Below are 72,089 nucleotides of genomic sequence, written 5' to 3' on the forward strand. Positions count from 1 at the left end.
TAAGAGGGAAGGTTGAGGGTCAGTGGATATGGATTTAGTCCTTAGTTAAAGCAAACAAGTTACCGTGCAGGAAGTTCACAAAAAAATATTTATTCAAGCTGTTTCAATTAAGTCATCTTAAAGTCATGTCAAGCATAATGATTGATCTGCCTTGTCAATCTCTTCTCATTTTCTATACAGACTCAGAGACTGTATTAGATCAACTCAGGGATAGCAAAATCTGAAATAGGAGATGGCTACAATAGTTACCAAGGTTAGGCTTGGCAATGTTACTATTGAACCAGTTGTAACCACTGTTGGGCCTTTTTTTTTTTTTTTTAAATCAAGAGAAGGCCAACAAAAACAAACAAGAAGAAATGATTAGTGGATGAATGAGAGAGTAAAAGCAGGACTTGACATTAAGAGGCAAGCAGTTACATGGTTTCTAGGACTTTGGTTCAGAAGCATCTTTTATTAGTAGTATGAGAGTGGCTATGGTGATAAGATGGATTTCCCAGTTTGTGTCTAAATATTTTTAGCGTTGGCATAGGTGTCAGAGGGGTTCTGGGAAATATATGGACAACATTTACTGCTGACTAATGTGTCAGTACCCTCTGTGGAGCCAGATGATTTCTAATGAGAAATGATTTTGAAGGTTTGCTTATTGGAGTTCTTAGTTTTCTGTTGATAATGTTGACAATTTTGGTGAGATGTCTATAATTGTGGTTACCTCCTGGAAGAAAGCTTGGAAAATGTAGGAGTTTGGGTGAATTTCCTGAGTGAGACACACATCGGTGGTCCCAGGGATAAGGACAATACAAATGTGATCAAAGATCTAATGATGCTTTCCCAGTTTAGCCTCATAGTTATTTTGGAAGGCTTAATCTTATAAAAAGGGAAGGTTATATTTGTGTACTAGAAACTTTCCCCTATCACCTAGAGCCTGAAAATCATAAATCAGAGGTAATAAAAAAGTAAAAATGAGAAAAAAGCAATTTTGTTAAATACCTGATAATAGCTAACAGGATTAGAAGTTTAAATAAAGCACAATTTTTCTCAAAGACAAGCAGTACTGAGAACCCCTTCATCAGAAAAGTATAATACCAGTTGATAATTGCTAAATTTGTACTGTATTTAAAGTTCTAGAAAACATACATGGGAGATTTTTAGTCTAATATCAGGATTAACTGTAGAGAAATGATGTTATTGAAATCGTCTTTGAAAAGAAAATTTAAGGATGCCATTATAGGAAAAGGATGCATCATAAACCAAGGCTTGGAGCCACAAAATTGCCTGTTGTTTCCATGAAATAGGAAATAGTCTAATGTTTAAGCCTTAGGGTATAATTAAGGCAGTGACTATCAATATTTCTACAACCAAGCTTTGATAGATAATGTAGGATTTTTTTTTCTTCATTCTGTGCAAAACAATAACATTTGAAGAAAGTATGATCCCATACACAATCTCAGTCAGTGATAGAGACTTCACCCCGATGGCAGGGGTGTAGTTGGTCATGGGTTAGTTTAAAATATTTAGGATAGTAACACAAAGAGAAGAGGTTGAAGTTTCTATTTTTATGTAGGTTTCAAAGGAAAATTTTGCAGTAAGATGATAAGTTTGAAAACCATATTTAGGGAAGTAAACATAGGGACTAAAGACAGAAGTAGGGAATAAACATACAGTGGTCACAGAGAGTGAGAAAGACAAACAGACAGACAGAGACAGAGAGACAAAGAAAAATTGAAAACAAATTCTGAGTGGTCTAATTAGATAAAACTGGATAGCAAGCAACCCCAAAATGTCAGTGTTTTAGGAAAACAATATCTAGTCTTTCTCACTGTTTGCTTTTCACATGTCAGTAAAAGCAGTCCACTCATACCAGTCATTTGGAAAACTAAGTTGACGCAGTTTGAATCTAAGCACATGAAAAATCAGATGCATGTGATCTACCTTAGAGACAGAGCAAGGATATCCATCTGCTCTAATGCATAATTTAAAGCTGTTGTTTTCTTATTTTCTGTCTGTAGATCTATTCATTAATGTAAGTGTTAAAAACCTCCACGACTATTGTGTTGCTGTCAATTTCTTCCTAGGTCCATAATATTTGTTAAATTTTTTTGGTTGCTCCTATATTGGATGCATATATATCGATGATTGTAGACTCTGGCACCAGAATCATAGTTACCAAAAGGCAGTGAAGAGGCGGGAATAGGTTGGTGGTGAATGGTGATTGGACATTTGGTGGTGGGTATGAAATACAGAAATACACAAATGCTGGTATGAAATACATAAATGCTATGATGAGAAGCTGTATATCTGAAATGTACACAGTGTTGTAAACTAATGTTACATTAATAAAAAACAACAAAATATAAGCTGAAAAAAATCAGATGCAGAGAGGGGGTCAACAGTGTGAAGATTGTAAAGCTACTTCACTTAAGTGATACACTATTCCCTACTCATTTCCTTGGTCAAAATAAAGGAACTCACTCTACCTATGTTCAATAGGTTGGGGGCGTATAATCCTTGGGATAAAAAAATAACATTTATGAATATCCCAAATAAACACCATACTGGGGAATTAATATCACAGTTTCTTCTAGTGTAGAAAAATTACATTCCATTGGTATAAGACAAGACAGCAAAGTCATAAATCTTGTTACTTTGCCTTATAACAAGGATATCATGTAAAGTGGAAACATATTCAACGTGTTGAATGGATCATAGAAAGAAAAAAGGGAAATAGGAAAGAACAAAAAAATCTGGATTTTCAAATCCCATCACTAGATTTTAGACTTTGAGAATAGATTACTTACACTCTACCTCTTTTCCAATCAATGTGAATGTGGGGGGTGGGGGGCATGCTTACTTCAAGAAACATGAGGTAGGCAGGTGAAGGTTATGATTTAGCATTTTTGACTCATTCTTGGGTATCATTTTGGAGTGAATGAGCCTCTGGTTTTCAAGAAATGTCTCTAAATATAGCTGCTGTGTGAGTGTACTGGGCTTACATGAAATCAGATAGAGGCCAAGAAAGAAATTCAAAACTCCAGAGTGAGTGCAAGTTAAGTTTACTGGTCAAAGGGTTTAAAATTCTGTGGTTTAAAAGGATCCTTCTGGTGACACGTGGTGAGTGGATTACACTAGAGATAAATTGGAGTCAAGATACCAATGAGTAAGTTCTTGCACAAAAGATGATGGGTGTGAATTAGAGCAACTGCAGTAGAGATAAGTGATAGGGACTTGATTTAGATGTCATAAAAATAGAACCAACTGGTGATTGAATAAGAGATAAGGTGTTATGTAATCCTTATTTTGTGGACATGAAATGATCCTGAGCTTGAAAAACTGAGCACATGTGATGCACTTCTTCAAGTCAAGTAAATAAGTTTAAAAAAAAAAAGTCTTTTCAGGGCAAATAGTCTGGTGAATTTTGAACTTGTTGACTTTAAAGTGAATTGAGTCTTCTGAAAAGTAGAACACCTGAGGGCATCTTAGGAGATACCCTCATTTACCCTTTCTTCCATTTTAAGCAAATGAACCATTGGGTCTCTTTCAAATAAATAGACAAGAACTTAATTCTTAAATTATCTGTGCATGTAAACTTTGTGTTTCTGCACCTGAATGCAGGGCATGCAATGTTCTTATAATACATTTTAAATTAATACTTTTTCAACGAAGTGATTCTTATTTTAAAATACTTAAGGAAACATTAAACCTTTAAGTGCTTGATCAAGGCTGCATCATGAAATTAATTGACTCTTTAAATATGCCAAAACTCTCAGCCTCAATTTCTGAAAAAGGAAAATTAAGGAGTCTTTGAAGATGAGTGTGCATTTAATATAGGGTCTTAAAAATAAATATTGAAACAAGAAATATATAAAATAAAAACTATCACTGGGCATGAAGAGGTAAATTTCCATCAGGCATATGGAAAACAATAGACATTTCCGTGGGAGGAATGCCCTGATGCGCTAATTGCTCTACATTTATCCCAAACCCCATATGCTCAGAAAGTGCCAATGAATGATGGAAGAGTGTCTTCTGGATATTTGGTGACTTCATCAATTCTCTGGAGCATACATAGTCTGTCAATCAACTAATAGAGTGTTTACTGGTGACAAAAATTGACACGTATTGGTGTTTCAGTTTTTAACCAATATCCCTAGTCTGCCACTAAGAAGAAATATTTCCTGAGCTCATGAATCAATAAAAAAGATTGTTTTTCTAAAGCCACATCCTATTGTCGTCTCAATGTTGCACATCATTCTAAGGTGACATGACCACAATCATTGACATGGGAGAATTAAAGGTAAAATAGCCACTTCATTCTAGGAGTGGAAATTATAAGTATTAGTAGAGTACTTTCATGTACTCAAAGTGGTATTTTATTTATTTATTTTTTATAGAGGCATGTTTTATTTATTTATTTATTTGTTTGTTTGTTTTGTTTATACATGCACTGGGTACAGTCAGAAGTGCGGGAGGGTGAGAGAATTCACCAGAGCCAGAGCAGGGAGCAGAGCAGGCAGAAGGACCGAAGTACACTGCTGAGGGGAGCAGCGGGCGGCAGGAGAGGTCTGCGCGCGATGTGGGACCCTCCTCTGGTGGCCAGGGGGCAGCTGGGGATTGAACCAGCGCTGCAGAGGCTGCGGGCAGCTTCACAACCCAGCGCTCAACCGCTGTGCCACCGGGGAGGCCCTCAAAGTGGTATTTTAGAAGTCACTCTGGATTACATGAAGCAGTCAGTGGTTAGATTCACATTTACATTTTTGTTCATATGTCATTTAATTTGCACTGACAAAGCCTTCCCATACATCGGGAAATGATATTATTAAAGATTTATTTCTATCTTCCACCAGTTCTGTCTGCATAGCTGGGTGATTCTACCTCTGCCTCTAGGGTGATTTTTATAGAGTCCAGTTGCCATCTGGTACAGAGAGGTTAATTCTACTTAAATAAAATTGTCTCCTGAGAAAATAAGAATTATTCTCTACAGGTTAGCCATAGGCAAGTGGTATGACAGTAGAAATGACAGGAAAAGATATTATATCTCTATGTACAAACTGTTTAGCCATTTGAATTTTAAAATAAAATACAGTACAGCTTGACTTGATGAATAATGATCACTGGGCAATTTCAAGCAAAAGCTGAATCACACCCTATTTTCACTCACTATTTTATCTCCATCACCTTATATTTTCCCCACCACTTATTAAGAACACAAAAACATTTTTAGTCAAAGAATAAGTGACTAACTGAATGAATGACAATCAATGAATACAATTTTGAAAGGGATTTTGACAAGAAGACAATGGCAATAGGCAGTTTTTAGGGACTCATATTTGTGAGATCTACAAAGACTTGAGACTTGTGTGTTAAATCCAGAAAAAGGAATGTGGGTTTCAAAGCAATGATGCTTACATTGAGAGCTTCATCAAGTTAGTCCGAGACCGAGTTTAAAATATGGGTAATGTAGTAAGAGAAACAGAGTCATATGACAATGATAGAAATGCAAATGTCATGAAGGTACCAAAAATTAGATGACTTGCCCAAGACTCTAATATTACTTTTTCATTCTTTGTCAGCAGCAAGATATCCAAGGCCATACTGAGAAATGAAGTTTAAAGTAATACTACAAAAATGTCAATGGAGACAGTAGGGAATTTCTTCCTGTGTAAACATTATTCTTTTTGATCTGGTAGAATAGTGTTTTCTCCTTCATATAGAAAATTAATTCTAACAGGGAACTGGTTTGATGTAAGCTTGAACAAGAAGGAACATCACCCTGTCTGAAATGAATCTTATATAAGCTGTCACTCCCAAATCACAGGTGTAGATAGACCTAAAAACTGTGAGAAATAAGCTTGCAACAACTAATGCCACTTAGATAATCAGTCTAATACTTAAATAATTTTCCTGCCTAAAGAGACCTAGCAGCAAATCTGTTCATAACAATACTAAAAATGTTGAGGTAGAACATTCAAACAACAAATAAAATGAGACTGTTTTAGTGCAAATAAATAAAAATACATGTTCCACTATTGGAAAATATAATTTTTTCCAACATATTTTTCCCTACAAAACCATAGTAAGATTTTCAGGAACATTCTATTACATTTGAAATTATTTTTCCACACCAAAATAATTTCTTTTTCACTGACTACCTAAATTTCTAGAATTCCTAGTGCTTTAATCTATATTTTCCATAATTATATTTTATTGTTTTCACACTAAGATCTTCCACTGATAAACATGATACTCTAACCCTCTGATGTCATATTCCTATTTTGTATGTATGGAAACAGAGAGCCAATGGCAGCTTAAATCAAGTTGATAACAAATAGCAGGGACTTCCACTTTTGATGAAAAAGGTTTAGTAAAGTCCAGTTTTACCCCCTTGAATCAACTATTTTTTATGACACTGCTCAGCAGGCAAGGAAGGACGCCGATTCCACTAAGATGGGAATCAAACACAGTGAGCCCTATAACTGCCCTAGGACACTGTCTTGAGTTATTTTCCTAAGTATAGTGTAGGGAGACGGAATACAGACAGAGCTCAACAGACTTCCTTAAATGAGCAAATAGCAGAGTAAGAGAGAAGCAACAGCTTCATGAATAGAGAATTCTAGAGATATGTCATATGCATGTGAGTCAAGTATTCTAAAGTGAATTCTCAAGTATTTACCTGAGTACTAGTTAGTGCACGTGTAAGAGGAAACTAGTAGATATTAGAAAAAGTTCCACCCAGAGTTATTGGAGGTAACCTGGTGCTCACACAGGATTGGGAATGGTGCTTTGCTCTACAAGTGACATAAGAAAACCTCATGAATAATAGAGTGTGGTGATATGGGTACCCTCTTGCACTGTCGGTGGGAATCTAGACTGGTCCAGGCCCTTTGGAAACAGTATGGAGGTGTCTTCAAAGATTAAAAATGGATCTGCCAGATGAGCCAGTATTTGCACATCTAAGCATCTACCTGAGAAATTCAAAAGCATTCATTTGAAAGGAAAATTACACTCCCATATTTGCTACAGCACTATTAACAGTAGTTACGCTATGGAAATAACTCAAGTACCCAAAGACAGATGAGTAAATCAAGAGGCTATGGGATATATTGCCAATGGAATATTATTCAGCAATCAAAAATGATAAACTCATGCTATTTACAGCAACATGGATGGAGCTGGAAGAAATTATGCAAAGTGAAATAAATAAGAAGAAAGATAAATACCAGATAGTGTCACTGATATGTGAAATATAGACAAAACAATAAAGGCTCAGATAAAGACAAGCTTAAAAACTAACCCTTGAAACCTGATTATAGAACAGAAGCATCCAGAGAGGAGGAGTAGTGGGTTTGAAAGCATGAGATCAAATAGGGATGGGAGCACAGTGGACTATGATGGTAGACTATGAGTGAATTGGTGTCAGGTGGACTACAGTGGCACTATCATGAAAGAAAATGACAACATACTAATTGGGAGGAACTATTTGCAGACCATATATCTGATTAAGTTTAGAATACAAAATATATAAAGAACTCTTAAAAGGCAAGAACAAAATAATCAAATGGTCTAATTTAAAAATGGGCAAAGGATTTGAATAAACATTTCTCTAAAGAAGGTATATTGAGAATCACATGAAAAAATGTTTAATATCATCAGTTATTAGGGTAATGCAAATCAAAACCATAGTGAAATACTACTTCACAACTGCTAGGTTTCCTACAATTGTTTTTTAAAATGAAAAATAAGTTTGAGAGAGGATTGGGAGACACTGGAACACTTTTCCATTGCTGGTGAAAACACAAATGGTGCAGATGTTTGTTTCTCAAAAATTTACACTGAATTACCATATAGCCCAACAATTCCCCAAATAATTAAACACAGATATTTAAATGAATATGTGTGCACAAAAATTAAGAGTAGCCCTAATTCACCATAGTCAAAAGGTAGAATTATCCCAAACAGCCATCATCAAAATAATAGAAAAACAAAATGTGGGATATCCATACAAGGGAATATCATTTCATCATAACTATGAATGAAGTACTTAACACATACTACATACAGTATGATTCTAGAAGTCATTATGCTAAGTGAAAGGAGCTATAAAATTGTCCCATATTAGAAGATTCTGTTTACATGAAATATCCAGAATAGGCAAATCTATGGAGACAGAAAGCAGATCAGTGGTGCTGTTATAGGACAGCCCCGATATTGAACTGGTTCCTGGCTGTGGGTCCTCACCCCCGCGCTTAAAAGGGACTTATTAATACTCCACTACAGACACACACAAAAGGTTAATAAAAGGTTTATTTACAAGGGAAAAGGAAATAAGGAAAATATACAACTCAGGGAGAAAATAGGGAAATAAAGTCTTTAATGCGTCCTACCCAATCCGCCGACCTGGAAACCCAAAGGCACTCTCCAAGCTGGCCGGACGCTGCGAGCTGGTGGAGAACCAAAATGGGGGACCCTCCAAAGCCCATGTGTCTGGTTTTATACTCACTTGGCTGCTTAACCCCACCCTCAGGTCCCAGCCACCTTCCCTTTGGTGGTGATGGGATTTGGAGTTCCCAGTGTCTTTGGCTTTGGCCTGGGATGGGGGTGGAGTCCACAAAGCCTGCATGGAATTAGCTTTAGGACAGCCTTTCCCCCCTAACAGTGCCAGGCGCTTGGGGGAGAAGGAATGAATAGTCACTATACTTAATGAATACATGGATTTTGGGGGTGTGATGAAAATATATTAAACCAGATAGAGGTGATAGTTGCACACCATTGTAAACATATTTTATTCCAATGAACTGTAAACACGAAAGTGGTTACTTTTACTTTTATCGTATATGAATTTCATCTCAATTTTAAAAATCCATGGCTGGCATAGGTGTTAGAATTAGCAAGCAAGGGCATTAGCATATTTATTATAATGTTCCATATGTTCAAAGAGTTAAGTAGAAGTTTACAAAATATTTTTTAAAAGCCAAATCAGCTTTTAGAGATGAAAAATAAAAACTGTTAGATAATAAATACTCTGAATGTGATTAATAACAAATTAGACATTGCAAATGAAAAGAGTAGTAAAGTTGAAGGCCTTGCAATGAAAAGTATCCAAAAAGAGAAGAGAAGTGAATTAACATACAAGAACAGAAAAATTTATGAGCTGTGGGACAATACTTTTAGGAGAGTGGATGCTCATGGGTCTGGGTGTGGACACTGGTTGAAGAACAATAGCTGCCACACCAAAGGTGAGAGCAAGCAAGTGTGGATTTATTGAAGCAAGAGGAAAGAACTCCTGACAGTAGGCGGGTCCAAGGTAGGATACCCATTTACTCCAGGCCTGTCTGTGACTGTATTCTGTCAGACTTCCTGTTTTCCAATGTGCCAGACTACTGATTATGCACTAGGTGGTCAGGAAGATTCATGGTGGCTGTTTTTCTGTTTCCCTGATTATCCTGTAACTGGATCTTACTCTAGGTGGTGGCTAGCTCAGCAACATTTCAGTAAAACACTTCTATTTTCCTGGGAGCTGTTTTGTTCCTTCTGCTCCTGAATTGTTTAAAATCACTGTCCTGTATCTCAACCTTTCCTGTTCTCCAAGTTCTCCTGGTCTCAGCTCCTCTCAATACCATGCAAACTATTATAAATGTAACCAGAGTCCTTGAAAAAGAAAAATCTCCAAGAAGCTACCTAAATCCAAAATACAAGAAAAATAAGCACAAAGGCATATCATAATTCTATCGTTCAGACCCAGTGATAAAGAGGAGATTCTGAACGCAGCAAGGAAAATAAAATAGATTTGTTATGAACTGAGAAGCAAAAACGAGGATGACATTAGACTTCCTGTTAGAATCAACACAAGTAAGAAGACAGTGGAGCATCATCTTCAAAATACTGAAAGAAAATAAGCTATCAACCTAAATTCTATCCCCATTCATGAACAATCATTCAAAAATAAAGGCAATAAATAGAAATTACAGTTTGCTTTCTTCCTCCTTAACTTAATGAAGGAGCTCTAAGGAACAACTTCATTTGTATGTAAAAATTCAAAGAATGCAAAAAAATCAGTCCCCACAAGGATCAAATGCAGTATTCAGGGTGTAGGGAGAAAAGACAATAACCCAATTCATCCATTCATCCATTCACATAGAATTACATGTAATGCACCTCAGGGATTTTTGGATTTTATTCAAAGGGATCACTCCTTAGCAGTAGAATGCTTTGGTTGATACGAGGAGAAGGTAAAGCAGCTAGTACTGTTCTTCATAAGGGTATTCATACATCTCTTCTTCTAATCTCCCCCTGCTTTTTTTTAAGAGCTTAAACTGGATGTTACTGACACTAGAATGGCAGAATAAGAAATAACCAAGAAACACATTATTTCTGTATATCCTTCACTTCCACTTTATATCACAATACAAAGCATTTCTTTCATAGGTTTGCTTGACCCAGCTCCTCTGTTGGACTTCTGTTTAGTTTCAGTATTAAGAAGACACAGGCGCTAGAAATATGCTTAAATGTCTACACTTGTCATTCTAGAGAGATTCATACCATTTATTGACTCTGCTGTCTAACTCAAATTTGACAGCTTTAACGATGAGACAAATGATTCGTTTCCAGAAAACTTTGTTTCTTTTGTGCTTGGCCATAAATATTTCTCTGCTAATAATAGAGAAGTATATGGAGAGTGTATGGCTATTTAGAAGTTAGGTAGAGTTTTCAGACTAGGGAATATTTTCTATACTAGTTGTTCTATAGTTACCATGGATACTGGCAAAATGGAAAATATTATAAATTGGTTTTAATTGCTTTAAATGACAATTATAGACAGGATAAGACTTAGAAACATTTATCTCTGCTAAGATGTTAAGTATATAGTTCCAAGCTTAGATGGTGTAGGCATTGGCAACTGAGGCATAGACTGAATGAGAATAAGAATACTATGAGATTAACTGAAGTTTTCTCAACTGTATTAAAACATTGTTCTCTCGCCTACAGTAATGTATTGATAGTGTGAATCATCTTAAATATATCAAAAGATGCTGAAGCATTTATCTTAACACTAATGAAAAATATTGGATGGCTTAAATTTCTTCACAGTTCAATATTTGGGGCACCAATTGCATTCTTCATTACAGCACATCTGTTAAATATTATTGATCATTCATTACATCCTATTTGTATGCCATCATACATCAATTCAAGTGCTAAAAAGTCTTCCCTCTTTTGCCTGTTTCACAGCTCAGAGCTTTAAATGTGAACCAGTATGAAATCTAACTTGAAGCTTTCAGCTTTCTTCTTACTCTATTTAATAAAACATTAGTTTAAACTAGGACATATATTTAGAATTCAGGAAGAAACAAACTTAAATTATGTAACCTATATAGTTGATCTGTATGCTGGATTACACTACAAAATCATTAAATTCTAGGGATATATACTTTAAAATATAATCCTATTAATGGAGGATAAGAATAGAAAAGTTGAAAAGGAGGCATCACAAGACCAGAGGCTGGCTTACCCAAGGCCAAAAGCTGGAAACAGGGGTAAAAATAATTAACATAGTCGTTAAACAAGCTACACAGAAAAGTAAAGAATCCCAAGGTACAGAATGGAGGTGGGAGTGTGGAGATTGAGGGCCATTGTAAAGGAATCACTGGTCCTTCCCAATTGACCTAATCAAAACAAACAGAGAAAAAAGTCCCTAGGGCGCAACCCTAGAAATAATTAATTTAACAGAAATTAACAATCCCACCAAGGAATGAGCACCTCCCAAAGAAAAGACTATATCAGAGCAATTTCTGCACTGGCAAGGGTCCCAGTAATGCCCGCCTGTGCCTATGCAGGAGCTGCTCGCCCCCAACTGCATGCCTGGGACTCTGTATGCTGGTGCTTCTCTTCATTGGCCTCAGGAGAAGCAGCTCTCCACCCAAGGCTGCCAGCCTGCGACCATGCAGGCCTCTCTTTTCGCCAACCTGTACCCATTTGTTTCTATGCAAGTGTCCTTTACTCTTCTCTCTGTTTTATAATAAACTTGCTTTCTTGGATATAGCTAACACTTCTGTGTTGTGGAGAAACTCACCTTGGAACTCTGGTGCAGTTGAAAGGGGAGCGCTGGTGAAACTTTTCCAAGTTAACCCAAGGACCCCACTCTCTGAACCCAACATCCTCAGAAACAACTTCACTAGTATACATTTAATGTATTTCAATTTTCAAATTTCTACGTATCATTATACAACCATTCTTTACAATATCTAGACAGAATACTCTACATATTTTGAACATTATATACAGTAAAAATACTTTACATACACACACATTTATCCCTGTAAATGGAGAGAAAAGTTTTGTAAATGACACTTTACTATGGCCAAAGTATTTTGACATTGTCTTCTACTGGATTTTATTATTTTTCTATTCCATCTTATTTTAAAATATAATTACTGCAATCTACTTTGTTTCAATAAAGAACACATCAGTTTGTCCCACAGTTGAAAAAAATAATTTCATAAATACTTTTGAAAACAGACAAGATATTAAAAGTAGGGAATGCAATTCACATAAAAATTTTCTTTACCTCTAATAGAGGAAATTCTATACATACTTACTAATTAAATCACTTAAGAAAATTGACCCTCTTTATTCATAGGCAATTCTATACACATACTAAAGTGAAATATAATCAGTAATAAATTTTCATTGAAAAGGACTCAATTTAGTGGCTTTAAAGTAAGGAAAGTAGATGTTGAGGTTACTTCTATTGCAATTATGTTTGCACTATCTAATGTCTCTGTAGCAAAATTTCATTGAAACAATTTCGTATGCATAAGAGATTATAGGGCACCATTTAGAAATAATTCACTATGAGTTAGTGGTTGGGTCAAGACTTGTAGAAAAGCTGTTACACTCAATATTTCAGAACAGGCCATAAAAAGAATGTAATTATTAAAGAGCTCTTACATTTCCACTGTGTGTAGCTCTTGTATATTACTGATTTATTTGTTATCTATCTATATCTGATGTCGTTTTTAGAGTTGTTGGGTTCAAAGAGTGGGGTCCTTGGGCCCATTCTGGGAAAGATTCACCAGAGCTCCTGCCCTGAAAGGTACAGGTTTGCTGAGAGAGAGAGGCCTGCACAGTTGCAGGCGGGAGGTCTTGAGCAAAGCTGCCTCCCCTGAGGGAGGTCAGTGAAGAGAAGCCCCTGCATGGTACAGGTCACAGGCAGGCAGGAGGTTGCTGCCCTGCAGAGGGACAGAGAGGTGGCAAAAGGAGCACCTGCATAGGCACAGGTGAGCAGAAGGATCCCTTCCCCCTGCCAGTGTAGAGATTGCACTGACATAGCCTTCCCTTTGGAAGGGGCTCACTCCTTCATGGAGTTGTTTATTGTTGACTTTGAATAAACTATGTAGAGTTTGAAAGGGGCCAGATTTCTACAATGGCCCTCAATTTCCATATCTTCACTTTCAAGTCTTTGCTCCTGACAACCCCTACAGCAGTCTGATACATGCTTGGGTCTGGTGCTTTTTGATCTAGGCATTGGCACCAAAGGATCTTGATTTCCACAGCTGGGTCAATGGCTGTTAATCCCTTCTACCGGGGCCTCCAGCTCTTAGCATTGTGTGAGCCAGGTTTCTGCTCTTGTAGAGCCTCCTTTACAGTTTTTCAATCCTTATCCTCCATCATATTTATGTCACTTATTAACTCCTTTTTTCACTTACAGCAGAAAATTTCTGCATTTACAAAACATACTGAAGCACTTCACATTATAAATGTTAAACAAATTTTAATCAAAAATCTTCCTGGTGTCGCAAGGGGTTAAGATGCAACCTATGAAGCTAACCGCAGACTCTGCAGCACAAGTTCCATTCCCAGCCAGGGAGCAACCCACATGGCACAGCAGACCTCTCCTGACTTGCCCGCTGCTCCCCTCAGCAGTGTATTTCATTCAGTCTGCCTGTTCTGTTCCCCACTCTGTCTCTGGTGAATCCTCTCACCCCCTGCACCTCTGGCCTGTACCACCATACTCGTATGCATAAATAAATAAATCTTTAAAAAAAAAATCTTCCTGCAGAGTTTCTGTATCATCTAAATGCCTTCTTTTTATTCCTTTCTTTGTTTAAAGGAAAAATGACAAAGCTAATTATTTAGGTTTAGGAAAAGAGAAATGAACTCAACTTTGCAGTGGGCCAATATAAATTATTTCAATTAAAGTTTGGCATGGGAAAATTGGGCTATAATTCTATTTTAGGGTTATTGGGTAAATTATTAATCCATACATTCATCTTAATTACCTTAGCTGAATGCAGATATCACTAATATATTCTTTATCACTCTGTTTCTACCAAATGTCATGATCATTAACCATTTACTAATCAGACCTAGAAAGTCAAAGGGCAACTGGAAATCATTGATTTGTGAAATTTTAAAACAGACAAAAAATACTAATCTATTGTCATACAATATTGTGAGTTTTATCTAGTTTGTTTTTTACCATTCCTTACTTTCTTGTAGAATTATTGCTTTCTAGATTTTTACCAACCAGGACTTTTGCTAGTTTTATGGATGGTTCTGAAACCTAGCCATTTTACTTCTTTTCAAAAAGTGTCTGTTCTCTTTGCCTAATAAGAAATTATCATTTTATGTGCAAAAAAGACTGCATTTAGCTATAGAAAACTCCAAATGTCAGAACATTTTTGAATAAGACATTTCTCAGACAACATCTCTATTCAAAGCACTGCAATTAACATTGTGAAGAATCAGGACTGAGCAAATATGGTGGCTGCCTGCAAAGTATGGGTTCAATTGCAAGCATTTTTGTGAAAATGGGGTACAATGGACTATGGTGGAGGATTATGGATGCTTTGGTGGTGGGCGTGGTTTTGCAACATATATCTGCAGAGGTGTGAACCTATACCCCCAAGTCATATTCAATATTGTAAAGCATTGTTACCTCAATAAAAATAATACAAATTTAAAAAGAGAAAAATAAATTAATTAATGAAAGGGCAGAGACAGAAAATATATATTAGAAAAAAATTAGACTGAACTTCATATAGGAAAAGTGAAACTTGTTTCTGTAAAATAAAATATATTTGGCATTCTGTGTAAGTGAAAAAAGTTGAGAAAGTGTGAAAAACTGTAACTTGAACTATTTATTTTGTCTCTCTGAACTTCAGATTTCTTGTATATGTGATGGAAACAAAACTAATATGGTGATATTCAAGTGTCACCAGTAGGGAACTTATGCCCATTTTACAGATGAATTATACACTAGGAAGGATAAAATTAAAACTGATGGGACCAAGATAAGAAACCAACTTGACTACCTATGGAAGGATCTAATTTTTGGAAATAACATAAGGGTAAATTATATGAACATTATAAGATTCTATAGAAATGTAATGTAGTCTATGTACACTTGAACTTGTATAATGTTATAAATGCAGTGTTATTTCATTTAAAAAGAAAAAGCATGGTATTATTATTATTAGACAAAAAGTTATATAAATTTGAGTCTCAGTATAAACTTAACAACTTGTTTTTACCAAAGAATGATGCTGATATGTATATATTTTAATTAGAAACAAAGTATTTTCCAACATATGGTTACATGTTTATTTTCTTAAGCAGATCATAACCTATAGATATTATTTCAACTGGGAAATTTCACACACATTTATATTTTATAATTATAAATATTATAATATTCTGATATGCAATTATAATATTCTGATCTAAAGTATTCTAGGTAGCAGTTGACAGCAGTCACTGATTTCATGCGATATTTGATCTTTCAAAAAATGTTTATTCTATTTTGTGTAGGCAAATATTACCAATGAACTTTCAGAATGGATAGCAAATTTCCCTATAACTACCGCTTTATTTTGAGTTTTATAGAACTAATGTGGTATACTTGATATAAGATTAATCCCCTATCCAAACTTATTTTGACAAGTAATTGCACTTTAGATGTATTTTAAATAGCCTGTATTTATCAATCAGATTCAAGAGTGCATGTCAAAAGGCAAACAAATCCTTTTCATTCTTAAAGTGATTTACAGTAATAAGAAATCACAAGTGAACTCAGAAGTTAAAATTTAATGACACGTTTTATATTTAGAAAAATATGTCTTAGAGAAGGAAAGGATGCCAATATCTTTAGGATAAAAAATATGGCAATATTAAAAATATTTTAGGGCCTCCCTGGTGGTGCAGGTGGTTGAGCACAGTGCTGTGAAGCTGTCCACAGCCTCTGTAGTGCGGGTTCGATTCCCCGCCACCCAGGGAGATACCCACATGGTGTAGCAGACCTCTCCTGTCTCACCCACTGCTCCCCTCAGCAGTGTATTTCAGTCAGTCTGCCTGTTCTGTTTCCAGCTCTGTCTCTGGTCAATCTTCTCACCCTCCTGCACATCTGGACTGTACCCCAGTTCTTAATAAAATAAATCTTTAAAAATATATATTTTATGCTGCCAAAAACAGGATATGACACTATTTAAAATTATAATTTCATAATCACAAATACTAACACAATAAGATTATTATTATTATATAGTATATTTTCTTTTTTTTTTTTTTTTTATAAAATTTTATTGTTATATTCCCCATACAATTGCAGCCCCCCATTCTGACCCCAATCCCTCCCCTCCCGCCCCCGCCCCCCTAAAAGTGTCTCTGGTTCATAGTTTTTTGTTGATTTTGATTTTCACTTTCTTATAGTTATTCATTTTCCTGGTCCCTTATTTAAGTTTTCTAGATTCCTGCTATGAGTGAGACCATCCGGTATTTTTCTTTTTCTTTTTGGCTTATTTCGCTGAGCATGATCCCTTCCAGCGCCATCCATGTTGCAGCAAATTGCATGTGTTTATCTTTTTTGAATGCTGAGTAATATTCCATGGTATATATGTACCACATCTTCTTGATCCAGTCATCTATTTTTGGGCATTTGGGTTGTTTCCAAAGCTTAGCTATTGTAAACAGTGCTGCTATAAACATAGGGGTGCAGGTGTTCTTTGGAATTGATGTTTCTGTGTCCTTTGGGTAAATACCTAGGAGTGGAATTGCTGGGTCATATGGAAGCTCTATGTTTAGTAGGTCCAGAAATCTCCACACAGCTTTCCACAGTGGTTGGACCAGTTTGCACTCCCACCAACAGTGCAGAAGAGTTCCTTTTTCTCCACACCCTTGCCAACATTTGTTGTTGCTAGTTTTTTTAATATGTGCCATTCTCACTGGTGTAAGATGGTATCTCATGGTAGTTTTGATTTGCATTTCCCTGATGACAAGTGATGTTGAACATTTTTTCATATGCCTGTTGGCCATTTGCATTTCCTCTTCAGAGAAGTTTCTTTTAAGCTCTTCTGCCCATTTTTTGACTGGATTATTTTCTTTGTTGTTGTTGAGACTCATCAGCTCTTTGCAGATTTTTGTGATCAGTCCTTTATCATTAGTGTTGGGTGCAAAAATGTTCTCCCAGTTGGTGGGGTTTCTCTTTGTTTTTGTTATTGTCTCTTTTGCTGTGCAAAAGCTCTTTAATTTGATATAGTCCCAGCTGTTTATCTTTGCCTTCACTATCACTGCTTTGGGTGATGTGTCTGTAAAGATGTCTTTGATGTGCAAATCACGTAGTGTTTCGCCTATATTTCCTTCTATATATTTTATGGTTTCAGGTCTTATGTCTAGTTCTTTAATCCATTTTGAGTTGATTTTTGTGTATGGTGTGAGGTGGTGGTCAAGCTTCATTCTTTTGCATGTAGCGACCCAGTTTTCCCAGCACCATTTATTGAACAAACTTTCTTTGCTCCAATGCATAGTCTTTGCTCCTTTGTCAAAGATTAGTTGACCATAAACCTGTGGGTTTATTTCTGGATTTTCTATTCGATTCCATTGGTCTGTATGTCTGTTCTTGTTCCAATACCATGCGGTTTTGATGATTATGGCTTTGTAGTATAGTTTGAAGTCTGGGAGTCTGATGCCTCCATTCCCTTCTTTTTTTTTCAGGAGAGCTTTGGCTATTCGGGGTTTTTTGTGATTCCATATGAATTTCATCAATAATTGTTCTATTTCTTTGAAGAATGACATTGAAATTTTGATTGGAATAGCATTGAATCTGTATATTGCTTTTGGAAGGATGGCCATTTTAATAATGTTTATTCTTCCAATCCATGAGCAGGGGATGTCTCTCCATTTCTTTGTGTCTTCTTCTATTTCTTTTAACAGTGTTTTATAGTTTTCTTTGTATAGGTCCTTTACCTCTTTTGTTAGATTTATTCCCAAATATTTGATTTTTTTTGTTTCAATAACAAAAGGGATGGTCTTTTTGATTTCTTCTTCTTCAGATTTATTGTTTGTGTATAGGAAGGCTACTGACTTTTGCGTGTTGATTTTGTATCCTGCCACTTTACTGAACTGATTGATGAGTTGAATTAGCTTTTCTGTGGAGTTTTTGGGGTTCTCTATGTATAATATCATATCGTCTGCAAATAGTGATAGTTTGACTTCTTCTTTTCCTATTTGGATTCCTTGGATGTCTTTCTCTTGTCTTATTGCCCTGGCTAGGACTTCCAGTATTATATTGAAAAGCAATGGTGAGAGTGGACATCCTTGTCTTGTTCCAGATCTTAATGGAATTGCTTTCAGCTTTTCACCATTGAGAATGATACTGGCTGTTGGCTTGTCATAGATGGCCTTTATGATGTTGAGGTATGTTCCTTGTATCCCAAGAATTTCAAGGGCTTTTATCATGAATGGGTGTTGCACTTTGTCGAAAGCTTTCTCAGCATCTATTGATATTATCATATGGTTTTTATATTTCTTTTTGTTGATGTGTTGGATAACATTGATTGATTTTCGGATGTTAAACCATCCTTGTGCCCCTGGAATGAATCCAACTTGGTCGTGGTGAATTATCTTATGGATACATTGTTGGATTCTGATAGCTAAAATTTTATTCAGGATTTTTGCATCAGTGTTCATTAGGGAGATTGGCCTGTAGTTTTCCTTTTTTGTGTTGTCCTTGTTCGGTTTTGGTATTAGTGTAATGTTGGCTTCATAGAACGTGTTTGGTATTGTCCCTTCCTTCTCAATTTTTTGGAAGAGTTTGTGAAGGATAGGCACTAATTTGTCTCTGAATGTTTGGTAGAATTCATTTGTAAATCCATCAGGTCCTGGGCTTTTGTTTTTGGGGAGGTTTTTGATTACCATTTCAATTTCGCTAATTGTAATTGGTCTGTTTAGGTGTTCTATTTCTTCTTTATCTAGCTTTGGGTGATTGTAGAGTTGTAGGAATTTGTCCATCTCCTCTAGATTGTTAAACTTGTTTCCATATAACTGTTCATAGTAGTTACTGATTATTCTTTTGATTTCTGCTGTGTCCGTTGTGATTTCTCCTCTTTCATTGATGATCCTGTTTATTTGTGCTTTCTCCCTTTTTTCCTTTGTGAGCCTGGCTAGGGGTTTGTCTATTTTATTGATTTTTTCAAAGAACCAGCTCTTGGTTTCATTGATCATTTGGATTGTTTTTTTAGTTTCAATTTCATTTATTTCTGCTTTGGTTTTTATTATTTCTTTTCTTCTACTGGTTTTGGGGTTTTTTTGTTGTTCTTTTTCTAGATCTTTGAGCTTCGAGATTAGGTTGTTTCTTTGCGTTCTTTCTTGTTTCTTGATGTGAGCTTCTATTGCTATATATTTTCCTCTTATTACTGCTTTTGCTGCATCCCATACATTTAGGATATTGGTGTCCTCCTTGTCGTTCAATTCAAAAATTTTTTTAATTTCTTCTTTGATCTCCTCATTAGTCCAGTGGTCTTCCAGTAGTGTGGTTTTTAATCTCCATGAGGTAGGAGAGTTCCTTGCCTTCTTTTTATGGTTTATTTCTAGTTTGATGCCTTCATGGTCAGAAAAGATGGTTGATATGATTTCAATCTTGGTGTATCTGTTGATGTTTGTCTTGTGCCCCAGTATGTGATCGATCCTGGAGAATGATCCGTGTGCGCTTGAGAAAAATGTGTACTCCATTTTTTTGGGGTTTAGTGTTCTATAGATGTCTGTTAAGCCCAATTGCTCTAGGTCTTTATTTAGAGCTTTGGTTTCTTTACTTATTTTTTGTCTTGTTGATCTATCCATTGTTGATAGTGGTGTGTTGAAGTCTCCCACTACGTATGTGTTTTCTCTGATGTCTGTTTTCAGAGAGGACAACAGTTGTCTGATATATTTTGGTGCTCCTTCGTTTGGTGAGTATATGTTAATGAGTGTTATTTCTTCTTGAAGTATTGTCCCCTTGATCATAATGTAGTGACCATTGGGGTCTCTTTTTATCTTTTTGAGTTTGAAATCTGTTTTATCTGATATAAGTATAGCTGTTCCTGCTTTCTTTTTTGGTCCATTTGCTTGTAGGATTGTTTTCCATCCTTTAACTTTGAGCCTATTTTTATCTTTTGTAGCTAAATGTGTTTCCTGGAGACAGCAAAAGGTTGGGTTTTGTTTCTTAATCCAGGCTGCAACTCTGTGTCTTTTTATTGAAGAGTTTAGTCCATTTACATTTAGAGTTAATATTGATATGTTAACATCTGTATTTGCCATTGTGTTTGTCTTTCCTTTGATTTTATTTATTTATTCTTTTAATAACTTTTTTTTTTTTTTGGCCTTCTTTCATTGTTATTCGTCGCTCTGAGGTTCTGGCTTTAGGACTCCTTGTAGTATTTTTTGGAGTGGGGGTTTAGTTGCAATGAAATTCCGGAGTTTCTGTTTGTCTGGGAAGGTCCATATTCTTTCTTCAAAGAGGAAGGAGAGCTTTGCGGGATAGAGTATTCTTGGTTGGCATCTGTTTTCTTGGAGTCTGTTGACTATGTCCCTCCACTCTCTCCTTGCCCGTAGTGTTTCTTCGGAGAAGTCTGATGTCAGCCTGATTGGTTTTCCTTTGAATGTTATCTGTTTCTTCCCTCTTGCCAGCTTCATTATTTTTTCCTTGTCCTGGATTCTTGGGAGCTTTACTATTATGTGTCTTGCTGTATTTTTCCTTTCGTCGTGGAAGTTTGGTGTTCTTCTTGCTTCTTGTATATCAATTTTCAGCTCCTTCTTCACATTTGGGAAGTTCTCTTCAATTATCTCTTTGAATATTTTCTCTGTTCCTACATCTCTCTCCTCTCCTTCTGGTATTCCTATAACTCTTATATTTCCTTTCCTCATGGAGTCAGATAGTTCCCGAAGTCTTTCTTCGTTCTTTTTCCTTCGTACTTCTCTTTCCTTTTCTGTTTTGGTTCTTTTTATTTCTGTGTCTTCAAGATTACTTATTCGTTCTTCCATTTCATCTATTCTGCTTTCATTGCTTTTCCCAGAATTCTTTAGTTCTTCCATTAATTCTTTGATCTCCTGCATTTCTTTTACTTCCCTCTTTAGGGACTCAATTTCTTTCTTCTGACCATTGTTTTCCCTCTCTAGGGACTCAATTGCATTCTTCTGATCGTTGATTATTTTTCCCTTATCATTGTTTTCCTTTATGACTTCTGTCAGTTTTTTAATCACGGCAATTTTAAATTCTCTTTCTGGAAGGCTCAGAAATTCTTCCAAGTTATTGTCGTTGCAATCTGGGGGCTGGCTTTCTTTTTGTGGTGTGCTTTTTCTCTGGAGAGTTGCTAGGTTGCGTGTGGTTCTTCTCCTCCCTACTGTCTGTTTTCTAATTTGCCGTATGCGTTGGGACACTGTGTTGTTGGGACTTGCCGGCATCTTGGGTGGGCTTCTCTGTTCCCCTCTGGTTCTTCCAGGAGTCATCTGTCAGTTTCAAGCAGCCTTTACTGGAGAAAGGTCCCTGTTCTAAAATGCCGATGTGGGGACACACTCCCCTGTGCGCCTGGTCTGCCCCGGCGGTGGGTTCCTGCTCCCCTCTGGGCTTGGACTGCAGGCCAGAGGGGGTCTGGCGTGGGCGAACTTACCCCGCTCACCTCTGGCTCCTGAGGAAGCCTTCTGCAGGTAGTTTTTACTGAAGAAATGTCCCTGTTCTAAAATGGTGATGTGGGACACACTCCCTGCGCTTCTGGTCTCAGGCACACTCTTCTGCGCGCCTGGTCTGCCCCGGCTGTGGGTGCTCGCTCTCCCTGTGGGCTTAGACTACTTGTTTGGAAGGGGCCCGGTGTGGGCTAACTCCCCAGCTGGCCACTAGCTCCTTCAGTAGCCTGTGCTGGGGTCAAGTCGCTAGGTGGCGCCAGAGATCTCTCCTAGAGCCCTTGGGGAGCTGATTTTCCACCCCGTGGGACAGGGAGCAGAGCGGGGATGGTAGGGTACACCTCAACGGCTTTGGGGTGCTGTGTCTGCCTTGTGCCCCACCGTCGTGGGGAACCCACGCCCCTAATTTCGTGCCCCGGGTCTCAGTTCCAAAGCCCTCAGTTCCAGGACGCGGGCTGTAGCCCAGATCAGTGGCGCGGGAATGGCGCCTTTTGAGTCCCGCTCCCCTGCCTGGGCGCCTTGTTCCTGCTCACTCAGGGAGGGCCTCCGCCCGGGTCTCAGTTCCAAAGCCCTCAGTTCCAGGACGCGGGCTGTAGCCCAGATCAGTGGCGTGGGAATGGCGCCTTTTGAATCCCGCTCCCCTGCCTGGGCACCTTGTTCCTGCTCACTCAGGGAGGGCCTCCGCCGTCTCCCCGCAAGCCTAGGTCGCAGGCGCAGGGGCCTGGGCAGCTGCAATCCGAGCGCCGCTTTCGCGCAAGCTTACCGGGGGGCCGGGGCTGTGTGCTGGTGCTGGTCTCCTCCTGGGGGGCGGGGCTCTCTTTAATGGCGCGTGGAGCTCACCTCCGCGGTGGATCCTGCAGGGTTCGCCTCAGCTCCCGTTCACGGGGTGTGGTGGCTGAAATAGTTCCTTTCCACTCACAGTCCCGCTTGCTGCATAATAAATAAATCTTAAAAAAAAAAAAAACAATTCCTAAAATGTTGAAATAATCAAGGTTATTCGAAGGCATGCTTTTTTTTTTTTTTTGATGCTTAAAGTTTCATTTTCCAAGACTCCATCCATAACTAATGTTCAGTGAGGACTTACTGCATACTCTTAGTTGGGTGTGGAAATGACCCGATCCGACGACCTGGAAACCCAAAGTCACTCTCAGAGGTGACAGGACGCTGCAAGCTGGCCGAGAGCCCAAAATGGAGAGCGAGAGAGCCTATAGTATATTTTCTTTTAAATAACTGAGCATTTCAATTCTTTCACATGTAAACTTTTTTTAAAGATTTATTTATTTTTATACAAGAATCTGTGTACAGGTCAGATGCACGGGAGAGTGAGAGGATTCACTGGAGACAGAGCCAGGAACAGAACAGGCAGACTGAAGAAATATACTGCTGAGGGGAGCAGCGGGCGAGACAGGAAAGGTCTGCTTTGTCATGTGGAATTCTTGCTGGCCGGCCTGCTAGCCGGGATCAAACTGATGCAGCAGAGGCTGCGGACAGCTTCATAGTGTGGTGCTCAAATACCTGTGCCACCAGGGATGCCCTAAATGCAAATTTTTAAGCACATAATCATGGGTTCTTGTCAGCTGTCTTCAATTCATTACTCTTGCCATATTTCATATCCTGTCTTTTCAGGAAGTTCCCTCTGAAGTATGTCTATTTGCTATGCATGGCATGCATGAGGAAAGAGATATTATGAAATACATCTGTAAATCATGAATATGTCTTCCATTTCATCAGTGAATCTTGAATCAGGTGTAAGAACTTTCAGATAAAATAATTTTGATTTTTTCAACGTTATAAACAAAATTCATTGAAAAAATGCTGATAATAGGCATTAGTAAGATCTACTCTACTTCTACACCTTAAAAAAAAAATAACCTTATTTTATTTTTTCATTGAATAATATGAAAAAGACTTTCATTTGGAGGTACTATCAAGGAATTTGATGGACAACTTACAGACAAATTGTAAAGAGGATGTGCAGACCACTACTGTACATTATACATTTTATATTATGCATTTTATGCATAACATACTCAACTAATTTCTCATAATAGCTTTTTCACAAAGGAGATTACACATTTTCAAATGTTTCCCAAAGTACTGTGCACAAACCATTTATACCATATTCATCTGCATTATTTGTAAACCTTATTATAGTCCTACTAAATCAGACTCTGTAAAGGTTACATGGAATTTTTATTTATCACACCTTTCTGGGTTCTGGGTTAAATTTATTCATACATTTCTAAGAACTGTGGGTGATACCCCAAAATAGAATTAGAATACTGAAGAGATTTATTGAGAGCACAGTTGTGTCTTCTAGAGAAAGTTTGGGAATTTTCAGTGAAGTTTTGGTTATCACAGTGATTGGAGAGCACTACTAGCATTGAAGAGTTAGATCCAGAAATACTAGATGCCTTGTAAACGTTTTAGAAATTCCTTTACTATGCATAACTATCCCTCATCCTGCACAAATCTGGCATTCATGAAAGTAAAAATTTAAAACAACCGATCAGAAAACACAGTTTTACTTTTCATATAAATAAACATTTTACTGAGTTTTAATGCATTGAATTATGTAGAATCATTACTCTGTTAATTGAAAGAAGGTTGTACATTGTTTTGTTTGAATTTTATCGACTTTTGCTACTCTGGAAAATTCTATCACTCATGGTAATGCTGCTCATGTACTTCAGTAATCAGTAGAGCATGCCTCTCTCGGTCTGCACATATAACTTGTATTTATGGTGATTTCCATTACAGATGAAAGCATGGAACTTCTTTATGTGTTCTGGTGTAGTCAGGCCTCAGAATCAACACATTGAAATTCATATAATTTGTAACATAAGTTATTTTCCTGTTATTTATCAGTAGTACTATAGTTAAAACATTCCAAGTATTATAATCCTGAATGTAAAATAGGAAAGGAAACATTATATTTTCCCAGAAAAGATTATATTGATTTGCCAATGCCGAGAAACATTGAGAAACAATTGTCCTAAACAAGTCAGAAGTTTTTTGCAAGATGAATTTCACAACAACCTTCTAGGAGGAATTCTAATTTTTGATATGATGCTCAAGCAACTTTCTGCTGTCTCTAAACAAGGTTAAGATCTTCTGGGGCCTAAATTTACTCATCTAACTTTCTGCCTAGCATATTTGCTTTTCTTGTATCTATCTAACTCAATAGATGGCAATATTTTCACCTAACAGAAATTTGACCATATCTGAAGACAATTTTGGTTTTCAAAATAGGGGAGTGCTACTGGTATCTTTTTGGTAGAGGCAGGATTGCTCTTAACATTGTGCAAGTTACAGAATGGTCCCCCAGAATGACTCAACCCAAAATGTCATTAGTGTCAAAGTTGAAATATCCTACTCTGGTTCTTTCCATAACATGTTCACTCAAAGAAAGACTTTTTGAAATATTCCGCCCCAAGGTTTTTTTTTCCCTTAGTGCAGGATTGAACAAAATTGGATGGGAATTATTCACAATTTATTTGAAAAACTGTTCTTTAAAATATTATTTAAAGTAACTATTCCTGAGGAGGTTAAATAAAAAAAAAAAACATAAAAGATGTTGATTTGTACAGCTTTTAGTTTTTCCTATAGTCTTTTCTTAATGTTCAAGGAAAAAGAAGAAACCATTACAAAATACTTGTAAGTAGTGCTAAGGCTTTAGGGGAGTTAGTAAATAAGAAATTATAACAAGCCAAGTAAGGAAAAAAAAAAAAGGATTAGGAAGTGACGGAAATAAAAAGATAAAGATACAGAATATATGGAAGAAGGAGAATTATTTGATTTCCTTTTCTTTTTATGTCTAAATTTCTCTTATTTGAATTTCTGCAAAATTTGAAAGTAATACCAATATTTCAAGAGTTATCTTGGTAGTAACAAATGATACACGATTAAACATTGCTTCTAGCAAAGATATTGTCTTTTGCTAGAATTTAAATGATAATTGCCTATTCAAAATAATACATAAATCAAAGCATTTGCCCTCATTTTATATATCAGGCTAATTTCTTCTAAATGGTACCAAAAAGAACTAAACTTTCATATACAGGTTGGTTTATATTGAGACCAGCATCACATAAACCTCCCAAAGAGTGGAGTTATATACAGAGAAAACTATAATAGCCATTTTCTGGGGTTATGAAAATATCCATATGCTGCTCAACTGTAAAAATGAAGTTGATCAAGTTTAAAACTAAATAAGAGAACAGAGAAGTATGAATTGAGAAATTGCTTAGAGTCTTATAAGAAAATTACCTTCCAGAACTTCCTTGAGTTTAGCTTACTCAGACATATAAGCAATCTCTGCTAATTGAAAATTCACATATTATTATAGTCAATTCCCTAGTTGCACACTAAATGTATTTTGAATCTTCAATGATTTTATATGACTGTAATAGCATGCAATTAGCATTTATGTGAACATCTACTGGACCATAAGTCTAGTGTTTTTCAATACCGAGTGACAGATAATGTAGTTCAAATAATATAGCTTTTCTTAACATACAGGGTAGTAAACACACATACGTATGATAGCTTGTCCTAAACTGTTCACTAATCATTGTGAAACATACATGCTCTTACATAAGTTTTAAATTATCACTGGAGATATTTAAATTTTTTAATAATTTCTTGGGCTTCAAAATCAGCTTTTTGCTGATAATGTGACATGGTTCCTCTTCTAGATCCCGTACCAAAGTTACAAAGAAAATCATGATACCTCTATCCAAAAAATTCTGGCATTGTGGTATGTTTATATAATATAACTTCATAGGACTTAGAAGATGCATACTGAACAATTTAGCAATATATCAATAAGATCATGACATTTGAAATTATTCTAAAATGATAAATTAGAGTTCTCCATATACATCTATATACAGGAAGAGATTTATTATGAAGTATTGACTCACACCATCATAACATTAGAGAGGATGAGACACTGGCAATCCAGGAACACTAGTGGTGTTATTATAGTCTCAGTCCTGAGACCTTGAGAACCAGGGAAGCTGATGATGTGAACCCTAGACTTAGGGCAGGAAAAAGTGCTTTTCCAACTCAAAAAGGTAGGCAGGAAATAAAAAAGAGTTAATTCCTCCTTCCTCTGCTTTTTTGTTATATTCAAACTCTCAAGGGGGATTAGATGATAACCACCTACATTAGGGAGAGCAACATACTTTACTCAATGTACTAATCCAAATGCTTATTTAATCTGGAAACACCTTCACAGTTACACTCAAAAAATAATGTTTAATATGCACACTCCTGGGCCCAGTCAACTAACACATAAAATTAAGCAACATAAATCTTTGGCAACAACAATAATAATTACATTTTTATTAAATTACATTACTAATTAATATATACATTTAATATATACATCCACTTATATCACTATTATTATTGCTATTATTATTAGAATAAGAACAGCAGCATATGTAGTAGGTACTATGGTATATTACCTATGTCTTGTCTTCCAGGTCAAGGAATTATTCTTCCAGTCACCAGGAATATGGGCTACCAACACATGCATCTGTGTAGCCCATGATGCATTGTACTTAACTGCAGGGAAATGCCATGTCGAAGATTAGAACTCCCTGCTCTCAGGAAGCATCTCTTGGCCAATTATTGGTTATTATAGTGATGAAAATGTCCTGGCCTCCTTCATTCAATTTTTGACAATGCTAAAATAGACTTCCAGCTTCAGATGTCCTGATAATACCAACAAGGCTTTAGCTGTAATGGTATTGTGTTGTGTGTCACTTTTGTCTCTGGTCCTAGCTCTTCCTTCTCCACTTCCTTCCTGGGGTATCTCTTTGAAGTATCCCCTAACAAATTTTCTGCCCATAATTATCATTTCCATAATCTTTTTCCTAGGAATTATTGCAATTAGTAACAAGTACAGTCCCAGGAAGAAAATTTGCAAAAGGGATTATAAGGATATGTTATTCACTAGCCAGCATACAATCATATCCAAACATTTAGTAGTAGGTAGAGTATGATTATTATGTTTATCCCCTGACATGCTATATAGGTACAACTGCTAAATTTAATCAATGATGGACATGATTGGTATACTTGTAGAAAAGAACATCCTGGCAGGTGGAATATCACTGAGACTAGGAGGAAAATTTTTCCACAAAAATTATGGAATTGAGTGGCTGCCGTTATGAACTAATGATTCCTGCAAGAGTGATAATAGCTTAGAGAGACTAATCACTGATTCAAGGAAAAATGTGAAAAAAACAGAGGATAGATCTGACAGTTTTTAAGGAGACCTTAATTTATAGTAGCCAAAGAACAGACAGAGCAGACATCCAGGTTCTAGACTAATTCTACAAGCCATGGAGAGTTAAAGGTTGAATTTTCAGCTTCAGCAGGTGTCCTAAGCCAAGGTCAGGGCCCTAATAGGAAATATGGGGATAACAAGTGAATCTGAAAATTGTTACACTCCCCCTTGTTAGAAAAGACAACACCCCTATTTCTTAATTTAAGAAAGAAATGCAAAGAAAGCCCTCAAATGCTTGCCTCCCTAAGACACTTTCCTTACCACCTCCTTCCCTAAAAACCATAATACAACAAGAGTTAAATTCTACCATAACTTTTTAGAAATGTGCTAGGCTTGCAAAGAGAGGAATGAAACAATAGTGGAAGGAAATGTCTAATATGTACTGGAATGAGCAAAGAGAATGTGTTTGCACTTGATGCTGAGGGTTTTAGATTAAGGGAACAGAATATAATATTGCTTCAATACACAATTTGTAGACATGTAGACTCTCTCTTGTGATACAGGATTTCAACACCCTAGCAAACACTCCCAGTGAAGGTATTATCATGTTGTAAAAATAGCTATTGGAATCTTGGAAAAAGTGAAGGGTCACACTAAATAAAGTAGGAATTCCTGAAGTACAAGACAGACCTTGGAGCAAGAGATCAAAAAGCTCAGAGTAGCTGTCATGCTAGATGAAACCCTAACAGCAGAAAACCCAGGGGAAAGTCAAAGTGATCATAAAAGCAAGTAAAAACAAGTAGGAGGGCCAAGACCATCTCTGAGAAGTTCCACAATGGCTGTCCTCTTTAGGGTGAAAATGATGGTAGAAAATACTGTTACAGAATTGGACTCCCTGTTAGAAATGACAGAAACAAGAATCCAAGACATTAGAGGCCATGTTGAGGTCCATATCTGCCACAAGTGGACACATATCACTATAAATTGCAGCGTTATATTGACTGCCAAGAGAGCTAAAGAGATGTTTATTAGAATATCATATTAGAATATGATATTCCTAGTGTGAAGATGTATAAATTACAATTTACAATATACAATCACATAATCGCACAATCAAATAAAATCCAAGATGCATTATCAGGAGGCTAGGAAGAGCTATCCCTCCAAACAGTTACATTCCTTTACAATTTCTGGAATGGAACCAATTTTCAGATTTGTTATATCCTGCTGGAGAGACTGTGTCCCTATGTGGAATGATCCTGCAATATTCCAATAAGTGAATTCATTAGCAATTTCCCCAGGCTTCCCCTAATGTTATTTATGACCAAGGTAAATGTGTGTCGGGGAAAGGATGTTACCAAAGTGTTTCAAGGACAGCAGGAAAAGAATAATATTCAAGAACCCAAAGTGACACTATTAAACAACTAAGATATTAGTTATTTATTGTTGCTTACTAAATAACAACAAAAAATCAATAATAATTTATTCTCTCATGGTTTCTGTATGTTAAGAATGTGCAAGCATCTTAGATGAGTGATTTGGCTCAGAGTTTCCCCAGGAGATTTCAGTTAAGACGTTAACTGAGAAAACAGTCCTTTCAAGACTTAAGTGGATCAGGAGGATCCATGCCAAGGTTAGCAGCTCACATGACTGTCATATTGATGCTAGGAGTTGGAGGGAGTCCCCAAATAATACCCATTTGAACCTATACCAAAACTGAGTACGCTTACGCCATACTAGCTGGCTTTGACCTACAGTGAGTGATTCAAGTGAGCAAGTTGAATATGCCTTTATCTTTTATGATTGGGCCTCAGGAGACACAAATCATCACTTCCACCATATTTATTTTGTTAGAAGCAATTTAGTAAGTTCATCCCACACTCAAAGGGAAGGGAATTAAATGTACCTTTAAAAGGGAAAAATGCAAGTAATAAGTTGATGTATTTTAAAACTATCACAGCCCTTTTAGAATAGGGTACTATGGGAGCTAGGTAATTAATGGAATCCACAAACTTATGTGATGGTCATTTTCTTGGTACTAAAATGTGTAACTGAAAAGAATTTACTTGGTATTTGGGAGAACTCTTATATCAGTTCCTTGATACGTAAGGTGAAACTATTATAATGAGAAAACCAAATTGTAAACACCCATATCATAGTCGATGTGATCAACCATATCAACCAATTAGATCAATCAAAAAGACCTCATCCTAGTGGCAATGGTTTAAACTAGTGACACACTCAAAGACAATTGAATTAATCAACACAGCCCCTACAAACAATGGACTAATCATGAATTAGCATGAATGCAACTCTTGCACAGGACATGGCATCTTGGCCAGAGAACATTAGCATAGCAGTTAGTCTATATCATAATGTATACTTTAGCAAATTTCTTTTTTTTCATCCCTCAGAAAGGCACATCTGAAATAATGTATGTTAATATTATATTATTATATACTATATATTATAATGTATGTTATATTATTAAAATAAACTAGCATGAGTTATTTTATTGATCTTGTCCCAAGTGCTGAACTGAACATCCCTAAGTAATAATATATAGGCTAAAGGAACTTGGACCATCTAGGCATTCTTTAAGTCATTGCATTAGTCCAATATATCAGGTATCATTTCCCCAGTATGCTTCTCCAAGGTTAAGTTATGGGATATGTCATGTACGATAATCAAACACTCTGTAATTTCTCAGATAGTGGTGATGACAGGTCCTACAGGTAGGAAGGGAAAAGGCATAGTTGGTCTGAAGTTCCTGGATACTAGAGGTTAAGTATTTATAGCAGATGACACAGTAACTATCTAATTGAACCTTTAGCTATAACTCCTGCCTGATGACTTCTAGCTGCTTTTGCTAAAGGACTGTAAGCACCATACAGCCAAGGGTAATTACCTTGAAAATCAGGAGACACAACTGCTGTTACATCAGTGTATGCAGAGAATAATGTTTGTTGCTCAGGTGATTTACTGGAGGTCTCTTGATATTTCCATTCCCAATTTTAAGTACAACTGGATGGCTTAAAAAGGGTATAACTGGGCCTCCTTGCTGGCACAAGGGTTTAAGACACAACCTATGAAGCCCTCCGCAGACACTGCAGCACAAATTCGATCCCCAGCCAGGGAGCTACCCCCATGGTGTAGCAGACCTCTCCTGGCTCACCCGCTGCTCCCCTCAGCAATGTGTTTCAGTCGTTCTGCCTGTTTTGTTCCCCACTCTGTCTCTGGTGAATCCTCTCACCCTACATACCTCTGGCCTTTACCCCAGTTCTTGTATGCATAAATAAATCTTAAAAAAAAAAGTTTAAAAAAAAAGGGTATAACCACCAGAGGTTCACCCCTCTTAAGCATAGGAGTCTAGGTCACCAAACCAGGCAAGCTTCCTCTTCCAGCAAAAGCTTCCTAATTCCAGCAGAATTATTTGTTGAGAGTAGTTTAAAGAGAAGATATATTAATTATGCTCTCGGAACCAACCATAATGGTAATAGATATAGTTCATCCTACTAAAATTCCTCTTACAAATGTCTTCAGGACTTGTGACTATAGATTTATGGATAGCTACACTTATACAGAGGAAATCTGAATTGAAAAACAAATCAATCTGTGCAACACAAAAGACAAAAGGTAGACTATAGTAGATGTCATGTGGTGTTCTACCCAGAGCTACTTTATTAGACTAATATACCCCAACTGCTGTAAGTGTTGGTTGTTAATTAATGTCTTATACTTAAACCCTTTGCTAGAGTATTGCCCTTGAATAGTGGGAGCTAACCTTTCATCTGAGAGGTTATGCTCCTCCATTAATCCTCCCCTTTGAACACAGCTGATGATTAACTGATATAAGGATACATAAAGTTGGCCTCCATGTCTCAACTCAGGGAAATCCTGTGGTATAATTTGATGTTCCCGGGATCCCCTTAACCTCACTTTAGTGGGTATGGAGAACCCTAGATACTAGGTAAGACTGCATTCTAGATTATTTCTAGCTCATTATCTTGCTAGTTTAAATCTTCTTACAAATTTTTCCTCAAGAATACATCCTTATGCATCTTAGTGTAAGCTTCAGAGGAACACAATCTAAGATCCCCAGTATTTTCGTCCCTTGGTTGGTTTGTTTTCATAAAACAATGAATGAATGAATGAATGAATGAATGAATGAATGATTGGGTTTGATGTGCAACTGAAAAAAGACATAAAACACAGTAAATGCAACTATGGAGTAGAAACTGCTTTCCTTTTAGATTTAGAAAATGCAAGTTGTAACAAGTCCATTAGGTATTATCCTCAGGAAAGGTATAAAGATTTTTTAATCTTATTTAAAGAGTCAGGGCAAGAAGTGGAATGCAAAATTGTGAGCATCTACAAAATTAAGTTCTATTTAATTAGTGTAGAGTAAGGGGATAGTGTGCTTTATTTTTCAATAGTGGACTAGGGGCACTATGATTGCTTTATAAATATTAATCATTAGCCAGGAAACCAAAAACATTTTAAATAATTTATAATAGAGCCATAAATTTGATGAGTGCTTGATTGCATTATTAGGTTTAAAACACCATATGTAAGAGATTTACATTTTCTTATTAATTTAAATTATTTTCCTTAATTTTTCTCTTAACTTTTTTTTACAATCATTGAAGTTGGTACTTAAAGAGACCTTAACATTCATCAAAATCCAGCCCTCATTGTGGATTAGGATAAAAACCAAAGGTAGATAATTTATTATTTGTCTTCCTAAATCCACATAAATGTCTCATAATTCATGATCCTTCTATTCACATTATATTTGAATTATTAATATTATATAATCTATATATTAATTGTTTTTTAATAACCAGAACTCCAAATTCACTTTTCTAGTCCATGGTCATCCACTACTTAATATATTCTAAAAGTTATCACAGACTTTCTTGCAAAAACAAGTCTATTGCTTTTTTTGGATCATTGAGTTATATAAGAGTAATTTTGGTTAGTTGTTTCTCTCACTGAAGATCAGGCCAAAGGTAATGACAGAAATGCCCTCCCTCAAAGAAAGCAGATGTCTCGGATGTGGCAGTATTTTTTTTTGGAATGGTAAGAATAATTGCTCATTGAATGTTTCATCAAATTATCTATGAGGCATAAAATAAAAGATAAACAACTTTTAGAAATTATAACTTGTAAACATGAGAAAATATTTACACCCCCTTTGGCCCTTTTGCATCTCTAGGTCTGACTGTAGGAATTATGCTAATTAACCAATTTATGTTGTTCACCAAACACATGCTCTGAATTGTCACATAATAAATAATTTCTAGGCCTTGATTCTTATGCTAAACTGTTAATCTACAGAGGAATTTAAACAAATTGATGTGTTTATTTAGGAGACACAAATTGTTTTTCCTTTCATTCATAGAGGTTAGTCCAAGAACTCCACTGAAATTCCCTCTCCCCCAACTCCACATTTCATCCCTGTGCCTCAAGGTTCACATAGACATGTGTGTGAACATGTGCTTTATCCATTTTACTTAATCTGGTGACTTCTGTGGCACAGCACTTTTGGTGGGTATTCCTGGACTTACACACTTACATGATATGGAGAAAGTTTTTGGTCAAGAATAGTTTCATATCTTGTGCTGAGAGTAACACATCTAACTGTAAGAAGTGGGGCCTGGTTTTAATGTTCCCTTCAGAGCTCCAACGTAAACACAGAACATGGATGAAGGTCTGCTAAAAATGGGGGAGTATGTTGGACAAGTCCTTGCTCAGGGCATAACGCTGTTAGGGAAAGATTATGTCCTCAATAAATTCCACCCACTGATGTTTTATGGACTCCACCCCCACCACCATGGGAAGACCCCAGATGCTGAGGACTACAACTCCTGCCATGCCATGACTCTTTACTTCCTGAAGGGGGCATTGCTGGGATCTAAGGGTGGAGTTAAGAAGCAACTGTTGGTATAAAACTGTTGTTATAGAGCAACCCCGATATTAAACGGGTTCCTGGCTGTGGGTCCTCACCCACGCGCTTTAAAGGGACTTATGAATACTCTACTACAGACACACACAAAAGGGTTAATAAAAGGTTTATTTACAAGAGAAAAGGAAATAAGGAAAATGTACAACTCAGGGAGAAAATAGGGAAATAAAGTCTTTAATGCGTCCTACCCGATCCGACGACCTGGAAACCCAAAGTCACTCTCAGAGCTGGCCGGACGCTGCGAGCTGGCCGAGAGCCAAAAATGGGGATCCCCAAAGCCCATGTGTCTGCCTTTTATATCCACCTGGCTGCTTAACCCCACCCTCAGGTCCCAGCCACCTTCCCTTTGGTGGTGATGGGATTTGGAGTTCCCAGTGTCTTTGGCTTTGACCTGGGGTGGGGGTGGAGTCCACAAAGCCTGTATGGAATTAGCTTTGGGACATCCTTTTCCCTAACAATTCCCCCCTTTCACTTTTTGCCACCATTTCCATGTTTCTCCCTTTCCTCCGGGGAAGGCATTAGATGAATTTGTTCTATTTGGCTTTTACCTAATGAAGTAAAACTGGAAGGGAAGAATTGTCACTTGGGAAAATGGTAAAACTTTGGTATATACAAAATATTAACAGTAGTTTTCTAAAATGTGTATATTAAAAAAAAAAAAAAAACAAACCCTCAGTATCTGGTATGTATGTAAATTGTAAATGGTGATTGTCACCTTGTAATATTGTATAATTCAATTGTTTCACATCTACAGAAATTGTTTCTGGAAATATAGGGAGAAAAGGTCTCAACAGATTCCTATTGATGGAACTGTAACAGGGTGGTCCCCAGGAAAGGGGGAGGTTCCCTGCCCCACCCAAGGGAGGGGGGAGTTGAGCAGGAAGAGGAGAAGCTGAAGAAGAGACTGAGGAAGGAAGCAGGATGGAGCCAGGAGACCTGGAGGAGGCACATGGAGCCTAGAGACACGTGAAGAAGCTGTGCTTGTCTTTTGGTTGTGGACGGGGTGACACAGATGTGGGTGAGACCCATGGGGAGGTGACAATGGCAGCTTTTATCTTGATGTTGATTTTGCTCTTTTCCTTCCGGGCTTGTCTGGTTGTTTGTGACCCTTTTCTGTGGGTCCCCACTGGAAATGCTTTAGACTTGTGGCAGGCTTTGGGGCCTTGCTCTGGGCCGATCCCATATGGATGGACTTTTACCCACGAGGGGACGGGTAACTTTGGGTGCTTCATTTAGAAACTAGACTCTTTGCCTTACCTGTATTGTTTCCTAGTTTTATTAAAGTTCCTTTTCATTAAAGTCTCCTATGTTTTGTGTTGATGCGGCGGATGGCAGAACCCATTTAGAATAGGCAGGTTTGCGGGGCTTGGGCTCCCCTCTCCCTGTCCTATAACAGAACTGTTGAGAGTAAAAAACTTTCCTACAAAGGACTGAATAGACCTGGAAATACACCTGACGTTTACTAAGTTTTCTTTGACATAATACTGGTAATTTTTTATGCATTCTGTCCTGAATCCACAAAGTTTTTGTTTTGTTTTGTTTTGTTTTGAGTAACCAGGATCTGCAGCAAGGTTGCGATTTTTTTTCCAGCAAAGCTAACTTGTCACATTTTCTCTCCCCTTGATACCAACACGGCATACAAATAGTGGTAGTAATTTTTGCTACTTATCTTAGAGTCTGTTTTTGCATAACTTCCATAGGGATTTTGTCTGTTTTAACAAAAAATTGGACGTGAGTTTTATTGTGTGGCTTTGTGTGGAGTTCTTCCAAAAAGTTGAAAAAGAGCTGAACCAAGAAGAGGAGAACCTGTTTGCCTTGTTTGTAGGGTTCCAGAGACCTCCAAAGAAGGTGAGGAAGCTTGCCTCCATTGGCAGGACTGGACAACCCTGGCCAACGAAAATGCCCTGGTACCCTCGCGAAGAGGAAAGCCCAGGTGGAGTCTGATGAGACCAACTTTATACCTGAAGCCTACATCGACTGGATGCCACCGGTTCGCTCTGATCCTGTGTGGAGTATTTCAACAAAGCCAGCTAAAAATTGCTGTTAGTTATTTTCTGCCCTGTGATTTTATGCAAAAATAGGAAAAATGGTTTAAAAGTAGATTTAGTTTGCAAACTTTTGCTATGCTGTTAAAAGTTTGGGATCAAGGTTGAGAAAATTTGTGTTTTACATCAGTTGAACCATTTTAAGATTTTTTTTTCCTGTGATTTTTACATATCTGCTGTCTTGTTTTGGCTAATGCCTCCAGATGTTTTTTTTTTTTTTTTTTTTGGCTTGAACTGATGAACTATTTTTCCTGGAGTAGAGGACTTTTGCTTTCCACAATGGACAAATACCTGGAGAGACTGGTTTTCTTTCACACTGGAACCTGACAAAATGTTCATCTGAGACTGCATCCCAACCTCCATATATTCGATCTTCATCACCATGGAAATGGTGGCAAAAAGTGAAAGGGGGGAATTGTTAGGGAAAAGGATGTCCCAAAGCTAATTCCATACAGGCTTTATGGACTCCACCCCCACCCCAGGTCAAAGCCAAAGACACTGGGAACTCCAAATCCCATCACCACCAAAGGGAAGGTGGCTGGGACCAGAGGGTGGAGTTAAGCAGCCAGGTGGATATAAAAGGCAGACACATGGGCTTTGGGGATCCCCATTTTTGGCTCTCGGCCAGCTCGCAGCGTCCGGCCAGCTCTGAGAGTGACTTTGGGTTTCCAGGTCGTCGGATCGGGTAGGACGCATTAAAGACTTTATTTCCCTATTTTCTCCCTGAGTTGTACATTTTCCTTATTTCCTTTTCTCTTGTAAATAAACCTTTTATTAACCCTTTTGTGTGTGTCTGTAGTAGAGTATTCATAAGTCCCTTTAAAGCGCGTGGGTGAGGACCCACAGCCAGGAACCCGTTTAATATCGGGGTTGCTCTATAACACTGCGTTCTGGATTTTTGCCCGTCTTCAGCATGCTTTTGGGGTTCTAGCTCAAACTTGTTACTGGTAGGATGCCTTTACCAATTAATCTCTCTCTCTCTGCCTGGGTTACCCCTCTTTACATTTAACTTTTAAATGAACCTTTTATTAACCTTTCTGTGTGTGCCTAGAGTTGGGTTTTATTCTAAGTGAGCAGATGAGGGCACACACCCAGGCCATCTGTTTCATTATGGGGTTGCCCTGTAACAAAGCAACTAAAAAGTTCACAGATTGTCCCAGCTGCAGCACAGGGCCCGCCCAAATCTCACTCATCTCAGATAAAAATCTGCACCATGAGAAGTTCTGGGGTAATAAATAACAAGGGCATTGGGGTGACAGAATTTAAGAACAGAATCCAGGACTTCAGAATCCAGTGTCTTTTTCACTTTACCAAGCTGAAGAATAACAATATCTGAGTCCATCTTCAGGAAAAGAGAGGACCTTAAACTTTATCTTGAGGGGGTTAATTTAGAAAGAATGACATTCCCATATATTGGGAAGCAAAACATTTTAGAGACATACTGGGAACTGTGGATCTTTCTTCCCTGCAGAGGTTTTATTATATGGCACAAAGGAAACTTGGACACCAGGGCTAACAAGAAGCAGGTTTATTGTACCAGTGCTGACTCAGTAGATTCACATCCAAAGGCTGAGCCCTGTTTGTAGGAAGTCAGAGGCTTATATACACAAAGTAAGTGTAAATAACAAGTTTGCTTCCTTAATAAGCATATCTAAAGGAGATGACATTCTAACAGTGGGACCACTGGCCAGGCTGATTGATCTCCCAGGCCATCCTCTGATTTCTGCATTTTCCCCTCTTTTGTTAAGAACTTTTGTGCTCACTGACAGATGTAATCAATGTAAGATGGTTATGCATAAAAGAGACTCTTTGTCTCTAGACTGGTGCTCAGTCCTTACAGGGCTACTCAGGTCTGAGACCTCACACATGAGTGATAAAGCTTCTCCTGAGTTCACCATTCCTAAAGTACAGCTTGTCCTCCCCTTGCCTGGGTAAAAGGCTAGAATTTATTTCTGCAACAGTTGCATACGAAGGAGTGAGTAAAGGGTAAGTATTCATGGGGCCCCCAGGTCCATTCTGCTTCATGGTCAACATCTCACAAGATTTCTACCAGAAACCAAGTTGCATACCAGGAACTGAGCAAAAGGTCACTACTAAGACCCTCAGTTCACTATGCTTCATTCTCTGTCATCAGATTCCTGAGTTCCACACTCTCAGAACAACTAGGAGTTACAAGGTACTTGAATTTTAATGCTTGAAAGACAAGTATTGTATGCATATTGCAAGTGTTCTGGGAATCCTACAGCCACCCTGATCTAGCAGGCAAGAGAGCAAAGCTATCCGCATAGACTTAAAGTTAGAACCTGCTCCATCCAGCTCTTTGAACTAGCCAAGCAGGAATCTGCTGCCTGAGGGTAAACCCACTTTTCACCCTTCTAAAAACCAAGGAGCTGAATAAAGAGGATTTAAACAATGGGTTCCCAGTTTTTTCATTCCCCACAGTGCATTCTTTAGAAAGGAAGAGATTAAATTCAAGCATTTGCCCTCCTTTGTGCATAGATAGCACTGACCTTTCTTTAGGACAAAATAACACAAGAAATGGGAAGATCTAGGCCTAAGAGGAAAAACAGAAACTTCCTGTCAAGAATAAATACATTTTTGATGTCTATGATTCACTGTTCCTATTTATATAAACTAAACTCAAATTTGTGATTGTTGGAACAGTTCTCACACAGTAAAATTTGTTGGACTGCTTCCCTGGTTCAAACCCTAACTTTGATTATCTAATAAGCTTTTTGTCTAACTATTACTGAGACTTTTATTTCCATCAATAGCATGATATAATTAAGACTTCATTTATAACTAAGAGGTTTATGCAAGAGAATCTTTTTCTGGTAGTGGCAGGGGGAATTAATAGAGGTGGATGTGACTAGAAAAAATACTAAAGGCATGTTAAAAAAACAAAATTTATCCAAATAAAATTGAAGATCTCATCAGCTTTCTTAAAGGATTCATGAATGAGGGAGCACCCCAAGCAGGAAGGCTACCAGGATTTTATAAAATGGAAGGTTTTTAAAACAAAATATAGGGTGGGACAAGATCAGGTAAAATTGTTTTAGTTTTGCAAATAAAATATAAATAATTAATTGGGATGGTGATAATTGAGGGGGGATGACAAAACTACACTGTAAGGGTATCATTTAAGAAGGTTGAGCAACAAACCCCACTCTTTGCCCAGAAGCAAGTTTGGGAGGCTTGAATAGATAAAAGAATGTTAAGTTGTCATGAGAACCGGGATATAAGCCCAGCCACCATGACCAGAAAAAAACAGGCCAGCTCCAGGTATGCAGAAACAAGGTCAGGACATATTCAGTGTCAAAAGCCCAAGACTCAAGACCAGACACCCCAGTATATAACTGGTGCCCCAAATAATAAAGCTTGAGAAAACAGTGTATAAAAGCGAGCCTCAAACCCTTCCATGTTCAGGTTATATCTCCCTTCTTGTCCCCTCCAACTCTGTTGTAGGGTATTTCAATAAATCCACCATTTCTGTTCTCCACTCTGTTTCTGGTGAATTTTTTCAACCCCGTGCCTCTGTCCAGCACCCTGATTTTCCCCACAACATTTATTTTCATTTAAGTGCTGCTGTTTTTTTCCTGTTTCACTAGAGCTTCAGCTATCCTGTAATTCTTTTGAAAGACACATAAAACAAATGCTTCAATAAATGTTGGACTGCTTGATTATCAAATCAGAGATGCTATTTTGTGTGTGATGATAATGAGTTGTATGGTATATCTTATTATTAACTACATTGAAGATTCTACTTTATGACCATTTTGCAAGCTCAGTGAAATAATGCTGAAGTATGAAACAAGAATCAAAAATGTTAGAATTGCCCTGTAACAAAAGTAGTAATAGGAACAATGATACTAACTCCTCAAGCCAATAGACTGAGTTACATAGTTAACTCCTCTCTCAACGTTAGAAGGGTCCTGGACACAGAAAAAGGGAAATCTAGAAAGATTCCTCAGAATCAGGAACTGGCAAGAATCCAAGGACCGTGGGACATTTTTCCCTTCAAAGAGAGTCCTAAAGGTGTGAATAACGACACATCATATCTTCTAGCAAGGATTAGGGCTCAGTGGGAAACTCTTTCTTCAGAAGAACAGCAATTTCTTTAATTACACTCTTGGACATAAGGTATCTAACTTTAGAGCAGTCTGTGCAGAAATGGTTATATTTAATAGACAACTGAATCGGTTTCCTATCTGGTCAAAAATACCCTTCGACCAGTCACTCAAATCCTTTAAGAGCTGTATTATATATTATGAGGATAGGGATATTAGCCCGTGCGCTAATTCTAGGGTGGAAAACCATCCAGTTAAAATCTGGCCATGATGTGCATTTACTTAAATATGAAGATGTGAAATTTCCTTCTCTGGGTAAAAACATTTCATTTCTACAGATACAAGCAAATAACTTAATCTGAAATAGTGATTATCCAGGCATCAAAGAGTTTGCTATTCTGCACAATAATCTGCAGTGGCTCTCAAATTCTGCATGCACACAAATACAATGTACAATGGTATTTGTGAAAAATAGCAACACCCTGGTACTCTGATTTACTAGGGATTGAGGCCAGACTGATTTCTTTAACTTGTCTTATGAGTTAAATTCATGTAAAATTTTTAGAAAAAAATTCCAAATAAAGTTTTTCTTCAATATCTGCTAAGTAAATTGTTCTGAGCACTTAGAAGGCATGTTTGCTTTCTGAAAAAAAAAATACTTTTTTTCCTCTTCTTTTTTTTTTTTCTGTGATTAGGACTGAAAACTTCTTTTCATGTGGAAGAAGCAAGGTAACTTCTACAGGGTTGTGAAAAACTAAAGATAAGAATGGAAAGATGGATTTAGGAAATGTGTGGGGTTCCTTATTTTGTGCACTTGGGAAGCAGTCATGCTTTCTGCAGTTTTAAGTTGGCTCTGTGGTTGTGGTTGTGAGTGGAGCGGGGAGTGTTACTACTCCTAAGTCTTCAGTAACATTTCATAGACTCCTAAATTTTAAGCTATGCTTTAGGAAGCAAAAATCTGGCTGTAAGTTCATGAAGTGTCAGGGAGCAATCATAGGCCAGGGAAAACCAGTATTAAGGCAAGAAATATTTTGCATGGTACAGAATTAGGGTTCCTTAAAGTGACAGCCAGTCCCAAATCAGAACTTCTTTTGGAACATGCAAGAATACTTTTCAGATTCCTAGAAAAACTTTGCAATGAGAATCTGACAAATCTTAAATTTCAAATCAAGTGGTATGAGGGTTTATGCTATTTGAGTATTCTATGCAGCTGTGGTTCTTGAAGTTTAGACACCTCAGGAAAATATGCATAATAATTGTAGTAAAAATGGGCATGATCAGTAAGGTGGGAGAAAAGGTGCTTAGGCCAGTATAATGAAATTATCACAAATTCAGTTTAGAACATCATCAATACCATAAGGAGGTAAAGCAATAAGTAAAGCATAAGTAAACCTTCCTTATGGCAAGCTCATAGCACTCCATAGATATGAGTTTACCTTCTCTCAACCTGGTCATTGGTGACAACATCAGCACTTTGAAGTTTGGGAGGTAAATCCAGGTCAATTCTAAATACAATGTATAGCAATAACTAAGTTCAACCACTGGTTCTCTTCATAAACTACAATAGTGCATTTTCTATATTTATTTACATGTTGACATGGGTCTTCCCCATATATCATTGAAAGATAATATAAGAAAGTACCTTTCCTTTCAGAGAGGTCATTTTTAAATACCTTTAGGAACAACACAAATATAATTGTGTGTGGAGAAGAAAATATATACTTAGCCAGCCAGATCAATCCAATGAGGTGATCAAAAACACAACCTCCTCATAATCACCCATCCATCCATCCATCCGTCCAATCTTTCATTCATTCTTTAACATATTTAACTGCTCTATGATGACCACTATTAGATTACTTGGAGCTTTTCTCCTATCCACCACTACCTCCACCATTATATTCATAATTTTGCCTAGTTTCATGATTTTAAAAACAATTTGTATCCATATGGTACAGCTAGGTACCTCCAGCTTCTTATTTGGGCTTATCCCATGCATATTCAACTGACTCTTCAACACCTGCACTGAAATAACTAACATGAACCTTGGCTGCCAACAAATCCAATATTTAATTATTGATCTTCCCTCTCCTAAACTGCTCTTATCATAGTCCTCCCATATCAGTTAATAACAACCTCATACTCAGTCCTTATATCTTGGCATAATCTTTGACTCTTCTTTTTGTCTTACATCATTGTTTCAAATCTATCAAGAAAACTATCACAATTCCTAAACCTTGACACTATCATTATTCTCTTGGATTATTCTAGTTGCCTCCTGATAGTGTGCGTGTGTGCGTGCACAAATCATTCGAACAATACCTGTGATGAGGATACATATTTTCCATATAGTAAAAATGTAAAACAGTTTAAACCACCAACCAGTTTTCTATTTCATGCAATCTTCAAATTATACATTACTCCCTAAGATGATCTATTTTATTTTATCGAACATTTAAATTTTATGTAACCACATAGATTCTAGATGTTATTATATACAATATTCAAACTGTATAATACCATGTAAAATTTTGAGAATAAGAATATAAGTAGTTATTTTTGCTCCCCTCCTATTAATTCTGTAATCTTTTCTCATCATTATGCTACTGTAACATTAAAAAAAGGCTTCTTTAGTAAAAATATAGCTGTAGCATGTCATACCACTCAGATTAAAAGACTAAATACTTGCAAGGGTTTTACAAGGCTTTTTGAGAGTTTAGATCTTGTAGGTCTTCAATTTCACTTTCAATGGCTGCCCCTCTTCCTGTTCCCCAATCACACTAGTCTCCATGATGAATTCCATCAACCAGGGATATTCTTTTTTTTTTTAAGATTTATTTATTTATTTATACAAGCACTGGGTACAATCAGAATCATGGGAGGGTGAGAGGATTCACCAGAGCCAGAGCGGGGAACAGAACAGGCAGACTGACAAAATACACTGCTGAGGGGAGCAGCAGGCGTGGCTGGAGAGGTTTGCTGCACCATATGGGACCCTCACAGGCGGCCAGGGATCGAACTAGCGCTGCAGAAGCTGTGGGCAGTTTCACAGCCAAGTACTCAACAGCCTGCACCACTGGGGAGGCCTGATATTCTTGTAATATTTGCACTTACAGTTGACGCTGTCAAGAACTTTCTTCTCACAGAAATAAACTAGTTTGTTCCCTTATTCCCTTTGGGTTTTACTAAAATGCTATCTTTTCAGGGCGGCTTCTCTGACATAAACGTAATGTCACATATAAGTGAAATCATAATATAACTGGCAGTTATCAGAAGGTGTATAAATCAGGGAAAAGAGGACAATTGCATAGTGATAGAATTGGACTTTGAGTGGTGGATTTATTTTACTATGTACACAAGTTGATATTTTTGGAGTCAGACACAAGTTCCTGCCTGCTACATGTTGTTTTTTTAGTGATGCATACATGAAACTTATACAATGTTATAATGCAATGTTACATCAACAAAAATGATAAAAAATAAATAAGTGTAATGCCTTCTCCATTTCATCCTGGGGCTTTTTTTTTTTGTCACTGCAGCACTTATTAATAAAACATTATATATTCAATTTACATATTTTTACTGCTTATCCTGTCTTCACTGGAATGGGACGTTCTCATGAATTTGTTTTGTTCATGCTGTAACTCAATACCTTAATTACTACTGAAATATTTTGCTACTCAATATATTTTTCCTGGTAAAGCCAGTGAATTAATTCAACCTTTAGGGATATTTTTTCTCTATACCATTGTCATGACAACTATGAAAATGTTAGAAAGATTTTAATGGAATTAGTTGAAAATGGGAGATTACCAAATCATGTTTTGCTTCCTTTCCTTTATGTTTACTCTTGATGAATCCAGGATCTGTATATGATTGATGTTTTATTGACTAGACACAAAATTCCTGCCTCCAATTTCTTTTGGAAAGTAAGCCTAATGAAAATACATCATCAATTTCTTTTCCTGTTTAAAAGTTTCTTTTTCTTATCACACAAATTGTAAAAATTGAAGCTGTTAAGAATTTCATAGAGCCGTCTGGGCTGGTTTGAAGTGGTTTTCCCTCATCACTCCTTGACTCTTGTTCCACCATTTAACTCACATGGCAAATTAAACAAAAGAGCAGATGGAGTTACAACCTGTAGATGTTTCATTAGCGTCTTCATTATTCAGAGGCACTCATTTATAATACCCCAGACACAGTCCTTGCTATGACGCATAGAAGATGGTTGGCTAAATCTGATAAGTTAATAAATATACTCTGGTCTTGTTATTTTCCCTTGAGTCCCTGAGTTTCTATCTTCCTTTCATTTTTTTTTATATTTTTTTCCCTTAGAAGGGGACAATATTCAGAAGGATAACAGTGGGCAGGATATAATTGCCTGCCTCCTACACAATTCAAAATTTCCCAGGTTTTAGTATGTTATGCATACCAGTAATACTAGGCATATTAATCCATAGCCTAATTAGGAATCAAACAATAAAATTCCAGAAAGTTTCACTTGTTCATACTTAAAATTTTAATTGCTGTTTGCACAGAAAATCCTACTCTGCTACCTAACCATTTGCAATTATTTTCCATATTTCTATGCTTACATATTCATTTTGAAGTTTCAGTTCCTTCAAATGTCTATACACATTAACATTTATAGTATTTACCTGACTTTTATGAAACAGAAATAGCTTTAAAAGAACAAAGGGAGTGATATTATTTCATTTATTTACTGACATTTCCATGAGGCTTTGAATATTGCTTTTTGGTCTGGATTTTTTTTTCAGTTTCTTCCAGTATGAAAATACCTGTTTCCCATGATTAGATTTTTTTTGTAGGGGGGAAAAAATCAATGAATTTATGAACTCATATCTTAAAAAAAAAATCAAGAGATTTTATGAACTATAATGCTTTCTGCATTTCTACTGCATTTTTATGTGCTTTATAAATGGGAATAAAGGTGATTTATTTCTATTACTAGCACTTACTCAATCATATGTTTATTTCCATGTCAATTTCTTATATCTCATGTGTTTAGAATTATGCTGGATCTTAGAATTTACTGTTGGAGGTACTTAACAAATGATGTTTTAGTTAGTGAATATATGATGGTTCTATTTTGTGCTAAGTTGTTTTCTCTGTAAATGTTATTTTAGGTTTTGCTATTGAACGGTATCCTTATTCCCATGAATATACACTTATTTGCTTAATTTTGTCCCCTTCATTTCTAAATTCAAACTCTAATTTTTTACCTGTAATAGCACAGGTTATTAAACATCTCTCCACATTCTATTTTATTGGATTGACCCATATTGGGTGTTTTGATTCAGGTAATAAAATACATTTACAATTTGTAACAAAAATCAAGAACATCAGTTATAGCAGGGAGAAATATTTATAAATTGTTTATTATTAGATATTTTCTTGGTTAAACATTACTATCATTTTATTCCCTTGGTCTAAGGATATGAAAGAAACAAATTATGTCAAATACTTAATTTGTGTTTTCTTTATAGTTAATACATTTTAAAAAGGTAAAGTAGGTTTACATCATTGCATCTTCAAGGAATTATATGTTTAGAACTCTATAAACTTATATTTTCAGACCCTTCCATCTCCAGGGCCCCAAAAATCTGCCACCATGTTCCCACATACCTTTTTTGAGATGTCATTTTTTTAATCCTCCTAAATGATAGGAGACCTGAAATTTCTCACATAAGATGAAGCACAAATTTTATTTATTGCATTATGATCTCTCATAATTCTGAGTAGGAAAAAATACACTGTTATGCATTTGCAAGTGCCTAGAGGATTAGTGCAATAATATCTTTAAAGTCAACATGAGCAGACAGAAAGAAAATATTATGTGCTTTGTTAATATTCCAGTCACTGACGCTAATGTAAGTATATTCAGTAGGCTAATGTGCTTAAAATTTGATTTTGGAAAAGAAGAGGAATAGAAGATATATATACATAGAGTATAAAAGTGGTTCAAAAAGACATCTTTGATTGCTTTTTGTTAAATAAAAATCATGGTGAATTACTGATCTTATTACATATCATTATTCACTCAGCCATTCCTTTTTTAACATTCACAAGAGAGGTAAAGGAAATTGCAAGGGAAAATAATGTGCTACTCTTTGATGACATCTTGGAACCCAAACCTAAGTGCAAAGTACTCCTAGTCAAGGTGAGTTAAAATCCTAGGAGCTTCTGTTAATTCAATTCACTTAACGTTAAAGCTCACAATTAAACAGAGGTATGACTTTTTTATGCCAGGACGTCAATTGTGACAAATTAGATAGTGATTCTATTTTATGTCCTGGACTTCCGTGAATTTGTGTATAATGACTTCTAGAAGAGATGTCTGGTTTGTAGCAGGTAGAAAATCCATTTACAACTTGTTCAAGGCCTGGGTATGTGTAGGGTAAATGGTTTTCAGGTTTTTCTGCCCTCAGCCATCAGGATTGCCCTGATTGATGGGGCACCTGCATTTGTTACATTGTTATAAGTTGTGTTGTTTGCTTCTGTGGGCCAAGGGGGCAGTAGTGAGATATTCTCCAAGAGAAGCAGAAGCAGAAGAGGCAGGAGAGAGAAGGGGAAAAAGAACACCAGAGAAGCCCAGAGTGAAGACTTGCCAGGGGCTTGGAGGCCTTGTGGCCCCGTGGCCCCCTGGCCCCCCGGCATCCCTGCCTGCCATGTACCTGGTTGCTGCAATAAAATCCTGAGAAAGCCACCAAGGGCTCCAGGACTCCTCCTTTACCAGTCTGCTCCGATCATACAGAACCAGCTCCATACCTGTCCTGCCATTACAGTATGCAATCACGCCCACAATGTTTCATGTCATTTCCACCCTGTACTTCAACCACATCATGAGTTGATTAATTCTGGCATTACCCATTTACCTTTTATAAACCTTGTCTTCTCTGTAACTAGTCTTAAAGTAATATCCCAATTACTTCTCTGGAATGTTCCACAAAGCGTAAGCCACTATCATCTTTAATTGTTTCAATACTTTGAAACTCAGTCAACTAATGTCTGAACTATCTTAAACAGAAGTTTCTCTCTGACCTTCAAATTTGCCCATTTTCATATTTATCAACATAAATATGCTCATAAAATATTCCTTTTTTATTTTTAAAGCCTTTAGAATCCTGATTGATAGCTTCCTTTCCATTTCTGTTATTGGTTGTCTTTCCTTTTTTGTTTGTTTTCTTGGAAAGAAAGCTTTTTGCAGTCAATACTTCCATTTATTCTAACGACTTTTAAATTTTATTTCTCATTTTCAAAAATCCTATGGTGATATATGTAGGTTTTTGTGTTTACCCTACTTAGGCTTTAGAAATTTTTAAACTTGTCTTTTGATATTATTAAGCAAATTCGGGTAAAAAAATCAGCCATTATCTTTTACAATACTACCCTACACTTTTATCCCCTCCCTTCTTTGTGACTCTTACTGCATTATGTTAACCATTTTCACTGCATTTCATATGTCCATATATCACCTATGATCTTTTCTGTATTTTTAATTGTTTTTGCTGTGTTTCAATCTGAATAGTTGTCACATAATTTCAATAACTGATATCTAATAATATACTTTTATTGCCTATTTTTCCTTTGGTCTTGTTTGCTGGTATATTGGAAATTTTCTAAAAACTCTTAGCATTGTGTAAAGTCTATTAAGTATCACACTGGGTAACCCATTTCTTTTTTTTTTTAAGATTTATTTATTTATTTATTTATACAAGTACTGGGTACAGTCAGAAGCAAATGAGGGTGAGAGAATTCACCAGAGACAGAGCGGGGAACAGAACAGGCAGACTGACGAAACACACTGCTGAGGGGAGCAGCAGGCATGGCAGGAGAGGTCTGCGCACCATGTGGGACCCTTGCTGGCGGCCAGGGATCAAACTGGCACTGCAGAGGCTGTGGGCAGCTTCGCAGCCCAGTGCTCAACCGCTGCACCACTGGGGAGGCCCTCAGTAACCCATTTCTTACAGTTTCCTCTAGAGTGGGTTCACCCCACCATGCTCTGATAAAGTATGAGATGATCTTCATTCAAACAGAAATTTAGAGGCTTTAACCTGGATTGCAGCTTCTGACAAGCTCATTCTACTATGAGCTATCATCTCCTCTGTAGGATTATTCCTCCGATAGTCCCATCTATAAGCCTAGGTCATTCTTGATGTATTCTGGACAGCAATTCTGTCTTCATAGTATCAGGTGATTATTGAAACCTCCATTACTGGGATTTTAGTGACATTCAGTTTAGTTGCCCTGCCTTTTGATTGTAAATAGTTTAATAATTAAGCAAGTACCTTCAAGGGAAGCTTGACTTCACATTTTTTTTTTTTTTTTTTTTTTTTTAGTAGAGGCATGCTTTATTTATTTGTTTGCTGGTTTGTTTGTTTGTTTTGTTTATACATGCACTGGGTACAGTCAGAAGCGCGGGAGGGTGAGAGAATTCACCAGAGCCAGAGCGGGGAGCAGAGCAGGCAGAAGGACCGAAGTACACTGCTGAGGGGAGCAGCGGGCGGCAGGAGAGGTCTGCGCGCCATGTGGGACCCTCCTCCGGTGGCCGGGGAGCAGCCGGGGATCGAACCGGCGCCGCAGAGGCTGCGGGCAGCTTCGCAACCCAGCGCTCAACCGCTGCGCCACAGGGGAGGCCCCTTGACTTCACATTTTATCCCTTCTTTCACAGAGAGATGTTAGTCTCTCAAGGCCTAGCTACCTTGGTAGCCATATACTTCAATTTTTATCTCTCTTGCTTTCTGAGACGGCTAAAAGTTCTTTTAGATTTTCTGCCTTGAATGAGTGGCACCTAACAAGACTTGCAGCATCTTGCTCCATACCAAGAATGGGCAAATTTCCTAGGAAATTTCAGCTCACTAAATATTTGCTAACTTCTCTGCAGTGGATTTCCTCCCAGGAATTTGGTCCTTCAATTTCTGTATGATTCAGTAGTAATTTGATGAGATGCATATAAATGTACATGTCTTTAAATCTGTTTCTTTTAGTTTTTTTTTTTTGTAAAGATTTATTTATTTATACAAGAACTGGGGTATAGGTCAGATGTGCGGGAGGGTGAGAGGATTCACCAGAGACAGTGGGGTACAGAACTGGCAGACTAAAGAAATACACTGGTGAGGGAGCAGCGGGCACGACAGGAGAGGTCTGCAGCACCATGTGGGATTCTCGCTGGCCGGCCAGGATCCAACCCGCACTGCAGAGACTGAAGACAGCTTCACAGTGCAGTGCTCAACTGCCTGTGCCACCAGGGAGGCCCCTCTTTTAGTTGTTTTGTAGCAGGAACATTGGTTTTTCAAAAACTACACTGTCACAATCAGAAACACAACTCAAAAGCCCTATTTCCTAATAATATCACATTGGACATTAGGATTTCAGCAGAAAAATTTTATGGGGACACAAAATTCAGACCATAGCACAAGGAAATGAGAGGCAGCAGCAGGGAGTAGAATTTTTAAAATTATTTTCTCCAACCTTGTTCCTAGACAGTCAACCTCAGCTCCTTGCCAGCTCAGCCTATGGGAACCTCTCCCCTCCAGTACAGTGTGCTGACACTCAGCACAGCAAAGGGGCTTTTTCAGTCTCCTTAGCAGTTTCTCATTAAGTTATAGGTTGCTTCTTAGAATTTATATTTCCTTGCCTCCTCCACAATTTTTTGAATACATTTTTTTGGGGGGAATATAACCAGCATCTTTAACCATCTTGGCAAGAATTTGAGGCTTGAGTGCAATAAATTCCTTTCATTTTTTCCTATCCAACAGCTCTAGAGAAAGTTTTGTTTTCCATAATGGTAGAAATAATAACTTTACAAAGATGTCCATTCTGTAATCTCCAAAATCTTTGACTATGCCGTGTTACATGGCAAAAAGGATTTTGAAGATGTTATTAAGGTGACTAATCAGTGATCTTAAGGTACAGAGAATATACTGCATTATCCAGATGTGCCAACTCTAATTAGTTTAGTTGAGTCATAGAAGCAAATAAACTTTCCCAACTGAAGGCAGAAGAGACTCAGGAGAAAGATGAAAGTTGAGTCAAAAATACTTTAATTAAAAGAAGGAATTGAGTATGGATGAGGGGGCAGCATGATGGAAAATAAAGGTGGTCACTCAATCTACAGTGAACACCAGTTGACAACCAGCACGAAAACAGAGACTATGGCCCTCAAACCAAGATAAATTTCATTGTGTAAACCTTTTAAATTAACTTGGAAACAAATATTTTTTTTTCCCCCTGGAGCCTTCAGAAAAGTTTAAGTCAGTCAGCCCTTTGATCTTAAATGGGGAAATTGAAACAGAAGAAACAAACCAACCTAGATTTCTGATCTACAGAAACTGAGAAAATAAATTATCTTTCTAAGGTATTAAATTTATAATAATTTGTTACACCATGTATGTAAAGCTAGTAACTTCATATGCAGCCCAACTCTAATATTCTCCAGATTCAGTTAATATTTTACAGATTCAATGCAATCTCTAATAGAAATACAGTATTTTTGATTAAAAAATCTATTTCAAAATTCATTTGGAATCTTAAGGTGTCCTGAATAGCCAAAAAAAAATAAATTGAAGAAGAACAAAGTGGAGGTCTCACACCTCCTGATTTAAAATCATAAAGATACATTAATGTAAATCACAGTATTGCATAAAGTCAGAAATATAGACAAATGGAGTAGAATAGGGAATCCAAAATAAAACCTTTACTGATATTGTCAAATAGCCTGTGAACAGAGTTTCAAGATGATAAAATGGGGAAAAGATAGTTGTGCATTAAACATTACTGACAAAACTGGATATCCACATACTCGAGAATGAGGCCAAACCTGTACCTTACACCAAACACACCCACACCCACACCCACACCCACACCCACACACACACACACACCCCTAAAATGGACCAGAAACTTAAAATCTAGAATTATTATAAAAATCTCAGGAGAAATCCAAGGGAGAAACCTTCATGTCACTGAATCTGGCACTGATTTTTGTTTTGCTATCTTTTATTTACTATTTTTTTCCCTTTTACAAGATCTTCAGGTTTGTTAGCATAAAAGTCATTTCTGATTTCTGAGATTTTTTCAATGGCAAGATAGAAAACTAAGCACTGATTTTAACTGCTATTGGTATGACTATTTTTTTCCTTTTATGGTGTCAGGTTTTTAACTGTATTATATTTTATTGAGGTACAATAAAAATATACACACTGAATATGATTTAGGGGTGTTGTGTCAAACCTCTTCATATGTTACCACGCCATGCCCACCAATAAAGCACCAATAGTTTTCCACTACAGTCCTTTGGGCCACTTTTCCCCATGTGCTCCCCAACTCCACCCTCGCAGGTCTGGTGGCCTCAATTCTTCAGTCAGATTTCTGGGTTTGTTTTGGTTTAGTTTTGTTGACTCCTTTGACTCCTTTGTTTTCTTTCTTTTTTTCTTTTTTTTTTGTATTATTTTTGTTGTGGTAACAATGGCTTACACCATTGTGTATAATTTGGGGATATAGGTCACATCTTTTCAGATGTATGTTACAACACTTCCACCACCAAAACACCCAAAATGTCCCCACAGAATGGGACTTCCATCTCCTTATGTTGCTATCTAAGCCCTTTAAGTAACATTTTATAGTTTTTGTTGTATAAGTGTTTTACATCCTTAGGTTGATTCAGAAGTATTTAATTTTTTTGAAGCAATTATAATTGGAGCTATATTCTTAATTTCTTTTGTTTCTTGTGGGTTATACATGCTTGTACTATTGCATCCCATTTTCAAAGTGGTTCAAATACTTTCTTGTTTTGAAGGGGGTCCAGAAAAGGAGAAGGGTTTACAATATGTCCAAACTACCATGTAAGCTGCTCTGATACTGGGTCAAATGATCAGAAGTTGCTTGAAGTTTCAGTGGCAGAAAGAGATGCTATTTGGTGTCTCTTATAGATAAACCACAGCACAGATTCTTAGGTATCTGGAGCAAAGCTCTGCCTTCTCTACAGATAATGACTCTCCTTTTGAGAATAGGTTTTTGCCTTGCTACTGGGCCTGAGTAGAGAATTAGAGCTTAGTCACCAAGTTCCCTTGTGATCTAAGCTGCCCTTCATGAACTAGGTGATCCCAATTGGGATCCAGCAAGTCATAAAGTTTAGCATGCACATAAGCACTCAGTCATCAAATAGAAGTAGTATTTGCAAGACTGAGCCTGAGTCCTGCAGGCAGACATAGGCTGTATGAAGAAGTGGCTCAGCTGTCCATGGTTCCCAGGCCATCTGTACTACCTTCTCTCCCACAGCCTGCACTAACGTTCTCATGGGTAGTTCATTACTATCAGAGGTTATTAAAGAGAAAATTTGGACTTTGCTGAAATTATACAGATACCACACAACAGAGGACATCTGCACCACTATAGCCCTTTTCTGGGATGGCCCAAATGGACAGAAGTATTTGGAAATCCTTCCAGTGGGCAGAAATTAAAATATCTGGTGGTTAATTTTGTTAGAAGGGAAAATAACCTGAAATGTGATTATATACCTATTTGTACACTGTCCTAATGGCTTGACATGGAGAGAACATGAATATAAAATTGGTGATAAGGAAATTGGGGCAAAAGTTATATGTATAGACCTCTCCGAATGGTTGAAAATATGCTTACCCCATGTGAGTGCTAACCAAAGGGTGATTTTAGCAGAGGAGGATTTTTAATGATCAAATGTTAGGATGACCTTTCTTTGGATACCAGTCAGTTGCTTTCCGGAGCCACTAAAGGACTTAAGAACAAAGTAGCCATGGTGATAAGAATGAAGGTTACACATGGGGTTAGAAATTCAGACTTCCACTTACCAAGACTAACCGAGATATGGTCACTGCTATATGCCCAAAAGCCAGCAGTACAGATTAGTACTAGGCTCCTCATATAGCACATTCCTCAGGGTGATCAGCCAGCTGCCAGCTAGTAGGCTAATAATTAAGATGAAACACTTACATCATAGAAGCGGCAATACTTTGTTCATACTAGATTAGACATACCATATATGAATTTTTCTTCCACACAATTCTTCAGCCAAAACTACATCTGTGGAGTTATATAATGTCTTATCAACCATCATGGTGTACCATATTCCATTGCTTTTGATAAAGGAAATCACTTTACTGCACATGAAGTATAGTAATAGGGCCTATTACTAGTGTTACTATGTTCTCCATAATCCTGAATCAGCTGGATTGATAGAATGGGGAAATGGTCTTTTGTAAACTCAGCTACAGGACTAGGTAGGTGGAAATTTCTTGAAGGACTGAGACAGCTTTCTCTAGAATGGGGAAATGGTCTTTTATAAACTCAGCTACAGGACTAGATAGGTGGAAATTCCTTGAAGGACTGAGATAGTTTTCTCTAGAAGCCTGTATATTTTCTAAATCAGTATCTAAAGAAGACAACATTTGTCTGATAGCCAGGATTGATGGGCCCAGGAATCAAGTGGTAGAAATAGGAGTAATACCACTCATTATTACCACTAGTCTTTCAGTAGCAACAATGTTGCTTCCTAGACTCAGTTTGTCTGCAGGACTTAATTCCAAAGGAAGGAATACTTCCACCAGGAGAAACAACAATAATTTTCACTGAGCTGGAAGTTAAGACTGCCACCAAGCCAATTTTGGTTCCTCATGTCTTTGAATCAGCAGGCAAAGAAGATAATTACTATGCTGACTGGGTTGATTTATCCTGATTCGCAAGGAGAAAATGGATTCTCTCACACAATAGAGGGAAAGAAAAATATTCTTGGAATATAGGAGATTCTTTAAGGCATCTCTAAGTACTATGGTGCCCTGTAATTATAGTGAATGGAAAATCACAACAACCCAAATCAGGAAGGATTAATAATCATCCACACATTTCATAAATGAAATTTTTGAACACCACATTTAGGCAAAGAACCGTTATCAGCTGAGGGGCTTGTTGAAAGCAAAGGAAATAGAGAATGGGTCATAGTCAAAAGTAGTAATAAATATGAGTATTAATCATGTGACACAGTTGCAAAAATCTAGATTATAATTGCTACGATTATTTCTTATTTTGTTATAAGCATGTCTGTGTGTATGTATAATATATATACCACAAATATTATCTTCCCTTTCATAACCACTTTTAATCTAGCATAATATGCATTAGTTATAGTTAAGTTTACCACAGCATTTAAGTTACAGGCTATGATGGAGAATAATGAACATTACCCAGAGATTTCACATCCCCTCTGGGAAAAGGGTTGGCACATTTTTGTTTGTACAAAAGATAGTTCCCTCATATTACATGGAAGTATGGTATTACTATTGTTATTATTTGCAGATTTAAGTATGGTTAAGAGAATGTATATGAGTGTCAAGGTGACAAAAGTAAGACTGTGATGGTCAGTGTTATGCCATAATTTGGTGTAACCAGCTACTCAAATACTAATGTATGTGTTGCCTGTGAAGGGATTTTGTGATTATAACAATCAATTGACTTAAATGAAAAATTATTCCTGATAATGTGGGAGAACCTCTTCCAATTAGTTGGAAGTTCTTAAAAACAAAAGTGAGTTTTCCCTTAGAAAAAAGAAATTCTGCCTTAAAACTACAGCATCAACTCCTGTCTCAGTTTCCAGTCTGCCAGCCTGCCCTACAGACTTCAGATTTGCTAGTCCCCACACTCATATCATATCACATCATGTTTTCAATTTCTTGAAATCTCTCTCTCCCTATCACGCCCCTCTCTCTGTGGGGTGTGTTTGTATGTATGTAAATTCAGAACTGCTGTATATATATTACATGTGCACATACATATACTGGCTGAGAACACAGACCAATACATTTGTCCTGAAATTTTTATATCATTACATTAGATACCTATTAATCTAGTGTGTTGTGCAGACTTTTTTTTCTGGCACCTGTCTATTAACCTAACATACATGGAAAATGAAAATGTTCTCAAATTTTGAACTTAGTGGAGGGTTGTAATTCCCATTAAACATATTTTTATTTTATGTCATTCTTGTCTTAAAAGGTAAAAGGAATGAAATATTTTTGGATAGAGGATGCTTATGACTTGAAAATCATAGATGGGGTTTTACATTGTTAAAGTCCTCAACTCTGAAAATATCATAACCTGGAGCAAATACAATACAGACATCAATGTAACAACATTTTTAGACTGATTTAAGAAAAGATAATGAAATCAATGCAGTATTATATACATGTTGATTTTCAGTGATGCATACCTGAAACTTATATAATATTATAAGGTAATGTTATTTCCACAAAAACTTCTTTAATTTTTCAAAAAAGTGATGATTTCACTCATACGTGGAATATAGAAAAATGGAACAAAGGAACAGGAAATCTTAACCAAAATATCCCAGAAATACTGTTACAGGGCAGAGAGAGGGGCACCCCAGAGCCCGCAAAACTGCCTGCTCTAAATAGGTTCTGCCATCTGCCGCATCAACACAAAACATATGAGACTTTAATGAAAAGGGACCTTAATACAATTAGGAAATGCTACAGGAAAGGCAAAGAATATAGTTTCTGAATCAAGCATCCAAAGTTACCCGTCCACCCAAGCAGGATTGGCCCAGAGCAAAGCCCCAAAGCCTGCCACAAGTCTAAAGCACCTTCTAGTGGGGACCCACAGAAAAGGATCAGAAACAACCAGACCAGTCTGGGAGGAAAATTGCAAAATCAAAATCAAGATAAAAACCTCCATTGTCATCTCCCCACGGATCTCACCCACATCTGTATCAACCAGTCCACGACCAAAAGGCTAGTGCAGTTTCTTCACATGTTTCTCTGCTCCATGTGCCTCCTCCAGGTCTCCTTCTGGCTCTCCATCCTGTTTCTTCCCTTCCCCAGTCTCCTCTCCAGCTTCATCTCCTCCCTGCTCAGCTCCACCCTCCCTTGGGTGGGGCAGGGAATCTGGAACCTACCCTTTTCCTGGGGACCACCCTGTTACAATATGACTGTAGAACTTAAGCAACCAGAAAGGGGAGAAAGGGGAGGGTAAAATAGGGGCCTCAGGGGAATACGGTGCTTTGGCAATGGGATGCGGTGTTGTAATATACATCTGAAGATGGTAATCTTTTTTCCCCCCATCCCCCTGAAGATGGAATCTTTTGACAATAGATACAAATATATAATCGTTACATTGTACACTTAAACTAATATAATGTCTTATATTAACTATACCTCAATAGAAAGAAGAAATCATAAGAAATTACAAGACAGTATATATTTTTAAATGAAATACTGAAATTATCAGTAGATGATCAAAAGTACATACATTACCATTCAACTTATTATGATTATAATTATGCTGTATTTCTGCTTTTGTCATATTTTATAACCTCCTAACTTAAAACAAACTGCCTCCTAATACACTTAGCTAAATTTAAGTATTAAAGAGAATAAAATAAATTGACATAGAAAATATATTTCTCATCCACACTATATAGCCTTTCAGTCCCAAATCCCAGAGTCAATTATAATCAATTGCTTCTTCATAAAAATCGCTTAATGCTTAATTTGGAGGCTGCAACAACATCAAGGATAATTTTGAATAGTGAAAGTCAATTATGACCCCACCAAACACAATTTCAGTTTTTACATGTAAGTTTTAGATTTTTCTACGTGCATAGATATTTTTTATAACTTCAGCACAGTATATACGATATATATTTTTATAAATTCACATGATATCTACATAATTCACATATTAAAGGTTGGATAAAAACAGGATCAGGTGGGAGTTGAGACTATAGGTCATAAACAAAAAAGGAAGAGATTTAGCCCACCCAAAATCATTTTCCTGTATAATTTGACCAAAATACTTGTCATTTGATGTGACATAATTTGAAAAACCATATGTCTATTAATAGTTGTGTCCAATTTTATGCAATTTAGATTATATTGCACCATACATAGGAATAATTTATGACTTATCAAAAACCTATATACAATATTTTAAACACAAAAAACGACACCTGAAGTGGTCTTTCCAATGTTAATCTTGATTTCCAAGGAGACACTAGTGATTTAAGTTTCCTTTATCTTCCTGCCTTTAAATCAATTTTTACATGGCACCCATTATTTAATGGCATAAGAACACTGCAGGAATCCCAGCCATAACATCTAATATCAAACAAAAGGCTATTAATTGTTTCTTGAGATTTCCAGGTTTATCATTTGTGTTTTCCAAGCAAATATTTCTAAATAATTAAACAATCGTAGGTGTAGCAGGACAGATATAACTTATACTTGTTTATAAATTCATATATATATATATACATATATATCTCTCCGCAATCCAACTAAAAATTCAGTTATTGCTCAAGCAGCACATATATGTGAAAAGATATAACTGAAGGAGAGGCTTCAAGGAAGTGGGCAAGAAAGTAAGAGTGATCAAATTAGCCTTGGAAGCCAATGACAACATTCAGTATAAGACTTGGATATTAGAAGCCCTGTGCATGCCAGTAGCTTGGAGGTGATAACTACCTCTAAGTACCAAAAATGGTGCAGAGCCCCATGAGCCTTTTGGATAATGTGAAGACATTCAGTATCTGAGGTTTCTAAAGTCCCTGGGATTGTCTTCCATGAAAAGCATTTGTATTGAAACTGCTATTATGGTGTAAGGACAATTAATTAGGGGCTGTGTAGGATGACTTACGGGTAATGAAAATTAATTAAAAATATCCAACTAACGGGCCTCCCTGGTGGCACAGCGGTTGAGCGCTGGGTTGCGAAGCTGCCCGCGGCCTCTGTGGCACCGGTTCGATCCCCAGCTGCTCCCCGGCCACCAGAGGAGGGTCCCACATGGCGCGCAGACCTCTCCTGCCGCCCGCTGCTCCCATCAGCAGTGTACTTTGGTCCTTCTGCCTGCTCTGCTCCCCGCTCTGGCTCTGGTGAATTCTCTCACCCTCCCGCGCTTCTGACTGTACCCAGTGCATGTATAAACAAAACAAACAAATAAATAAATAAAACATGCCTCTATTAAAAAAAAAATATCCAACTAACAATACGTTTTGGTGATCCAGACATAGGCTGATATAGCTCAGAACAAGAACAATGGTAAGGGGGGAAGCTATAAATAAGAAAAACTTCAAGGAAACCATCTTTGCACTTTTAACAGTCTGCATATAGGGAACAAACTAAATACATCAAAAATGACATCAAAAAGTTCATTCTGAGAAAAACATCACACTTCTGAGCAAAAATACACAAGTATTTATATTTTCAATTTTCTACAGGAAAATATTTCTTAAATGTAAAAGATTAATAGACATTAATTAGGTAATAATGCCAACAGGTCATATATTTAATATATATTATATTTAAAATGTTTAAACCTTAAAAGATAATAATTCCCTTCTGACTTATACTATCAAACTCTGCTTTTAGCTCACTCCAAATATTAAGATAGATCTTGCCAGGTATTTTATTCTTCATTGTTAGAATAAAACAATCACATCTGGAAGTCTTAAAATGACAAGCATGTAGGTTTTAAGACACTTTATTTCTAAGACGTGTACAGGCTATTGTTCCTAGTCCCTTTACTGACAACAGCATCATGGTGAATGACTTCAAATCTCTAATTGATGATTTTTCCTGTTATTTGAACAAGAATGTTTTATGTAGTAACTGAATTCCACTAAAAGCCCATAGGAGAAGCAATCCTGCTTTGACATTTTCATTTTATTTTATAAGATGAGTGATTTGTGAGTGAACTGAGGGAATTCTAAAGAATCTTTTTCTTTTTTTGAATAGCTGTGGAAAAATGCCACATTGTGTTGATCATAACATATAACCAATAGTCATTGCATATTTGGAAAATGTGAGAGGGGGATACTTATTAATATTTCAGTCTCTTTGAAGTTTAAAGTTAAAAATATTGATTTATTGGTAATTATTAGCTTGTTTTTCCAAAAAAATAATTTACAAATTATTATAAGAAATCCCAAATTTATCTAAACAGTCCTTGTTTTTTATTCAAATATTTTATGGGTTTAGATTTTTTTAAAAAGTGAAATTATCTCTCTTGAAATGATAACTTATAAGCTACAACTCTTAAGTAGTGTTTTATGTAACGCCTACCTCACACAAATAAGGTTATTAGAAATAGATCAGGGTTAATTTACTATAACATGAAAAAAATATTAATGCCCATCATAAAGAAGCAAGGACTATATATTTTTAAAATGTGGATATCAATCATCCAGGAAGGATGTGATTTATCACACATGAATTATGCAATTACATTGACAAAATACACAGCCTTGAAAAACCCAATGGAACTCCATTTAAACACAACGGATTTTTATATTATGCTATTTTATTTTCAACGTAGTATATTTGCTCTGTAATTTATACGGTATTTAGATGACTGTTTATTATTTTCAATAGAGAAAAATTATTTTCACGCAATCAGAAATACGATACAGATATCATCGGATATAAATCAATCACATTCTTTTCTAGAGGTTAAAAGAGACAATAAGTTACTTCAACATTTCCAGCTTCCAGAGGCCACTCACATTCCTTGGTTTGTGGTCCTCTTTGTCCATCTTCAGGGCCAGCAGTGTTGCAAATCTCAGATCCTCTGTCATCACATCTCTCTCTGACCTGAGCTAGGAAAGCCTCTCTTCTTGTGAGGAACCATGCAATTAGTATGGGCCCTCCTCTATAGTTCAAAATGATTCCCCCCTTACCACCTTTTCCAAATCGTTAACCTCAGGCACATTTCCAGAGTCTCTTTCAGTTTAATGTAAAATGTTCTCAAATTACAGGAATTGGATCATTCACACTGTGCAATAAGGTAAAATTCTCCCTTTCTGTCATAATTAAAGATTTTGGCTCTTATATTGAATATTTTTATTACATGAATTTATATTGTCTCTTCTGACTTATTTTTGTTCATATTTATTGAGTGAATCTTTTCTCATCCCTTCTTTTTTTTTTAACATATATGTGTGTTACCTTTCTAAACTCTTCACTTTTTGAAACAGATATTTCCCCCAATATTTTTTCATTTTACTTTCTGGCATTTGATAGGAAGTAGTTTCATTCTAATTTATTGTGACAACTGATATAACTGATTTTTTCTTTCATCTTATTTTAGGTATAACATCTAACAATATTTCAGCCTCAATACAAGATAAAGGGAGTAACCTTATACATTCTGACCAGGATAAATTTAGTCATTAATATTCCTAACTTTGCAGGCTACCAATATTTACCTATGTGGTGAAGTAGTCTCTTCAAGGATTACACATGGCAACGTACACTGCTGAGAAATTCTGCACTGGAGAATTCAAAACAGATGGGGTTCTGACATTATACAAAGGGACCACCTTCCATAAAGGATTTCACACTTCAGGGTGGAGAATTTGTTAACAGAGATGGTACTGGAGTCACCTGTATTTAATGGGGGCGATTTTCAGATGAAAATTTTTACTTAGATGCTCAGGTCCTTGTCTGCTTCCCATGGCAAACAGTAGCCCCAGTACAAATGGAAGCCAGTTCTTCATCATCTGCTCTAAGTGTCATTGGCTGGGTGGGAAAACATGTGGTGTTTGGAAAAATCACTAAACAACTTCTGGTTATGAGAAAGACTTATAACGTTCCTATAGGCCCCAACAATAAGCCCAAACTGCTTATATTGATCTCACAGTGTGGACAGATATAGTCCAGAGCAAGAACAAAACAGGTTTTCCCTTGTTCTAGGTGATGTCTTAAAATAATCTAGATTGGCCCCTGTGTTTGCTTTGCTGCTTGCTGCTACCATTTTGATCAAGAGATATTGGCACTATCACAAATTCACAACCCAAATTTTCTGTTTGTTTTCAACTGTAAATAAAGGTTTTAGTTTTCTGGTTAAAAAAGAGATGAATAATGTTTGATCTAAATAAAGCATGCTAATCTCATACTCTTTTGCTGGTGATTGCTTTACACATTGGTTCGTGACAAAGTGATGACCAATGAGAACTCAGGGGAAATTTTCTAGAGGATACCGGACAAAGGATTAAAGTTCTATGGTTATGTATGAGATAATTAGATGTCTTTATTATTTAAGCCAATAATAATTGTTGCTAATTTAAGCCAAAAATTACTTACTTGATAAATACTTTAATTACTGGAAATTGGTGGTATAAGCAACAGTCCCTAAGTTGTGGAATTTAAATGAGGAAATGAGGGAAAGTGGCAACCCTCATCGTATCAGGCTGGGGAAGTTATAATTCTTTATATACAGAGCAAAACAGGTGTTCAAATTTTCTCCTGTTATATTCTGTGATTCAAATTACATGTCAAGTGATGGCCTATAATTATAAGAAGTGGAAGAAAATTTCATGGTATTGTCATATGTTGCTTCTTTCTTGAAACTTCCAGAAGAGAAATGGATACTTAAGTTAAATATGGATAGTCTGAAAGAGGAGTTAAAGTTTGACTAGGAGAGGTATTATCTGTCTTTAGTTTAGCTTAATTTGTAGTGTTGAGAATGTGCCACACTCAAACTGTAATAAGAAAAGGCTGAGAAAACATAACCTGAGCAAAGATCATTATAACAGATTTGAGACAAGACCAACATTATGGGCATAGTTTTCTATCATACTCTTCCCACCAGTTATTCAGATAAAGGGGGAGAATCTACTATAGAAGATCTGAGAAAGGATGTTATTATATAACCAAAGTTACTTTTCAAATAGCTTGTTTCAAATTGAAAGGAGCTTGGAGAAGTTCTTGGAGGAGTAGGAAACATCAGGAATATGTCTCCTAGATAAAAACTTCACTGGCAGAATATACTCATATTATTTTAGAACTATGGAGTCTTTTGAAGATTTGCAAATCCCAGGGGAAGACTTACACAGTTAATTCCAGTTAATTTCAATTTTAGTTCCTAGTACAATAGAAGCTAATCATCCCCTAGACCCAGCTATGTAGCATGCAGCTGGTCATGTTTCTGAAGCAACTTACACACAGTTGGTAGAAGCCAGAGCAGGTAAAAAGGATCCTATCCTCCAAATACCAGAGATCTGTTGTGATCACTGATTGCTACTTCTTATCACAAAGGTTCCAACAAAATGGTCAGCCATTGTTGTTCCACTTCCTCCCAATATTGATAGCTCCATTCCCTCTGGATGAACAGACTTTCAGGGAATTTAAATGCTTAATGTTCTGGGCCTCCCTGGGGTTAAGTACCACACTATGAAGCAATCCGCAGCCTCTGCAGCACGAGGTCGATCCTGGCCGGCCAGGGAGCAACCCACATGGTGCAGCAAACCTCTCCTGACTCGCCTGCTGCTCCCCTCAGCATGTACTTCCATTGATCTGCCTGTTCTGTTCCCTGCTCTGTCTCTGGTGAATCCTCTCACCCCCTGCATCTCTGGCCTTTATCCCAGATCTTGTATGCATAAATAAATAAATCTTTTTTAAAAAATAAATGCTTGGTATTCATTTTCCCCCTCTTCATGTATTACTTTTTGTCATTTTGAGAGTCAAATATTAAAGACTAGGATATTCAAAGACAACTGCATATATGGGGAAAATTAGAGAGCAGCCATACATGTACAGAGAAAGGCTAAGAAAAGACTGAAGAAGAAGACATTAAATTTATACACCAGGATCTCAATAAAGAGAAATACATGGACAATAATAAAGTTTACTATCATTATAACAATAGTTCCTAATTGCAATTTTTGTTTTTACATGATTTAAATAACTAATAGCTAAAAATATTACTATAAAAACTTCTGTATTTTTGGTTTGTAGCTTCATATATTATTTTCTACATAATTTAAAAATACTAATGCATTTAAAAGTATTATAAAACTCAAGCCTGAGTTTGATCCCTGGCCAGGGATCCCTGCTGCTACCCACATGGCACAGCAGACCTCTCCTGACTCATCCGCTGCTCCCCTCAGCAGTGCATTTCAATCAGTCTGCCTGTTCTGCTCCCCACTCTCTCTGGTGAATCCTCTCACCGCCCCCCTGTACCTCTGGCCTATACCCCAGTTCTTCTACATAAAAATGAAAAAAAATAAAATAACAATTATTAAAAATAAAAGTATTATTAGTTTAGGTTTTGGGCATACAGCATAAAAAGATCTAATTCTGTTACATTAACATTTTTTTGTTACATTAACAATTAAAAGAGGTTGACACAGAGCTTTAAAGGAGCCTAGTTCTTACATGCTATTGAAGCTAAACTGGTATAAATTCAAATTATACCTCTATGATATTCAGATGTTACATATATACTACAATGAAAAAAGCAAAGATACACAAAAAATGAGAAAGACATTCAAACATGTCACTACAAAAAAATCAGTTAAACACAAATGAAGAGAGCAACAGAGGAAATCAGAGACAAACAAAGCTATAAGACATATGAAAAATAGTACAATTACAGAAGCAAGTACCTCCTTATCAGTAGAGATGAAATTCTCCAGTCAAAGGGAAGACTAGGAGTATGAATAAAAATACAAAATCCAGACAGAAGATAAACAGAAAAATAACAGCCTCAAATAAAGAATTAGACCATGTGAGCTTAATACATACTTACAGGGTACTACATCTGAAAATACTGAGTACAAATTCTTCTCAAGTGCAAATGGAACAATCTCAAGGGTAGATCACATGTTTAGTCACATAACAAGTGTCAATAAATTCATGAATATTGAAATATATCAAGTATCTTCTCTGAAAAGAATGACATCAAACTAAAACTCAACCACAAAAATAAGGCAGAAAAAACCTCTATGTTAAGAATGAAAAATATACTACGGGTGGAAATTCCAAAAATAACTGGAAAGTAAACAGCGGAATCTGAAATAGCATGTGGTTCAAAGAAGTCCCAAGAGAAATTGAAAACCATTTTTAACTAAATGAAAGTGAAAATATACTAATCAAAATTTGTGAGATTCAGGTAAGAGAGTGCTTAGAGAAAAAAAATGTATAGCATTGAATACATAAAACAGAATAGAACAAATACCTACATCCAGTAATCTAAGCTTCCAGTTAGGAAACTAGAGGAAGAGGAGCAATATAAACTAAAGCAAACAGAGAGAAGGTAAGGATAAAAGGTAACATTATAGTAGAAATGAATGAAATTGAAAATTGATAGAGAAATCAATAAAATCTAGAGTTGGTTTTTGAAAAACTCAATGAAATTGATTAACTTCTAGTCTGGCTAATCCAGAGAGGAGAAAAAAGACAAATCACTAATACCAAAATGAAAAGAGGACATTACAACTGATTTTAAGTCACTGAAAGTACAAAAGAATAATCTGAACTTCATGCCCACAATTTGGATAACCCAGAAGAAATGAACCGATTACTTGAGAGATATAGCTACCACAATGTGCAAAGACAAATACATATGCTGAGTAAGCCACTAACTATTATAAAGAAAATAAATTAATAATTAAAAAACTTTCAAAACAAAAAGCACTAGGTCCAGATGGTTTCACTGGTGAATTCTATAAAACATTTGAGGAAAAAGTTATACTAATTCTTTACTGTTTCTTCCAGACAAGAAAAGCAGAGTGAATATTTTTCATTCATTCTGTGAGGCCAGAATTACCCTAATGTGAAAATACAGATACACATATTACAAGGGAAAACTGAAGGACAATATCATTAATACATAAATGCAAAAATCCTCAAAACATTAGCTTACTGACGGTAATAAAGAATAAGATGAAAAATACATCATAGCCAAGTGAACTTTATTCCTGATATACAAGGCTGCTCAATATTTAAAAATCAATTAACATAATTATTCCATTACATCAACAAAGAGCTTATTCCACTGAGGGCAGAAAATCAATTCTAATTCTTTCTAGGCAATTATGATATATAGGTGAACTAAATACAACTGTGAATCCTTTCCCCCTTTTCTTTTTCAATGAAGTTAGCTTCTATCCCTTATGTATCAATATACGATAGGTACCTGGAGTTAGGTACTTTCTCATTTTTACATAGAGGAGCCACATCTGGATTTAATGAATTAATGCAAAAACCAAACATGGTTTGGTAACTAGATGAGGTTGCTGGTATTTCTCAATTTGAGAGGGTAAAAATGCATTTAAAAGAAAAATGTCTAAGCTGTACATATGGGGAAGTGTTTATACATGTATAAATATTGAGCTAGGAAATGTGCTCCTGTCACTGTTGGTGACTTTCCCAAGAGGCTATCAGCCTTCCTTCTTCCTGAGTTTACAGAAATCCAATTTGTTTAAGTAGCAATATGTAGGTCATTTTCTAAGCCTTAGGGAAACCTTCACTGACTTAAACCAAGCAAAATTATCCCATTACTATACTGTGAGTGATTCTTTTTAAGGATGTGAAGGTAACCCACTTAGGGTCAGAACCATAAGTTAAAGGATACTGATGATTTAGGAAAATTTTGTATTCCTTTTTCCTTTAATTGAACTTTGTAGGACTATGATATTTGGAGATTTTTCGGTCATAATTTGGCCAGGAGGGTACAAAAAAAAAGGAAGATAATATGTTGAACATAACATAGGGGGTATATAGAAAAATGTCTAGCTACTTGCTGCAATTGTTGATGCAATTTAACATCTGGAAACATCCAAACTTCTTGTTATATATAGAAACTAGATGTCTTTATTGTAGAATTTTATTTTATATACTTATTAATTAGGGTATAAATTACTCCACTGTAATAAATATAGTAGCCCAGAAGAAATGAAGTGTTCTTCCTTTTCTCCATGTGTAACAGCACAGCCATGCCTGAACTTTCAAGGTCACTTGATTCTACAATGCTGTGAAAAAAAACATGGCTTATTCTATCTCCCTTATTTAACATGCTGTCACCCTACCATAACTGTCCTCAATAGCATGGTTGGCATTGATTTTATAGCCATCTCAATCAATCTTCTAGTCCATATAAAGGGGAATAGGGAAAGTGAAGGGAAAGCAATTTTACTTTTCAAATAATGTGAGCAAACTGTTGTAGACCTCCACTATCCAAAATTATTCAAGTTACTATAAGGACTTTCAAAGCCTTCTGAAAAATGTAAACTCTAGGTGGGAAAGCATGCCCTACTAAATTATTGAGTAAAATTTTAGTTTTATATTGTTCAAAAGATAGAAATGGGAAGAACAATAAACAGGTTTTTTTCCTATGTGTTGTCAGTTAAAACACCTTTTAATAAAGAATTGATTAGAACACTCCAGTGTTTCTCAGATTTTTAACAAAATAAGTAATGAATATTATATTTGATGTTCTAGCAAGAATTCCTTTGATTAATCTGAGAAAAGTGGGTTCAGTAAAATAGCACAGTGGAAGTCATTCAGGAGTAACTGAATAAACAAAAGTTTTATAAAGAATATTCAGCATACACATGTCTGTGTGTGTATATATATATATATATATATGTATGCATGTATATGTGTGTGTGTGTGTACACTTGATGTAAAGGGAGACACTAACAGCAACAGCAACACAATAGTAGGGGACCCTAACACCTTACTTACAGCAGTGGAAAGAACACCCAGGCATAAAATCAATAAGGAACAAGTTCTTAAGTGAAATTATATGAGGTAGACTTAACAGACATTACTGAGCATTCCACTCTAAAACAACAGACAACACATTCTTTTCAAGTGTTCAAAGAACATTACCAAGGACAGACCAGATGTTGAGACATAAAAACAAATCTGAATATATTTATGAAGATTGAAATCATATCAAGTCTCTTTTTAGATCACAATGATATGAAACTAAAAACCAGGCAAAGAAGAAAGAGAGGAAGATCATCAGTTTGTGGAGAATAAACCACATACTACTGAACAACTATGAGAAACTGAGAAACAAAACAAAGGAACAGACAAGACTAAACCAAAACCAACCTTAGAAATCTGACGTGGAACTAAGGCTAAAGAGAGGGAGAGTGGAGAGTACAGGGGGATAAAGGGGGGTCATGCTATTGGCACTAGAGTTTTGCTGGACGGCGAGTGATGTACACATATGAAGATGTGAAATTGCACTCCCAACTATACATGTGTAGTTATGTAAATGACTGACAAATGAATACAATCTGAGGGGAAAAATTGGCATTTAACTTTTACTTCTTTTCTAGTGTATATATTTTAAAGTGATTGATTTTCCCCTACTCACTCTATAGCTGCATTCTATAAATTTTATCAAGACATATTTTTAGTATCATGTAGCTTATACTATATTCTACTTTATATTTTATCCTGTTCTATGAATTTTGGGTTATGTAGAGTAATATTGCTTGATTTTTAATTGTGAGAGATATTCTTCTGTTATTATATTTTACTTCTTTTTTTAATTTCACTGAAAGAAGAATAAACTCAATATGATTTCAATCCTATGAAGTCTATTGGAAACCGCTTTATAACTGAAGACATAATTAATTTAGAAAACTTATAAATGCTGTGATTTTAGAAATATGTACTTCATTAGATAGTTTTTTCTACATGTGATATGTGTAGTATTTTATACACACAAATTAGATAAAGTTTGAAAATTGTGTTCTGATATTTTGTGCACTCACTTCACTGATTTTTTATTTTTTAATTATAAATTTTATTTTATATTCTCCATACAATTGCGACCCACTCACTGATTTTTTAACTAGCAGATCCTCAGAGATGTCATTTAAATTGCCCCACTCTGACTGAAGTTCTCTCTTTTCAGGTTTGTCATTTTCTTTTCTCAAATGTTCTTAGACTACATCATTGAGATCATATAAATTAAACATATGTTCCCGGTTGTTGCATCATTTTATCCTTATGAAATTATTTTCTTTATAATAAATAATAATTATTGATTTTGAAAAAAGAAGTCTAAAATTTATATAGATATACTAGTTTCTTGTTCAGTATTTTCATCATCTATATTTTACTTTAAATTTTATCTTCATTACAGTTAATGTATGTCCCTTGTAAACAGTATACAAGTGGAATTTTATCCAATATCACAATTTCATCCTCAAATTGGAGGAGTTAGACTTTTTCAAATTGAATGCAACTACTGATTTGTGTTCACTGACTCTGACATTTCCATTCTGCTTTTTTTTTTTATTTCAAGTGAATTCTTAGTGTGTTTGTTTTTGTCCTTTTGTTTACATTTTCTTTCTTTGTTGTTATTCTGTGTGTTTTTCTTAGTTCTAAACTTTTCACTGGGCTCCTCTATTGATTTTTTTCCTGTGATAGTCTTTTCATACATCAGTTTTAAGAATCCATGATTGCCTCCTACATCATTTTTATAATAGCTATTTTAGAAATTTGTCAGATTGTTCCAACATCTGTGTCATCTTGACATTTGCTTCTGTTCCATGTGCACTGATCTTTGCCTTACTTATGCACCCTAGATATTTTGACTATATTATGGAACAATGAGTGTAATTAAAATCCTAAGAACAATGCTGATCTTTTTTTGTTTGTTTTATAAGATATGCAAACTGATTATTTTCAAGCCAAAACTTCCATCCCACCTTCTCTTGGCTGTGGTTTCAGGGATAGTTCAATTGTCAAGCATTTGTTAACAGATTTATCCAGTATGAGCCATCAATCTGGAACCTGAGCTTTGGTCTAGCCATTAGTTCTGTTTTCATAGATTTTGCGATGCTGAATAGGATCAAATCCACTGCATGACTCAGTTAATGATGAACTCAGAATTTAAAAAAACATATTATGGGGTTACCTTACTAGGCTACTTCCTCTCAGAGATTTCTGTTCTCTGAGGCTTCTCTTTTCAGTACTGTGTCTACAAAGTTGTGTTTGAATTCGTGTTTCTACTATAGACTTCTGCAATTTTATGTGTATGAGAGGGTCAAGTTTCAGGACTAAAGAGAGAGATAAAGAAAAGCAACATTTGTCTTCATACTGTTGGGACCACAAATCCACTGAACAGAGATGAAAGTAAAACCTCCTTCAGAGTTTTGGCTGCTGTTTCCAGAAATCACCATAAAATTACATGGGGACTAAAGAAAGAAACAGAGAAAAAACTAAGGGATTTTCATACTCATATGAGGGATTTTCATACTCTTTCTGACCTTTAGGAACTTTCGTTCCTTTTACTCTAACAGAAATACAGGACTTCTCATGGAGGCCTTTTTTTCTGTACTCTAGTGCCGTTTTAATTGACTTCAAGCTGCGTGATACTGGCGGGGAATAAATGGTAAATTCACCACCAGTTTGGGAACATTTCAAATTTGAATCTTCTTCCCTCACCTACTCGCTAGTATTTACTTTTTAGAAAGCTCAGATAACCGTCCTATGCATTCTACCCGGATTTTGCAGCTGTATATATGAGAGAGCTGCAATGGAATAAACTAACTCCGTCTTATCCAGAACTGAAAGTTTGGAGAGTCTCTTTTATTTTAAACATTCTATGGATCTTCCTCTTATATTGCCATCTTCATTTTTTCCCACTTTCTTCTTCATGAACTTTTTTTATTATTTATCCATTAATAGAAATAAAAGAAACTGAGAGTAGCAATGAATTTGGAAAAGGAATGCATATTTAGAAAAGGATGAAGACCCTCAATATTCAGATGATATGGAATGGGAAACTTATACCCTCGATATGCAGATGATATGGAATGGGAAACTTATGGTGCATGCTTTGCAGAACCCCAAACAGAAGAAGGGAAGAAAAACATAGTTTAAATTTCAAAATGCCAGATAAGAAAATAAATTTTAATCTTTTTTTAATTGTAATAACACTGCATTATAACATTATTCTTATTGAATTTTTGTTAGTATTTTGGCCTATCTAAGCAGTTCATTAAAAATTACCAGTAAGTAGGAATTCATGCAGTGAAAGTTTTAGCCTCACATAACAACCTATTGCATAATCTTATGATGCTCACAGCTATAAAGAGTATAATATTTTAAAGCAATATGAAAGTTTATATTCACTGAAGAGATATGTTTCAGAAATAATGAAATAAAGGTTTTCCTTAGCAGGGTAACAGAAAGTGAGTAATAATCTTAAGAAGTTTCTACAATAGCAAAATTTTTAGTTCTACACTAATTTCTCAGTTTGATATTTTGTAATAAATACAAAAATACTATTATTTATAAACTATTTAAGGCATTTTATTTTCATCATAATAAAATCAATAAATGGAGGAAATGTTAAGTTGAATTGTATTCTAAAAATACATCTAAAAGAAAAAAAAAAAACAATTACGCCTAGCCCCATAGGACTTTGCATTTAAACACAAATTGTTATTAAAAAAAGCATTATAATAGCAGTTTAAAAGCACTGAGTGTGAAGGGAGGCCTGAAAGAACACCATTAGTAATGTAGCAAGAATATTGCATATGTCTAAAGGCATATTAAAATGATAATGAAAATGAGGGGCATTTTTTATGAAGTATTTATATTACAATATTCTGGTCATCACTAGAAAACAATACAATTAATTTTACATTTCTCCATTCTTTTTTAAACTTGAAGGTTCCACAATAGGATTTTCAATTACTTTTAGCACATTTCCCTTCAGCTTCCTCCTCTTGAATCTTTGAAAAATAATTCTTGAAGGATGTTTTCTATGTGTTTGTGTATACAAAATACACATGCATGTAAATATGGCATATACATATATTCTGTGTGTGTCTATATTAAAAGCATTTAGTATTTTGATTAACTGATGAGTGATAATTTTTAAGAACTTTTTGCCTTTTGCAAAATACACTGGAATTATTTACAAATGTTGCATGTATGTCAAAGAAACCTTTTTTTTTCTGTCATATATATTGTTCAGCTAATTTTACTGTCCAGAAAAAATATCAAGACTGTACATTTCAACTTAAGAATTAGTAATTTAAAAATCTGATTATCACAATGTGAAGATTTAATCTGGATTTATAGTGTTCACTGGTTTTACTAAGACAATATAATTAAATTCTATAAAGGAGCTATTAGAAAAATTACTATTATACAAATTTAAATTAATGCAAAGTTCTAATAGTTATAATACTTTTAATAACTATTAACTTCAGGCATAGAGAGGAATAGTATTTCCCTCATTAGCTCAAATAGTATATACACCTGTAAGGGATCATACTGTTTGTAACCAGCCTCTACATTTTTTTGTGAAAAGGAATTTCTCACACTTGGAATAATGAGAAACTTTCAAGAAGACAAGTGTACATGTAACTTCTCCCTTAAGTAATAAATATCTTTATTACATTGACGATAATTCACTGAATAGAATCTTGTGAAAAATGAAAGCACAAGTAAGAAAGCAGGTAAAATGCATCTATTCTATAAAGTACAAAAGAATGAAGAATGGGATAAAATACTTTTGAAATAAAGACTTAAGTGATGGCTTGTTATTTAGAATACTGTCATAGTTGTACACCAAACTCTAGCTTTGTAGTGAATACTTTGTGAAATGAATATAATTACAGTGGGGTTAGCAGACTATCTGGGTGGGTGCAGAGAAACATTCCTCTCCAAAAAATGAATTTTATGTGTAGTTTTTAGGATATTTTCACAATTGCCAACTAATTCATCGGTGCTTCATTTGCATGGGAAACGTGTGGCAGTTTGGAAGAAGTATGAAAGACTACTATGTTCAATCTAATTCAACAAGTATTTATGGATCCACTTATATATTCAAGGCACTATAAAAAATACAGAAGAGATAATGAAAACTGCCCCAGCCCTCAAGCAACTTTTAAACTACTAGGGGTGGCACATTGCACCATTAAATAAGTAATTAACTACTAAAACAACTGGCACAAAGATTGGGTACTCTGGGATTTCAGACTAGAGAGAAACAAAAAATCCTTGAACAGGAAGTTCATG

The sequence above is a fragment of the Talpa europaea genome (assembly GCF_964194135.1).
Source record: "Talpa europaea genome assembly, chromosome: X".
NCBI lineage: Eukaryota > Metazoa > Chordata > Mammalia > Eulipotyphla > Talpidae > Talpa > Talpa europaea.